Here is a 72089-nt window from a genome sequence, read left to right as displayed (position 1 = left end):
ACTATACTTGAAACGAAGGCGAGGATTTCGCTTTGTTGATGAATTGACTCAATTAAAACGCATAAAACTCAATGCGTGGCTATCGGCAAGCCTATGATCACATAGACCTAGCTTTCGCCCCGAACTACCACACCAAGAGATATGCAATGATAACCGAGCCAATAATTGCTCTTTAGCCTTTTATTTCCAAATTAATCTTTAGGCTAACTTTATTATTTGACGTAGAATGGTTGCAGTATTGTGCATATCATCAATGCATGGCCATCGGCGTACCTATGTTCACATAGGCCTAGCTTGCGCCCCGAACTACCATACCAAGATGTATGCACAACACCGAGGAGTTCTTTTTAGTTTTAAAAGCTTCGACGATCCGTGGCGAAAGTGTGATATTTCTTACGCGATATCCTTGCTTTTATACTGTTTCGAGAACACAGATTCAAGTACAGATGAATCACTCACTATTTACAAAAGGTTACTATCAACAAAACTGACATCTATACATCTTTAGAAATACAAATTCGTATAGAGCACTCTTGCAAACAAAGATACATTAAACTACTCATAACACAGCATAAAATACAACAAACATTAAACAAAATATATATATATTACTAATAAGGAGCAATATTACATAGAATAACAAGGAAATTACGCTTTCTTTCACAAAATAAAATATTAGTGACATATTTTCTACTTGTGACGTCACATAAAATATGGATCATATCAAATTGCATTAAATTAGTTATTTAACAGAACACACTTAACATTTTGACTGGGCCTTTTAGCTTGTCTTAATAAATTTATTTCCATTTGCTTTGTGTAATTATGTACGCTACTTTAACATTAATTACATTTTTTTAATTCTAGGTACGAATCTCCATTTTGGTCTAGTGCTACAGTAAGCCATGGTATATTTTGGCAAAGGTACGTGAGTTTTATGATTTTGACTTCCTCAGTCAAAGAAAAATAATTGCTGTTAGATCCGGCATCTGATTTGATGAAATGAGGCAGTTAAATCTCTTCTTTCTTGTTATATCGCATTTTTTAAGTATCTAGATTTGCAATTTATTATTTTTGGTTGACCATTTGTTGAATTTAAGCAATTTCCTGGCCGCAGAATTCTTTCATGTACGTTTAGTGGAATTACAGTAGATTAAATATCGTATTCTCCCCCCCGGCACCTTTCAAATAGTTTGATGAATTACTTCTCAACGTAAGAGAATTATAATTTTCTGACAACTCATTGTATTCGCTTGTCTTTGTATAGCTATTTATAACTTTACGTCGCATTTCTGCTACTTTTGTTTAATCGCGATGACGAGGGTGAGTGTTGATGAGATACAATTGATGAAGGGGAACTCGCAAAGAACACCCATGCCAGGGATGGGACTCGAACCCGGGAACTTTGCTGGTGAGATCGAAAGTAGCCCTCTTAACGTGCACAGTCTCCAACCCGGTCGGTATTTTATTTATATTTTGTAGCTAATTGCAAATATGTATGAATTTTCGTTTATTGTAATTTGCTGTTAACATGCAGTTCTCGTTATTTTTAAATACAAAAATGAGGAGAAATGTTTACATGTTTCATCACTTACATGACATTCAAAACCAAAGTTAATTATTTCTTAAGTTTAAGGAATTAATTGCAATCAGAAAGTGAACACAACACAAATTCCCAGTTGGGATTAATCTCTCGTGTCTTTATTAAATAAGCTTAAAAGTAAAGTACCTATACGTTTGCAAATGACATGCAAACTGAAACATGCATTCGCCATTTTAAAATTACAACCAAGGTATGATTTACGCCCAGGCTCAAGAGACACACTTGGGACGGCAAAATTGCTCTATCAATTTTAATGCGATTCGAGCGCTTCCTAACTTATTTGACCTTCGCTTCAGTTGTTATATCATTATTATATTCACAGGGACGTAGCTAGGTCGATCAGTTTGGGGGGGCCAAAACGTAAGATTTTTTCTATCGAACTATTATAAATTAACAAACTATTTATACACCATATAGGCCTATGCTGTATACATACATTATACATGTATGTGTGTGTGTACATATATATAGTCTTGGAAAGAAAAGGGTCAAGGGACTCCTCGGTGGTGCATGGTAGCATCGTCGCCTCGTAATCAAGGAGTTCCGGGTTCGATACCCGGTGGATGCTCATAGTGGTTCGGATCCCACTTTACACTGTAGAACCAGTCCCGATTAGCCTTACTGTGTATAAAGTGGACTTAAAACACCAACTCAATCAATCAATAAATTCGAAAGTAACCTCATTTTCTTCTGTAGCCCCCAACAGCCTACGGATATACTCTCGCGAAATCCACAGCCATTATTCGGGAAATTAAATGCAGAATGAACTCATTAGCTTAATGGCTGATACACCAAGAACAATGTTATTAGTCTTTAGATTTGTAAATTTGCTGGAAGAAAATTGAGAAGTAGATAAAACACTTTTCTGTGGTTTTAGATATAAAGTGCTGGAACCAGGTTTACCAAGTATTAGCAACAGTGCAAATATTAAATGTGTGCGTAATGAGTTCAAGCTAGGCATCTCATGTATACAGTTCATATCGGAATCGAATCCGGTATCTCTTAGTTCAAGGCGACCGCGTTAAGCAATATTCTAAAGGGCGGGCCCGAGTCTTCTATGGCATCTGATTGTTCACTTGGGAAATGATGACGATAAGAAATTATATGCACACGTCTAATTTCTTAAAATTAATCTTATTTGTGTGTGGAAAACTGAATATATGATGGCACTGGATAAAACAAAGTTCCCACACGCTCAAATAATTACACTCTAGTCTTTGGTTCGGCAGGTTCAACAACCTGCCCGGGTTCGATTCCCGATGGAAGCACATAGTTGTTCGGATCTCACTTTAAACTGTAGGTCCAGTCCCGATTAGCCTTAAGTGCATAAAGTGGACTTAAAACACTAGTTCAATTAATCAATCTATCGAAAGGTTCAAGGTTCGATCGCTGGCGGTCAGGCCGGTAGCCAGAATTTGACTTCGGAAGGGGCTTATCCCTTATCGGCAGCCGCCATCTAAGGACGAAAAGGTTGGGGGGAGGAGTAAATGCGCTGAAGATGAATTTCTTGGTATATTGCAACTTACCATATACAAGATGTTTAATCCTGTTAATAAAGTAAATTTAATTACTACTACACATTATTAAAATCAGATATTTGTAGGATTTTGGGAAAGGACTGCAGCCCCCGAACCCCTTCCCTGGGTATGTGCCTGCTGGTATTAGTTACAAAATTTCTGTGCTGCTCCAACATCGTGAGGACAATTTGGGAAGTACTTGAAAGCGATATGGAAGCAAATTCTGCTCTAGAAACTATGAACTCGATGTGATGACCACGTGCAACCGAATGAAAGAACTCTTCGCAGGCCTTGTCCCTGAATATTAATTTTACTGACTAATTGTAAGTTTTTTCGGCCTCCTCGATGACGCAGTGGTAGCGTCACCGCCTTGTAATCAAGGGGTCCCGGGTTCGATACCCGGTGGAGGCACATAGTGGTTCGGATCCCCGATTAGCCTTACTGTGCATACAGTTGACATAAAACACGAACTCGATAATCGGAAGGTTTTAGAAGAACTAAACATGTCTTTTTATGCATCGTACAACTTTGCTTCCTTTCACCCTACTTTTACAGTTTTTCTCTCTAAGAATTCCACTTTGTATAACACGCTACGAAACCAGAGGTCCAAGGTTGGGACATTGGACAGGTACGGTTGTATCATGTCTGTCCCATCGCCATTCCTTCGGCTCATCATTCATCCTCATCGTCGCATTTAACCCAAGAGGTAGAAAAGCGGCGTAATATAGAAATATATAAATGATTGATTTGGTTTATTTTACTTCGCTTTTCTGAAACTTTTTAGCTAATCGTAAAAATAAAAATAACAATAAATAATAAAATTAATAAAAAAAACATCATAAAAACACACACACCCAGTCCGGCATTCGAACCCAGAGCCCCTTTCATCGTAATACACCTTATTAACCACTGCACAAGAAATAAAAACAAAAAATACTTGATAAGTTATTTGCTTCTCCATAACTCATGATTATATTATAAGTATTATTGTCTGTATGACTAGGGATTAATTATATTTGTATGTCTAGCCAACCTAGCCACCTAAGCAGCAGCAGTTTCCGCATTTGCAGGTGGAGGCTAAATGAAGAAAAATCACAGAAAGTCAGAAATATATACAAATTTTGTAACATAATACTTTAAGAGCATGCAGACGTCTGTAAAAACGATTGCTACATACCTAGTTTCCTTCCTTAATTGAAACGTGGTTTATTCTTCATTATGCATGAGATCAACCAGCCTGGGAGTCGAACCCAGGATCTTGTATGGTAGTCAGACTCTCTTTTAGAATGTCAATATGTTGGATATTTGGTCGATCAGTCGATCCTGATCCATTGTTTCCGGAGGAAGGCAATCTGGCTGCTTCTCATTCGACATTTTACTCGCGATGTATGAAAACGAGATCACAAACACTTCGTGATGCTATCTTCTCGCTTTTACAGAAGTTTACCACCTCTCGGACAACAAATCCTACTTCAAACTGACAGATATCAACTGTCCATCAAATCAACAGATGAACCGACAGCTTCGATGTTTCTCCGAATTTTCAGAAAGTGGCCTTTCCCTCCTTGCAGGGCAGGTCATTAGCAGTAGGGTTGAGTGCATGTGAGAAGAACCGCTATGTCATTCATTCCCGCGCCGAAAAAGGGACAAGCAATAGAATTCATTGAATTGAAACGCATGGGGATATCTTTTCTGAACCATAAAATAATTAACCCAGAAAATTCTAGCCACCCGTAGCTAAATCTTCCTGTTTGTGTCGTCCTTTCGGCGCCCATGGAACCAGTGCAGGGCCAGATGAAGAGAAAGTGCGGGTTTTGGCGGACCCTGGATCTGGTGTGCAGCAGGGAGGAAAAGTGCATTTTCAATAGGTGTCAGACTTCCTTGACCGGGGCGGACCACAAAACCATTAACTGCATCCCCTCCCAATTCATCTGTTTGTGTTCAACAAGCAAGAAACAGGGAAATAAGAAAGAAATGCCTTGCTTGGGTTCGTGCTACTGAAAATTGAAGAAGTGTTTCAAACTGCAAACAAAATTTACCGATGAATTATTTTGCAATATTTGTCATCAAAGTAAAATTTCCAGCAAATACAGAACAGTTTCCCGGGGCCACGTGGACGTTTGCCGGGGCCAGTGCCCCCGCGTGCCCCCCTTAACGACGTCCATGTATATTCACCTACTTGCAATTGGAAGTATATGTGCATATGTTATCGTCATTTAGTTGGTTGTGATCGAAACAAAGAAGAAACTGCTCGTATTTAAACCACCACGATTTCTTGAACGAAAAATATTCAAAATTTTGGAGAATTATGAATAAATACCAATGTAAGAGATGTCCCATTTATCACTTAATATCCTGTTTTCATTAGTCTTGTCGCTAACATTATAATAATATTTTTGTAGCAAGCGGCGCAGAATGCAGAAACAAAGATTGAAACCGCGTTATCTTCTCAATACAAGAAAATAATAACATGTCAGTGTTTTGCTGGCCGTGCAAATGCATTCGCCTTGTCGACAGAGCTTGAAATAGGCAAGAGGCAGGAAAAAACTTTAGTGGTAGCCAGTATAAATATAGTGACCCGAAAAAGCAGATTGTAGTTGTGATTTAATGCATGCAAACGGTATTTTAGTAACTATGGTAATGGGAAGCGGGGGAGGGGGAGTCGAAATATGCGATTTTCTAATAAAGACATTACAATCCGCAATTGTTTCACGGAAATAATTGAAAGTGGGGACGCCATTTTGTGCTTGTGGGCGGCAACATTTTATATCAAATTATAACCCTTCACATTAGAAATCTATTACTTTTCCTTTAAGTGGAACTTTGTTTAAAACCAGATAGATTAGTAATTTTTTCATGCTGATTCGTTGAATTGAACAGTTTTTCAGCCCCTCTTTTAACCTCAGAACGAAAACTAATTGTAGAGTGAAATTACCGGTATTTACGTTAACATCTCTGGATGCAGGGGTAGCTTGGGAGCGAGTTCCAACTCCGCAAGGATCCAATCAAAAAGCGAGCCACTGACGTCATCTCAACCCAGCACCTATCACTAATCCTTCTGCTCACGCTGTACACTGTTGATAGGCTCGTTAGCTAGCCTCGGGCAATCAGCTGGAAATGTTCTGAAAATAATCTGCCAGCACTACAGAGACAGCCAATTTAGGAGATTATTATTTTTTAATGGGAATGATGTGTGGCAAAGTTAGCCTCATTTGTGCCTTTGTGATATTCAATATTACCCTGTTCACAAATGTAAATCCTTTTTGTTATGATTGTGCGAGCAAATTATTCTGGCAATTTGTTCCTACTACTTATTTATATTTTTTCTTTCATGAGAAAATCAGACATTTCAGTGCTTTTTTCTGTTGTTATAACAACAATTCGATTATAACAGTGAAGCTATACAATTTAATAAAAATAGGTCTGATTTGAGAAACCGTATAAGTGATGATAGGTGCCTGACTACCACTCGGCAGTCTTGAGTTCGACCCAGGGAGCGTAACCATTGAAGGTAGGTGGATGTGGGGAAGATCTTAATTTATAGACACACAAATACATACATTACATGTGTATAATAAGCACACATACTAATTATTAAATAATATATATGTTGTTACATACAAAAGCAAATGACTAACTATTTAAATATACACGTATATATTATTATATATACACAGGGTGATTCAAAAGTCGCGCGACATAGAACAACTCCGGGATTTGTGCAGATACCGAAAAAACGATAGAGGGCAAAAGTGTAGGAAATACATTGTTAGAAATCATGAGCATATTTGTTGCGACAGCAAATGGACCATTTATTAGTCTGCTTGAAATCACAAACAAAACAAAACAAAATGACTGTCAAAATGGCAAACGGAAAGAAACACAAACAAATCAATGTCATAGCCGTACTCCATTTACGACCGAACAACAAAATTGACAATCGCAATAGCAATAGCTACCGCACGGAGTGGCAAACTAATACAAAGGAACGACTTGAACTGATAAGTCCAGCAGCTGCACCGCTGGGACACTACCGGAGGAATTGTTCAAATTGATTGCCATCCTGTTAACGGCACATCCGAATACGGTTCACAGAACTCTTGCGCACATTACGAAACACCATAGGTGTTATTGCTGCACAGGCTCCTCTGATGTTTTCCTGAAGTTCCTGCAGTGTTCGGGGCCTGTTTCCGTACACGAGAGATTTGAGATGGCACCAGAGGAAAACGTCATGTGGTGCAAATCTGGCGACCTAAGCGGCCATTCTACGGGACCCCTGCGACCTATCCAATGCCCAGGTAAAGCTCCATTCAGCAATTCGCGAGTTGTTAGTCCGAAATGCGGCGGTGCTCCATCTTGCTGAAAGAAAAACCCTCGTCGTTTTGCTAGGGGTAGATTATCCAAATAGGGCAGGAGTGTCATCTCGAGATGCTCTCTGTACAGTTCAGCAGTGATATTGTTGTTAAGAAATACGGGATCGATGAGAACATCCCCGTGTATGCCACAGCACACATTTAACCTTGGGTCAGTCTGATGATGAGCATCTACAGCAATGCATGGGTTCTCGGTGGCTCAATACGCAGCGTTATGTCTATTCACTGTTCCGTTCAGATGGAAACAGGCCTCATCGCTGAAAAGAATATCAGCTTCAAGGTGTGGCTGCTGCGGTCGTCTTTCAGTAAACCACTCACAGAACTGCACCCGTCTATCTGTGTCATCTCCATGCAGTTCCTGGACAAAATGCACACGATATGGATGGAAATGATTTCTGGATAGTATCCTGGACACGGATGCTTGACTGATGCCACGTTCTTGAGCCACTTTTCCTGTTGACCGTGTTGGACTGACTGTCAGCTTAGCTAGTACGCTAGCTGAGGTTGCATGACCTGTTGCTGTACGTCGCCGCCCTGACCGTCGTTTGTCATGGATACTGCCTGTTGCTTTGAACCGCTCCAGTAAACGACCAATGGTTGCATGATGTGGCTGTGGTTGATCAGGATGCCGTCTGTGATATTCCTCCGCAACTTCCCGTAGACTCATCCCTGCAACATGGATAAGAACCATTTCCACCCTTTCCTGAATTGTGTACTGGGACATTGTTGTTGATTACTGGCACAAAAAGAAAAATTCAACATTACGGTCATGATTTAAAACGTAATTTCCAACAATTTTGTTCTTGTTTCCTGCACACAATGAAAATAATACAAATGCAACATCACGGTCATGATTTCAAACATATGTCCAACAATTTTGCCCTCTATAGTTTTTTCGGTATCTGCACAAATAACGGAGTTGTCCTATGTCGCGCGACTTTTGAATCACCCTGTATATGAAAGAATTAATTTGTTACATTTATATATCAGATACTTATAAAGTGACAAACTAATTCCTTTATCAACTGCTTCAAAATGTCAATCAATTGCAAAATAGTTGATATTGTTTTATTATATGTAAATTTGTTTAATTTTCCTTTTTATTAATATAAATCAATTAGATTTCATACTTATATTTGTCTCGCATTGTTGTTTTAATTTTATTGTGTATATTTTGTTATTGGTCCCTTGAAAAAGAGACAGAGAGAGAAATCATGCAACACTCTCAAACACACAAAGATACAGACATTAATCCTTCGTTCCTTCTATGTGTTTTTGATTATATATTTGAAGTTAAAACTAATTAATTGCCTATCTTCGTTCTTATAACAACTCTCCTCCCTTTAAACTTTTGGTGAGGGATTTGTTAGGAGAAATAATTTTGTGGGACATTTGTTAGGGTAAGAAATTGGGGGGGGGGAATCCCCCCTGTATACCCCCACAGGATTTCGCACGCTGGTTCGATCACAGGCAGTTACCGGGCTTCTTTCTGCCAAGCACGGAGATGGCACCGACCCAAGAATAGCCAACCTCTATCTACCACTTTGATCGAGAATGTCTCGTCACACTTCCAAACCATCTATGTGCCTTCATGGTAGTTTGCTAGGCGGTTTAGACAATTGTAGATTTTTGATCCTGTAGATCAAAAATATATTACCAAGACTTTCCTCCCATCATCATCATCCTGAAATACACACAGTCTGAGTGACCAACTTGTTAGTCTAGTAATTAGCAAAGTTGTCGGAAGAAGTTTTAATCGTTGTTTGGGTTTTAACAAAGTTCAGACTTTAATAAAAATAATTTTACAGAAAAAAATTTCAAATATTAAGAGACGAAGTTATCAGGCTATCAGGAAAGTAAGAAACTGCAGGTACACATTTATATGTCACAAATTTATTATAGCCAGAATCCTTACAACATTAACTACTGTCCGCGTGTTCATTTTCCAAAACATCTTCATCATCATCGGTTTGCAAGTATAGAAAAATATGGAACCCACTCGATGCTAAATCTGGGCTTTAAGGGGGATTGCTTCCAGATGACGCGACAAGCAGGAGAGGTCTACGACGAGGGTCGACAAGTGTCTTAACAATGACTGTGTCTATACAGACAATTGATTGATTTCATTGATTGGTTTGGTGTTTTAAGTCCACTTTATGCACAGTAAGGCTAATCGGGACTGGACCTACAGTTTAAAGTGGGATCCGAATCACAATGTGCCTCCACCGGGTATCGAACCCGACACCCTTTGATGACAAGGTGACGACGCTACCACTGCGCCATCGGGGAGGCTATACAGATAATTAGCTTATGGTGTAAGGATTCGCACCATAATAATAATTCTGCTGTGTTGTTTTTGTAAAGGACTAACGGAACTTACTTTCTGAACAGAAAATTTTACCTTGAAATTTTTAGAAAACCTGGAACTAATATATTCTGATAACAGACATATTAGCGTTTAAAAGTTGAAAGAGAACATTTTTTTCTTTACAAAATTTCACTACTGGAGCTAACATGTACGCATGGAACACGTTACATCATTTTCCACTCCTTGAGGCAATAGCTTCCGTTGTTTTAGAGAGGGTTGTGCTCCGTTTCATCGCGAAACAGAGTCCTGCCTCTCCTAGCCCAGGCCGGGTCTTATTCCTCCTTTTGGTTCCCGAAGGACGCGTGCAGTAATATTTCTGCTACTAGATGGTCCGGTAGAGCCCCCTTCCCCCAGCCGTGTGCACCGTACTAGAGTATGAAATCTTAATGCTACTGCAGGGGCTGCTAGCTTGATCTGGGGACAATTTTTCTTCAAATTTCTCCTGCATCGGTGAGTGTTTTTCGAGAGAGTCAAGAGATTAAAGTTTATGTCGGATAGACAAGTTTGATCGGTATATACGACACGGGAAATATGATAGCTTACAACAACAACAACAACAACGACAATAATAGTAATAATAATAATTTACAGCACGGAAAACGACAATGCAAAATTAACTCGTTGTCTAGCGGTTAGCGTTTTTCATACGAATCCCGGATAAACCATTACCAGTCACTGGAAATTACGAATTACTTATTTAAAGATACCAGTTACTTCGTGAAATGTGTGCCTCCCCGTTGACGTAATGGTAGCATCGTCACATTGTAATCAAGGGGTGAGGCCTTCGATACCTGGAGGCACATTGTGGTTCGGATCCCACTTTAAACTGTAGGTTCAGCCCCGATTAGTCTATTTGTGCATAAAGTGGACTTAAAACTCCAATTCTTGAAGTGGCTCCGTTACTTCTCACAGAAGGAAATTTTCCTCGGCCAGATATTTACAAAATCCTAAACCAAACGTTCACTTGGAAGAATGGCCGAGTTCATGATTAGCAACATTCCGAGAAAAAACCTACTTTTATTGTCTAAGATCGCCACTTCATTTGTCCCCAAGTGCATTTACTTCACAGCACGTTGAATCAACCCCGGTCGGTATCTAAGGAGTGCTTCAATTGTTTTTGTCCTTGCTTGTGACGTATCGTTGGAACAAATCTTTAAATCTCACATACGAGAAGTGTGTAATGCTCTGCTTAAACGAAGATCCATGAATGAAAACTTTCATTCTGTGTTAATTGCTCATAACGAACATTGGAATCGAAGTTGAAATTTGACAAATTTTCCTTAGCATGATTAATTTACTTGGTATTTGATACTGAAAATTGTGAATATTTGTAGTGATGCATTTTGTGGCAACGTGTCGTATTTTACAGCAGGTATGGATTAATCAACCACAGACAGAAGAGATGCACAATGCCTGATCCGTAGTGCACTCAACTTCATAAAAAAATCCACACTTTTCTTGTTTCTAACGTCAGACAATTATCTGATAAGAAATGTAGGACCACGCTTTTGCATTGAAGCATGCATTTCTACATATATGTGAACTTACCTACAAGATGTGAAAGAACAGTGTTGCAATATGCACGTACAAAGAACAACGAGCACAGATACTCGAAACAACTGAGAAACAGACAAGTAGTTCAATCGCGTACTTAATGTTAATAGAAAGAAGCAATATTTTCACCAGACTTGATACATTTTTACAGATTCAGCATGGAATTAACGTTGCTGGATTATAAACATGCTGACGAATGGATTTAGGGAGAATGGCAAACGTTCAAAATCGTTTGAAAGTACTGTTCCTATTTTGGGTCTGGTGAGAATACGCACACTTTGAAAAAAAAAAATATTGTGTTCTTCCCCTGTCCGATCTGTTACTCATATCTTTGCAGATGTATATCTTGTAACATATTAGATTTCAAAGTATTCTTAACTCTTGAAGAAGATTACTGTACGTGTAATATATTGAAATGTTACTAAATTAAATAATTTAAGGCTTATACGAAACGAAAGTTCTTATTTTGATGTAATATTATTTGTTAATCTGTTACATTTTAGCAGTTGTGCATTCAAGAGGTATTAAAAATGATAATTCACAGTATCTGCTGCTTTTTATTTATTTATTTTATTCTTGTGCATGACTTACTTGCTCGGAAGCTAATGTACAGTAGTTGCTTTTAAGATGTTAATCCAAATGGATGTTTTGCATTCGAATGAAAAGTTTCGATGGCTTACATGTGCTATTACCTTTGAATCAAGGTGTCCTGAATTCGATTCAAAGGTTTATATCCTAATTTAAGCTGTAGATCGAATACCGATTAAACTATCGAAGAGCTTAAAAGGAGAAGAAGCTGTTATTCCAAAATTACGGAATCAATTGGGAAGTAACTAGGTTCATTTATATGCTTTATTTAAAATTTATTTAATGCACAATGATCTTGTTAGGGCTTCCACGATGGCGCAGTGGTAGCGTCGTCGCCTTGTAATTAAGGGGTCCTGGGTTCGATACCCGGTGGAGGCACATAGTGGTTCGGATCCCACTTTAAACAGTAGGTCCAGTCCCAATTAGCCTTACTGTGCATAAAGTGGACTTAAAACACCAAATCAACCAACCAACCAACAATGATCTTGTTAATATTTTGCGAGGGCCTTCCTGATGGCGCAGTGGTAGTGTCCTTCGATAAACTACTAGAGAGATTTGTTAACTCAGTGTTATATTCTGTGGCCTTAATACGTCACTGACGATGCTAGGGCCATCTATGAGCAGTCGACCCAACTATTTCGATGGCAGTGCATATCAACGAATGCGTCTCGCTCATTGCACCCAGAGCAGACACCTTTCTCCCCGTTCATTGCACCCAGAGCAGACACCTTTCTCCCGCTCATTGCACGCAAGTCAGACACCTTTCTCCCGTTCATTGCACGCAAATCAGACAACTTTTTTTGATCAGAAGCCTCCCTTCGTTGTACTTATTATTTATGCTGAACCTAACAAATCCCTTAGAAATGCAGTGTATTTATGCGAAGAGAACTAAACCTAACAACGAAGGCATAGTGCACTTACCTCACAACACAAAGGTGACTTGCGATGAGCAAGATCCCGAATGGCGGTTAATCCATCCACATTTGTATTCAGAGACCCTAAATGAATTACTACTTCAAAATATAAGTACATTAAAACACTATCGAATAATTCAGTGCACCTTCCTACATGATCAGGAGGTATATTTATTTGCAATGCACATACACACATGTTTGCCTACATAAAAACAAACAAAAAATTGTTTTGCTGTTCCTCCATGTGAAAAGTGTTTTTTCTATTGTGAACCTTGGGGTGCTGTAAGGAAACTAATATGATAAAGTGACAGGTGATTAGAATGGCAGATGAAAAGTACATATATCTCATATTCAGAGCATTCTTGACAATGAACCTAACCTTTCCTTGGAGTATCCAATGAAATTATTACCTGTTGATCATCAGGTGGTTCATTAACCACTGTTGAAACCCATTCTGATATTACAACAGTAGGCTATAGCCGAAAGTAAAATTCCTTACAATATAAATAACAATGAACGGGCATAACAGAACATGAATAAAGTATTGTTTTCTGTCCCATTGTAAAGCTGAACCAAACGCGCGGAAAGATACCTGTAAAAACATACAGCCTTGCTAAGTTGTGCAGTTTTGCCAGTGCCACCCTGGTACTTTTTTATGTAACCAGGATGCACCCTGTCTCACAAAATGACAGTAAGCAATGAGTATACAAATTTCCAAAGCATTAATGTGTTAAACAGAATGTAACACAATTACTCCTCTGTTGTATAACAATATAATAATTATTTTATATTTTAAACATTTGAGACAAAACTATGCTGCTGCACTATACTCTGCCAGTCGACACATTACAGATAATATTAAAAAATACTTGGCAAAGAAGAGAAGAGCTCACTGAAAGAAAGAACCAAAGCATATAGGTATTTATTTCATTGTAACTAGTTATATATCATGGCGATGATACGATCAACATATGCATCAATTTCTCACCATGGAAAATCGTGCCGTCACAGCGTATACGCCTCCGATCACCAGGGAAAGAAAACAGAGATTGAGTATGTTTGTGTGTATCTACACATACACACACAGTCAGCTGGCTCGGAACAGAACGAGTTAAGTGGTCTACTTTCGAAACTCGCTATCGAGGTTCCTGAGTTTGAGACCCGGTCTGGACATAGATATTATCACTCATCTTCATCGATACGATTAGCAAAAGGTGGCAGAAAAGCGACGCTATACATAGTGTGTGTCATAATTGTCCGTACTAGGACAAGAAAATAGGAATTGCACATGCAATGAGACTCTGGGGTGTATATTATTCAAAGTACATTCCTTGTACTTCAACACACTGAATGCAACGTTCATGCAGCTTGTCAAAACACTTCTGGAAGTCTTTGACGGAAATAGAGTTGAGATACTCGGTCGAAGATCTTTGAATGTCTGCAACAGCATCAAACTGGGTCCCTTTCAGCCGCAATTTGAGTTTCGGGAAAGGAAGTAGTCAGGAGGAGACAGATCAGCGGAATAGGGGGGATGATCAAGCAGAACGCTTCCCTTGGAGGCCACAAACTGATGGACAAGCACAGACCGGTGACTAGTGCATTGTCAATCAAAACGTGCCCCGTTTGTCGGTATTGTGGGCGTACCCGTCAAATTCGTACACACAGGCGCTTCAAAACCTCAAGCTAGAACTCCCCTGTAAGCACCTGTCCATTGGAACAAATTCTCTATGAATGATACCCATAGAGTCAAAGAACGTGATGAACATTGTCTTGATGCCTACAGGACTTCAGCAGGGGAACTTTCTTGGCTTTTGGGGACCCTAGGCTCTTCCACATCGAACGCTGGCGCTTTGTTAACGGCTCATATTGGAAACACCATGTTTTGTCACAGGTTACGAGATTTTTCAGGAAATTGGAATCCCTGTCCGCAGCCCTAATGACGTAGGTCTCGGCAATGTTGATCCTTTTGGTTTTACTGGTCATTTCCGACATTATGACCTAGGGTGATGTCGATTGTGTTACTGTAACTTTTAAGAGGATCCTTCCCCAACGTTCAAATTTACCAGCAAGATAGAAACAACATCAGGGTAACTGGGGAAGGGTCGTTTTTCCAAATGATGCAATACGTAAAAGCACTTCGACATCAGTCCGGAAAATTATGGGACACACTATGTATAACAGAAATACAAGAGAGACACTCGCACGTACACATATTTTTCTCTAAATTTTGTTTGCTGTGAAACGTTATCAGTTTCATTCGTTTGAAAGTAAAATTGAAAGAACAACGAACGAACTATATTTTGCCTTAACAATAGTTGTAAATTTACAGTTAAACAATTTTATGTGCAAGTATTATCCCTTTTCATAATATATTTTAGTCAATTAATTCATAGCCACCATGTGCGCTAGCTCCATGAAACAACAGTCCATCAGTGCTTAATGAAATACTTCTTTTACAATATTTTACACGATGAACTATAAAAGATACAATTTAGTTTTCTGACTGAATCCTTCTTTCTTATTCATTTACAATGTTGCCTTCACCTCTACGAACATTTCAAATTTTATGTAACATTTGAAATTAAGTAAATAATATTGTTGAAAGTAAAATGCAATCTTTACTGTTCTGCATAATCTAACTCACGAACAACCATGCCCAGGGACCCTGGACCCATGGCGTCGTAGCGCGATGTGCTAACCACACTCCGTCAAGGGGGCCGGCTCCGAAATTTTGAGAAAATTCAAGAAAAAACAAAGTGATAAATGCAAAGTCCCCTTATAATGACACCAGATAAACAACCATTCTTGACTTGAAATAACTTTTAAAATTAAATATTTTAGTGTTGTGCCTCCTAGAATTATATCTTTACAATTCCAGCCCTTCCGAAAAAATCCTGCGTATGCTAGTGGACTCCGCACATAGTCTTCTGCATTAAAATATAAACTATACGCATTTTTGCATGTTTTATATTGCTAGGTCTCCTCTGTGGCCGTGGTCTAACTAAGGCGCTGAGCTTTGGACTCCGACTGCGGGACGGCATTTGTTCGAGTCCGCCTGGGTTGTCTCCGGCTTCTTCGCTTTTGTATAGGACCGGCGGCAACCCACCATCGTGGGGGTAATTGGGGAGCTACAAGTGAGTAGCGTAACTCGGTTTCGGAAATCTCCTATAACTGCTGAGGGTTCGACGTGCTGACCCCACGTCACCCCATTACCGGTTGAAGATCTCCACCCTCTAGGTAGGATTGTGGGAGGAAGACTGGCAGTCGGGAGATAGGCCAAGGTCCTTCGAGGCCTGTCGCGCCATGTGTTATTGAATATTATTATTTATATTGTTAGCATCTTTACGCTTGCAAGCACGAATTCACTGGTCACAAAGGAGACGAATCCCTTGGAATATTACTGTACGAATTGTTTGTTTTTGTATCTTTGGACCTCAACGGCAGAAACTAGTAGTATTATATTAACAAAACAGCTTAGTATATTAATAAGCACAATACAACTTTTCTCATGTGTAAAAACTGCTTATGAATCGTTGATTTATTTATTCATTTATTTATTTATTGAACTCAACAGGTACATACCTAATTACAGAGCCCATATGAAAGATGCATAGTCATTACAATTACATATATTTCTGTAATATAGAGATAGAAATTATATATAAATATATATACATACACACATACATACATATATACGTACGTATATACATAGACATATATATATATATATATATATATATATATATATATATAGACATAAAATAATTTTTATATATATATACACACTTTATCACTGTTGAAGATTGTAAATAGTATTGCTTTCCGCTCCTCATTTTTGTTTATTTTACTCCCGCTGGGAGCTTCTTGCAAGAACGCGGAATTCTGGGAGCGTGGTATTCGAACACAGCGGCATGGTGCATGTCGGCTCGCGGCAGCGGGAGAACATTTCAGCTAGCCTATCGGATGTGGGCCTTTTTGTATTTCTTCAGTGTGCAAACGTATTTAACTATTATATAATACCAAGTGAATTAAAGGACTTGTATCATATGCGAATTTGTTGCTATATCCGTTGTTCCAGCCCTATGGTAAGATAGACAATATGGCGTCATACCCAGAGATGCTAGTTTTCTTTCATGTTGATACGTGGAAGGTATCTACAGACATTTAAGGTCCTCCGCATTCCGGATATAGTGACAGTTTGTTTCGTGCAGGTCAGTGATCATCAGTTGTGACAGTGCTAATTGTGACAGTGTTACAGAACAAACAGTGTTTTTGGTTTGCACGCATACATGTTTTCCGCGCTTTCGTAACGAACATCGTTACAACGAATTTTGCAGTGACCTTGAACTCGGTTGCGATTAAGTAGCATTAATCGTCACGGTACGGTGGAATCAGCTGTTTCAGGAACTCTCGTTCGCGAACGCATGAAGCAATAGCTGACTTTGAACTTTTCTTCCGTTCTACGATTTTCGTCGGAATCAACAATGAAGCTCTGCGGAGAAAAACACAATCAACAATCAACTCCCCGTGAAGTGTGTTAGCTTCGGCAGCGGTGAGTACAAAAGTCTGGTTTCCTATAACATACATTTTCCTTCATTGTTTCATAGCCCTTTGTATTCTTGTGTTTATTTCTGCATTCAGTTTCGTTTCTCAGCAAGCATGGCAAACGTAAGAGCATTGCTCAAAGAAAGAAGCTCCCACAAAGGGAAACTTATACGCATTCAATCGTATGTCAGTACTTACGACGAATCCTCAGCTAAAATACAACAAATAAAAACCCGCATGGAACATGTAAATGATATCTGGAGTAAATTGGAAGGCGTTCTAGACACAATAGAATCAGAAACAACCGAGGGTGAGCACGACGCGGAAAGGAATGAAATCGAAGAAATGTATTTCGATTTAAAGTCACAGATGCAAACATTAATTGACAACCATGATAAAGCAACATGTGTAGAAAACAAATGTGTATCTAAAACTTCAAATACGCAAGTGAAACTGCCGGCAATTGCATTACCACATTTTAGCGGTAATTACACGCAGTGGGTGTCTTTCAAGGACACGTTCGTATCGCTGATACACAACAATGTAGATATTTCAAATGTTCAGAAGTTTCAGTATTTGCGCGTATCGTTGAAAGGCGAGGCCTTACATCTAATTCAAAATTTGCCAATGACAGAAGCAAATTACGCTATTGCTTGGGAGCAACTCAATGAGCGATACGACAATAAAAGGTTGATTGCAGTCTCACATGTAAATGATATTTTACATATCAATCCAGTTGTAAAGGAGAATTGTCAGGAACTTCGTGCATTTACAAACACTGCAGTTAGCTCTATTTCAGCGCTCAAAATGATAGCTGACAACATGCCGTTAACTGATATCATTTTAGTTCAGCATCTTGTTTCAAATCTCGACCCTGCAACGAGAAGAGCATTTGAACTAGAAAGTAATGATACTGAATTTAGCACATTAGATCAGCTCTTTAGTTTTCTAGAGCACAGATGCCAGGCTCTTGAAAAGATTAATCCAGTTACGAGTGAAGGTAACAAGGTAGCAACAAAATCATCTACAAATATGCACAAACAGTACAGTGCTAAATGTCAACAATCTTCGAAGTCATATGTTACAACAGATTCTTCATTGTGCATGTTTTGTAAAGCAAACAAACATCGCTTATTTTCGTGTGAAGCCTTTAAGAAAGCTTCTATTTCACAAAAGTATAAATTTTTACGTGAGAATCGCGTATGCTTTAACTGTCTTAGCAGCAAGAATCACGTTTCGGCACAGTGTAAATATGGAGTGTGCAAGCGATGTAAACAGAAGCATAGTACTTTACTTCATGTAGATGAAGGTACATCCAATGTAAACCAGCGGCGTGAAATGTCTTCTGGGGGTCACGTGAACACATCGATGGTAAACAATACAAGCGATTCTTCACAGCATTCAGATCAAGCACCTCAGGTTTGTTATTGTTCAATTAAGCAGAAAAACGCGTCACAGATGTTACTTGCTACGGCAATTGTTCAAGTACAAGATATAGCGGGCAATTGGGTCAATTGTCGTGCTCTCTTGGACGCGGCGAGTCAGAATAATTTCATTGTTGAAGATTTTGTTCAAAGTCATCGTCTTAGAAAGGTAAAGCATCGAGTTCCCATTCAGGGAATCAACAATTCGTCAGCTGAATCGAGTCATTCAGTAGAGATCCGTCTGAGATCTAATAATAGCAATTTTACGACAAGTATTTCGTGCTCAGTGTTGTCAACCATTACAGGATTAATGCCTTCAGAAAAGTTTGATGCATCTGAATGGAACATTCCAACAGATATTCGTTTAGCAGACCCAAGCTTTTGTTCGTCTGGCAAAATACAGATTCTGCTTGGTGCAGAGGTTTTCTTTACCGTTATGAAGCCTGAAAAGAGAACAAAACCAGGAAATTTCCCCATTCTTCAAGACACAGAGTTTGGATGGATTATTGCAGGGAAGATTCCAGCAACATCTTCTAGCAACAGTATTACTAGGTCATTTTTCACGAGAAAGGAAGATTCTCTCAGCTCGCAACTCCAACAGTTCTGGATCATAGAGGAGATCCACACGAAACTGCAATCACCAGAAGAAATTGCTTGCGAGCAACATTTTCAGCGAAATGTGACACGAGATGAAAGTGGCCGTTATACGGTCAGGCTGCCATTATGTAAGGATCGTTCAGTGTTAGGTGACTCCTCACACTCTGCATTAACTCGATTTCACCAATTAGAAACGAGGCTTCAACGTCAACCACAATTAAAGGCTGATTATACAGAATTTATGCAAGAATATTACCAGTTGGGACACATGGAACCCATAGGGAATTTAAATGATGTACAAACAAATGACTCCACAAAATTTTTCATTCCGCATCATTGTGTTTTCAAGGATTCCAGTACAACGAAAATACGTGTTGTTTTTGATGGGAGTTCGCCATCAACAAGCGGTGAATCAATAAATAGCATACAAATTGTTGGACCTACCATACAGGAAGATTTATTTTCAATTGTTCTAAGATTTCGAACTCACAAGGTGGCATTGGTTTCTGATGTAACAAAGATGTATAGAATGATACACATACATCCAGATGACAGGCCACTGCAATGCATTCTGTGGAGAAACTCTCCTCAGGAACTCATAACAGTATTTCAATTGAATACGGTCTCGTATGGGCTTACATCAAGTGCCTTTTTAGCAACCAGATGTCTAAAGCAGTTAGCCGAAGATGAAGCAGTTAACTTCCCACACGCATGTCAAGTGTTGCAGCGTGATTTCTATGTTGATGATTACGTTGGAGGAAGCAGTAGCGTGCAAGGTGCGTTACAACTTTATCAAGATCTTTCAGAACTTCTGAAAAGAGGAGGATTCATCTTACGAAAGTGGTGCTCCAACAGCACTGGAGTACTCAACGCTATTCCAGAATCACTGAGAGAGACTCAAAATCTAATTCATTTTCATACCGAAGGTGTTAAAACTCTAGGAGTTTCATGGAATCCCTCGGCAGACACTTTCATGATTAATATTGGAGCCAAGTCTGTTAACATGATGTCACACAAATCAACCAAACGTCAAGTAGCCAGTGTTATTGCCCAGATTTTTGATCCAATTGGACTACTTTCACCAGTAACTGTAATGTATAAGTATTTTTTACAACAGTTGTGGCTTCACAACATAAACTGGGATGATCCACTTCCAGAAAGCCTGCAAGTTGAATGGGTTCATCTTCATTCTCAGCTACCAGTCATCAGTGAAATGCAAATACCACGTTTCATCCTAACACCTGGTTGTGTCAAGAATATACAAATCCATGGCTTTTCCGATGCATCGGAGAAAAATTATGGCAGTTGCTTGTACGTTCGTTCAGCAAACGAAGAAGGTTACACCGAAGTTCACTTACTGTGCTCAAAATCACGGGTCGCCCCGATCAAGAAAACCACTCTTCCTAGATTGGAACTGTGCGCTTCAGTCTTATTGGCCAAATTACTCAACAAGACTCTCCCAATTTTGAGACTTAATATTGACAATGTTTATTTGTGGACAGATTCACAAATAGTTCTGGCATGGCTCAGATCGCCAGCAAGCAGATGGAAGCCTTTTGTATCCAACAGAGTAGCGCAAATTCAAGAATTTACTCAAACTTATCAATGGAGACATGTTTCGTCCAAGGATATTCCAGCGGATTTAATCTCCCGTGGAGTTAAACCTCAAGATATTCATCATCATTCGGTATGGTTTCATGGTCCAGCTTGGTTGCAAGAAGATGAAACGTGCTGGCCATCATCATCATCTGACACAAGTCTTAAGAACAAAGATGTTCCTGAACAACGAAAGCTTCCTGTAACTACACTGGTGTCTCATCTGCAATCAGAGGCAATAATAAACGATTTTTCTACATTTTTCAAATTGTTAAGGATTGTAGCGCTCTGTAAAAGATTCATTCGCAATTGTAAAAATGCAAGTAACAAACAATGCGATCCACTTACTTCAATTGACATTGAAGACGCTACTCAAACGTGTGTCGTTATGACACAAATTTCGTTCTTTCATCGAGAGATAAATGATCTCACTGCCAAAGGGCAAGTATCCAACAAAAGTATCCTTAAAGACTTACACCCCTTTCTGGATAATCAGGGAATTCTTCGTGTTGGAGGTAGGCTAGAAAATAGCAACTTGGAATTCAGCAGCAAGCATCAAATCATTTTGCATCCAAAAAGTCACTCCGCCCGTTTACTAATTGCATCAGAGCATGAACGATTGATGCACGCAGCACCTCAATTGTTAATCTCATCCATTCGAGAAAGGTACTGGATACCTAGAATACGACAAGTTATTAAGCAAATCATTCATCAGTGTTTAACTTGTTATCGTTTGAAGGCATCTGCAGCACAACAGCTAATGGGACAGCTCCCATCCATCAGAGTTACACCTAGCAAGGCATTTAATCATGTGGGCATAGACTATGCCGGACCATACGTCATCAAAGTAGGGTCAATCAGGAGTAAAATCACAAAAAAATGCTACATAGCTCTTTTTACGTGCCTAGCCACGAGAGCAATACATCTTGAGCTAGTAACAGACCTTACTTCTGAAGCTTTCATAGCAGCATTGCGACGCTTTACAGCAAGGCGAGGCAAGTGTTCCACCATTATCAGCGATAATGCCACAACATTTCAAGGAGCGAAGAACGAACTTCAGAAACTTCAATTGCTATTTCAATCGCAAGGATTCAGTGAAGACATTCAAAGGTATGCAGCACAAGAAAACTTTCAGTGGAAAAATTCACCTCCACGTAGCCCAACATTCGGTGGTGTCTGGGAAAGCGCCATAAAATCCATGAAGTACCATCTTCGTAGAGTCGCCAAGAATGCTGTACTGACATACGAAGAGCTGTCAACTCTTTTGTGCCAAATCGAAGCTTGCTTAAACTCTCGACCTCTTACATCCTTACCTGATTCTCATGAAGAATTTAATTACCTCACTCCAGGCCACTTTCTTATTGGTGGTCCACTAACTTCCTTTCCTCAACCAGACTTAAGTGATCTCAAGGAAAATAGACTTTCCAGGTGGCAACGAGTTCAACAGTTTCAACAAAGGATTTGGAGAAACTGGTCCCGAGATTATCTTCATGGTATGCAACAGCGTCAGAAGTGGACAACCACGCAGCCCAACCTGCAACCAGGACTACTTGTGCTTCTGAAAGAAGACAACCTACCCCCATTATCTTGGAAAATGGGCATTATAGAAGAAGTGTTTCCAGGGAAAGACAATTTAGTTCGTGTAGCCGTGGTTCGCACCAAGGATGGAGTGTACCGAAGGGCTCTCAGTAAGATTGTACCTCTTCCAGATGGGAAGATCAATTGAACTTTCATGATTTAGTTTGGATGCTGTGCATTCCAACGGGGGGGAGAATGTTGAAGATTGTAAATAGTATTGCTTTCCGCTCCTCATTTTTGTTTATTTTACTCCCGCTGGGAGCTTCTTGCAAGAACGCGGAATTCTGGGAGCGTGGTATTCGAACACAGCGGCATGGTGCATGTCGGCTCGCGGCAGCGGGAGAACATTTCAGCTAGCCTATCGGATGTGGGCCTTTTTGTATTTCTTCAGTGTGCAAACGTATTTAACTATTATATAATACCAAGTGAATTAAAGGACTTGTATCATATGCGAATTTGTTGCTATATCCGTTGTTCCAGCCCTATGGTAAGATAGACAATATGGCGTCATACCCAGAGATGCTAGTTTTCTTTCATGTTGATACGTGGAAGGTATCTACAGACAATCACACAATTTAAATACGAACTTATGTGTTTAAGCTTAGGCCATTGTGTTAATAGTGGCTTTACTGAAGTCCCTTAGGTTCATAGAAAAGATGTCAATTGTGTTATTCTCGATTAGCAAGTTATTGTAACTGGTGCACATTCTCCACAATGGAGATTTCTTTTTAATTTCGGATCTAGCCTTCTTTATAAGAAAAACTTCATTCTTTAGTCTAGTTTTCGACGACGGGATTCGAAAATTAATCTGGCAGAGTAGATGTTCAGCATCTATTTCAGGATTTAACAATTTCCACAAGAATACTATTTCATGTAACCTTCTTCTGTGACACAGCTTTGTAAACCGACATTCATATATTAGGTTGTCGTAGTGTTCAAATGAGGGGTAAACTTTCTGAAATTTGTATTTTAAAAATCTAAGAAATCTCGATTGGACTCTTTCAATTGCTACACTGTACTTTGCTGTGCCTGTATTCCATATAACAGAAGCATATTCAAGTTTGGGTCTTACATATGAATAATACAAAACTTTTAGTGTCTCTATACTCTTGAAATCCCTCCCCATTCTAAGAATAAACCCAAGGTTCTTGAACGCTTCACTAATTATTTGTTCTACGTGTTTGTTAAAAGTAAGATTTGAATAAAAAATAACCCCTAAATCCTTGACTGTAAAATTTCTTGCTAGAGTATTGTTGCATATTTGATACTGAAATTCAACTGGGTTTTTCTTTCGAGTATATATTACATAATGACATTTACTGATATTTAGTGTTAAATCATTGATTTTTGTCCACGTTTCTAACTTTGTAACATCATTTTGAAGTTGCACACTGTCATCTTGTTTGCTTATTTTCCTGTAAAATTTCAGGTCATCTGCAAACAGAAATTTGTGTGAGTTTTCAAATGAATCCGGCGAATCGTTAATAAGTAATGTGAAAAGAAGTGGCCCAAGGTTAGACCCCTGAGGTACTCCTGAGGTGACTCCTATCTCGACGGATGTGTGGCCTTTATACGTTACGTACTGCTTACGGTTCTGCAAATAGGAAGCGAACAGTTGACGCAGTGGTTCAGAAATATTGAAGCATGCTAATTTACTTAATAGAATATCGTGGTTAACCAAGTCGAACGCTTTGCAAAAGTCTGTATATATTACGTCAACCTGCCCTCCTTCGTCCAATGTTGAACTAATAAAATTGGTAATATCGGAGAGATTGGTCAACACCGATCTACGTGGTACAAAGCCATGCTGAAACGATGATATTACAGGTTTTACGTGGGTAAATATGTAACGGTGCATGATTTTTTCGAATATTTTTGCTGGGGCTGATAATATACTTATTGGTCGGTAGTTTTGTACGTCATTAGTGTTATTGCTTTTGGGAAGTGGACAAATTGCCGTGGCTTTCCATTTTTCAGGAAGTTTGTGTTTTGCAAGTATTAAATTGAAAATGAGATATAACGGGTATTTCAATATATTACTGCAACCTTTGACTACATAGGGCGGTATCTTGTCCGGTCCGGCTGATTTCTTAGGTTTTAAGTTTTTAATTGCTTTTTCTACGTCTTCAATTCGTATCTCTGTAATATTAAGATTATCCAAAGTTTCATATTGTTTATGGTTAGGTAATACTTTCATGTCATATCTAGGGGGATCTTTTTTATACACCGACTGAAAATGCTGTGCAAAAGCTTCGACTACTGATAGTCGGTCTGGCAACACTTTATCTTTGAACAGTACAGGATCTTTGTTACTTTTCCTGCGTTTATTTGTAACAAACGACCAAAACTGGGTGCTATCTTTTGCAATATTTATTTCCGAATTGGCAACATAACTGTTGTAATCATCAATAATTTCTTTCCTCACTATTGTTCGAAATACGCTAAATTTATTGTAGTGGTATCGAAAGTCTCCCGCCTGTTTTTTCCACTTCTTGTGGTGATAATGTTTCCTATTTATATTTTTAATAATGCTGCTCGTAAACCAACACGGGTACTGTCTTTTGCGGCTTTTCTTTAAGGGGATACATTCATCGAATATTTTATATATAATTTCATAAAACACGTCTGTAGCTTGATCAACGTCATTCTTTGTTTTCAATACATCCCAGTTCGTGTTAAGCAGCTTGTGATAGATGGATGGAAAGTCGGCTTTACTAAAGTTGTACTGTAGCTTATGACAAGTTTTGTCGCGGGTTTCTTTGACATAATTAATATCTACTAGCAGCGAGGGGTGGTGTGTGTCTTCAGGAACTAGTGGCTGTGTGTTTCGTGTTACTGTTATTCCCTGCCCATTTATCAAAAACAAATCGAGTGTTTTCCCATTGCTATTTTTAATGTCGTTCAAGTTTTTTAGTTGATATACATTAATAAAGTTGTTTAAATCGAAATACGTTGTTGCTGATGAACTAGTTAGATTGTAATTGCTACCAGTTATATCTGTCAGATTAAAGTCCCCACCTATCAGGAGTTTAGCGTCACCAGGTTGACGGTGCTTTTCTATGAACCTAAAGAATAAAGTGTATGTGTCTTTGTAACTACCAGGTGCTATGTACACAACGCAAATGTATACAGTTCCTAATCCATTTAACCATAGTTTAATCAAAATGCAGTCTATATTCGGATGTAAACACGGCGAATCTATTAATGCACTCTTGACGTTTGATTTCACTGCAATGATTACACCACCACCCATTGTTTTACCAGACACTTTTTTGCTTCGGTCCCCCCTATATACAACATATCTTTCATCGAAAAGTTCACTATTCTCGTGGGAATCTGCTAACCAACTTTCAGTTATCATTATTGCACTAAAGTTATTACAAAGGACATTCGTGTAAAATTCTCTTGTTTTGGTTCGGAGACCCCTAACATTTTGGTAACATAATTGAAACAACGAAGTGTCAAGTTCTTCTGAAATACATTTGGAGTTGCCTGTACTTACTTGGCCGTTATTTTTGGTGAGATCTCTTTTGTCACCGGTTTTGCTGACCTCTAGCCTGGTACGCGGAGGGAAATCTTCTATTGTGCCTCGGGGGTAAGTTATTGTGACTCGTTGAGGGAGGGGGAGGATTGAACACTCTTCTGTCCTCGATTCCTGCTGCATACCTGCGGGCGCCGTTCTGCATCGCTGATTGTGGTGCGTCTAGTTTCCTTGTTCTTCACTGTATGATTTCCTATTCTTGGTTTGAGCTTTTTGGGGGGAAGGGGGTGGATGCTGATCAGCAAAGTTCTGTGATGACGATGATGCTGGTTCTGTAGGTGATTCAACGGGGAGAAGGGGCTGGGTGCGGAGATGTTCAGTTTCTCGACCGGCACTAGGAGAGACGACACACTTGTCATTAACTAAATGATTTGAAGTTTGAGAATTGGCAACACTTTCACTTATTACGTCACTCGCTGCACACGGAAGTCCATTTTCACTCAAATAACTTAAAGTGTACGATCTGCCTTCTATCACCAACTTATCAAACCTCATGACTGCATATAGGTTCTGTTCTCTTGCCTGTTGCAAATAGTTTGCCAATTCCATCCGGGTTTCGCGCACGCCCCTTGAAAAGTCCTCATGCACACTAATTCCTGTTCCTCTAAATAAGCGAGCCCTTGCAAGAATCAACTGCTTGAGTTTATAGTTAGAAAATTTAACTATTATTGGTCTCTTAGACCCAGTCCCTAGCCTGTGAGCTCTATCTATATCGAAATCACCGGTGTCTATTTCCAATAGGTCCCACAAAGCATCCCGCACTAGACGTTCCGAGCATTCCCACGTTTCACCTTGCATTTCGTTGAACCCTCTAAATATCAAATTATCTCTCCTCGATCGGTTTTCGAGATCGTCTAATTTGTACTCACAAAACTGAAGTTTTTCCTTTAAAATGGGGTTTTCTACCTTTAATTCTCGTAGTTCCATTGTTAACGACCTTACGTCATCTTGGACGTTTGATGTTGTTCGAGCCATATTGTCAAGTTTTCCGTCAATCGATTGCAACTTTTCGATAATATCATCAGTAGTGTATGGACCGGGATTCTGTTCCACACCCGAAATAATCAATGTCATTATGATCACCAATCCCAGGAAGAACAAGCCGCTTAGATTGAGAACAGTTTTTGCTTCCACTTTTGTCACTGGCAACTTCCTGGCCGATGCATTCCAAGCACCGATCGCACAACGCCACTGCTCTAAGGAATTTCCCATCTTCGCACACTTCACGCTTCACTGAGCACGGGAGCCTCAAGATAACACGTCTGAACCGAACGAAACAACACTCATTTGTCTATGGAATATGCTGCTTGAATACTGTAAAAAATCACATAAACTTTCCTAATTCCGATGAATCACAATTTTGATAGTCTTCTATGACGAAATAAATAAATTAAACGATCTTTTCTGGCACAACAGAAAATAAGTAAAAACATTAGTAATGTATTTTTCCTCAGTTGAAAGATTGAGTTCTAAGACATCATTGTTTTTTGAGAAATGATGAGGTTATAATTTCACAATTACGTAATGTTATAATTTTTCACGATTCAATAAATATTGATAATTTTAAAATGGATTGTACTTACTAATCATGATACAAATTATTCATAAATTATCATGTAATTATTTCTACCAGTTTTCACATTGAAAGGTTTGGAATTAAGTAAACCATACGATATTTCATGAAAATATAATGTTATGCGATACAATTAAAGTGACGAAGATAATCAGAATGAGCAAAATACAAATAAGAAAAAAACTTCGGTACCGGATTCGATCTTACAACCTTCAGATTGTGAAGCTAAAACGATGTCACTGGACTAATTTGGACTACAAGATGTGTAAGTTATGAATAGAATATACACTTTCTATTGTTTTTAAGCTTGAAATAGGAATCAAAATATACTGCTTTAACAACTTATACTTGCTTTTCAATTGAAAAACTTACCTTTGCACGTTATTTTGTTTAATGTGTAGCACTAATTATGTAAAAAAGTGGTACAAAACATTCATTCTGCAGATCTGAAATGCTGAAGCGTGGCCTCGTATTGCACATTAGATAGCTTGCATTTCTATCTGAAAATAAGCAATTTCAACCTCCTTGAAGTGAAAACCTCTAAAGATTTTTAGTAATTACGAACCATAAATGAACTGTCACATCAAGATATAAGCATTTCTGTGCTCCATTTCAAGTTTTCACTTTGTGCTTTTTTTTATATGTGGATAATGCAATACTTTTATGTGAACTTTCGGGGGTTAGATTCACTTGATCCCACGATTCGTCATCAGATCGCATGCATTTTGAGTAAACAAGCTTATGACTCAACCTTATATAATTCTAATAACCTTGCGTTGAACAATTACGCTTAAGTAAATAAACTCTGACAATCATTCTGGACAAGGTTATTAGAAGTATTCTGGACATGTCATACGTCATGGTAAAACGGTAAGAAATAGAAGTCAGTGTGGTAGTCAGCTGCTCCACCGATTTTTTTAAAAAAAATATTATGAACCTGCTGACTCTTTATTGTATTTAAGGATTCTGTCCATAACAAATTTGTAGCACATAAGTGTGCAGTTTCTTTTGGCCTAGAGGAACTTACTTTCCGAATAGCCTGATAATTCCGTCTCTTAATATTTGAGAATATTTCCTGCAAACATGTTTTTAAAGTCTGAAGTTGACTTCTACTCTCTTACTTTTATATTCATTTTTTTTCATTACGAGCAACACTATCGTCCATGCTTTACCACCCATGATTCGAATCTGGGTCCCCTCGCGTCGTAACACGCTGCTATCACTTCGCCACCGTGGATACCAGGAGTCTAATTCATAATATGGTAAAGGTAAGACATTCCCTGCATACTGCAACATGCCGTTAAGGGTATATGGGAATTGTGGAAGTAGAGACCCACACAATCACAATCTCAGTCATTCGGGAAAGTGATGTGATCAACACCATGTTCTGGCAACCTTTGCTCCCAGGGTTGCACTCAGGTACCCATTTATTACAGGTTGTGTGAACCCCAGAGCCACTTCCTTGAAATAATATTTCCGGAAAATATTCCACCTGAAACCACCCTCCTCGGAAATCAAACCCGTTTCCAGTCGGTAGTCAGATGGCCTATCGACTGGACCGCAGCGGCTTTCATGAATATGGCAGAAACAGAAATTCAAGCGAAGTTGAATTAATTAGTAATTCAATACGAAATCCTTATGCTATGTAGTCTTTTTGAGAGTTGTCCTTTGGCGATCAGTTCTTTTAGCGACCTGTAAGTGGAGAATGGCCAAAAATGTGACAGAAAAACATACAAAATTCACTCCCTATATACACTATATTCCAACTATCTAACAGTGGGCCAGCATTTATAAGAAGCTATTATATGATAAGTTACATATATTTCGGATAACAACTTCTATGTTTATAAATCTGGCAGTTTCTGGGATTTTGTTCTTGACACTGTCAGACAGGCAGACACGATACTTTTGTACGTTTTACTTTTTTTAAATCTCCGTTGCTTAGCATTCTAAAAAAAAAAGATGTCAAGAGTACTGCTTTCATAGAGGATAAATCGCATATAATTTGCATACTCACGCATTATTCCATATTTGGAGGTTCTCTCATATGTCCGCAGCTCTTTCCTTCCTTCACGCCGATGAAAGGGCCTGCAGCGGCATTTCTACACATTTTTGACATGTCGGTGACACATGCTTGACGTTTGTGAGGCGATTGTACTGAATAATTAATAGGGAGATCCTTTTTCATGCGAGATTCACACCTCGGGCCCTGGTAGTTTCAGAAAACGCTTGCAGATGTCTCTGCGGTGAGTTCAGTGCTGCCTCGAGGCGGAAAGTACAAGAACTATTTCCACCATTTCAATATCCTGCTTTCAAGCGTGTGATTGAAAGTTGATTTTCATTCTGGCATAAAACGTTTTAATAAAATCATAAACAGAAATTAAAAGTGATTAAGCTCTCGTTAAATCAACTCTGAAACCGCTCATAGCGAGATTATTTTCTTTGTTGGGTAGGTCGATGTTCAATAAGGTAAGGTAAGGTTAAATTTGGAATATCAAGAATATCCATGTGTTGTTCCAGGAAGACTATTCACTGTGTCAAAACCTATTGTGTAACCTTCGAGAAGAATACAGTTCAAGATATATCATGACAAAACACCTAGAAGATTAGTGTCGAAGTTTATGTTTCTGTTGGACTGTGATAAAAAGTATGCAAAGGGTAACGTTATCTTGGAATCTCTAAAAACCAAACTTAAGACACAATATAGTAATTGCATATCGCAGGAAGTTGGTTGCATTTTTTATGAAAGGAAAAAGCTTTAAGTGAAGCTACACCAAAGCATGGTCGGGGAGGGGGCGGGGAAGGAATAATGAAAGGAACTTTTGAGAATAATAATTAAAAGAGTTAAGAAATCTGGTGCCAAGATTTTTTGTAGGAAAATCTGCGATGCAGATTGTGATGCAAAAATGTTGTTGTTGTAAATGACCGTTCCCGCATGTGGTTTCTAGAGGGCGTTCGAAGTTCAAAACATTCCAATTCGAAGCTAATACGAATTTATTATTGCCGTTAGATACAAATTTGTAAAAATCACAATTTTGAATTCAGCTGGAAATAATGTCTTAGAAACGACTTTCAAATCTTTTGTATGGAGAAACATTAAATCCAAATTGGCTCTTGTGAAGTGAAGTGTGGTTATTTGTGCAGACCAATAATGTACGGTCCTCCTCCGTAGTCGAGAGGGTTAGTCGACCTCCGTGGCGAAGTGGTGTGAACCGTGTGGTGTAGGGGGATCGTTTGCTTATGGAATGGAAGGTCATGGGTTCAAACCTACTTAAAGTCGACCTCCGTGGCGAAGTCGTCGACCTCCGTGGCGAAGTAGTTAGCAGAGCGCGCTACAACGCCAGGGGTTCTGGGTTCGAGTCCCGGGTAAGGCATGGGTATTTGTGTTCGTCCAGTTGATAAGGAACAAAGAAATATGTAAGAATTGAAAAGTGTAAAAGTGTAAAAGTGAGAAAAAGAGTGAATGGTGGGGGATACCTCCGTGTAAGGGGTATTTCTATAAAAAAAAAAAAAAAAAAAAAGTGGTTAGCAGAGCGCGCTACAACGCCAGGGGTTCTGGGTTCGAGTCCCGGGTAAGGCATGGGTAGTTGTGTTCGTCCAGTTGATAAGAAACGAAGAAAATGTAAGAATTGAAAAGTGTAAAAGTAAGAAAAAGTGTGAATGGTGGGGGATTCCTCCGTGTAGGGGGTATTTCCTTTTTTTTTAAAAAAAAAAAAGAAAGTGGTTAGCAGAGCGCGCTACAACGCCAGGGGTTCTGGGTTCGAGTCCCGGGTAAGGCATGGGTATTTGTGTTCGTCCAGTTGATAAGAAACAAAGAAAATGTAACAATTGAAAAGTGTAAAAGTGAGAAAAAGAGTGAATCGTGGTATTTCCTTTAAAAAAAAAAAGCGGATTAAGGAGTTCACTCGTCTTGAGATCGTTCGCTGCGGGACGGCGTAGGTTCGAATCCGGCTCTGGTCGGAATTTATTCGGCCTACGTATAGGGCCGGTGGCAACCCACCATCGTGAGGAAATTGGGGAGCTCCGAGTGAGTGAGCGTAATCCGGTCGAGAAGACCTACTATAACGGCTGGGGATACGTCTCCACGCTTAGAGGTGACGAAGGAAAGCGTGGGAGGAAGATCGGCAGTCGGTAGGTATGCCTAGGCCCTTCATGGGCTGTTTCGCAACGGATTATTATTATTAATAATGTACGAGTATGATGCAATTTTTACGAACAAATTTTATGTACACTGTTGAATATTGTTCGCAATAAGATATCTATGCATTTGAAGCAATAGGCTGAGCCGATACCGATGCCGCTGTATGTACAAATGGTATTGGTATCGGACAGTTTCGGTTGGAATTTATTTACCGATACCTGCCGATACTTTTCCGGAATTTTGGTTGTTCACTAACTCAGGGACTCAGCAAGATTGTCGTGCGACACTTTCGCGGAGTATAATTATCCTGGATATTATGCAAAATTCAAAGTTTCTTTTCATTTTGCACCAGTGTTATGTTAAAAACTTAATTTTGTGATAACATAACATGTAATTTAGTATTCTGATGTAATTCTCAAATGTTTTAAGGCAAAAATCTTGGTAAATTAGTCCCTATAATTCGAGTGGAATAATTACACACTAACAAGTTAAAATTATTACAATTATGAAACATCGGTATCGGTGGGAATCGGTGAGCGTCGGTATCGGTATCAGCTGAAAGTTGTATGACTAAGCTCTACATACTAGACAATCTATTAAGCACTGTGATCCAATTGACAGGACCTCTGACAGGCGCAGAGGAGACGCGAGATCATTATTCTCGCCGTAGGCGAACTCAAACGGGAATTTTTAGGTCGTTTTCTCGGCGTAAGTTGCTCTGAGGCACACCCAACCTCTCATCAGTGTGGTTTTTATCCCCTTTTATGGCTGAGATTGGGAATATGTGGAGTCTGACCTACAAACTCCTTATGTGTCTTCATGACACGGTGGAAGGGCCATTGCTTTTTTGATTCACCATTGTTGATAATTTCTCATAATTAGTACTGATTAGAAGCTGTGAATATTAACTGATACTACAGACATCGTTCACGCTCATAACTTGCTGACCAAACAACCTTTTCTTTGGGTTCCAAGAATAATTTCACATAACGGTGGGACAAAACAACAGCTTTTATTCACAGATTGACCGATCGGTTCCATATCTAAAGTTTAATGTAGGATCTTAACTGTTATGTGCCCCAACCGGAAATCGAACCTATTAATTTGAAGGCAACAGCTTTAACCACTACACTAGCACAAAACAAATACATGGTAAAGCAAAGCTATATTCGTGAACTAAACAAAACACACATGTGTTAATCACAAAAGGAGAGCAATGCCCTACTGAAATTTTCCTCTAAAAGGTGTAAATTTCATAAATCTGTCGTGTATGCACACTCAGAGGTTAAATGATTCACACACGTAGGTACTTGATAACATAAAGATTAACACGAGGATACAAAATAACAACGATTTAATACTAAACTTACAATAACCATTTCTAAGATGGCAGAACACACAATTCTCTAAATCAATAACTTTACAAACAATTGAATATCGATTCAGATATTATGCACACTTAACAAAACCTTGGTACATTTTTGCCTTCCATAGTTGATTTCAAAAGTTGAAAATATTACGAATTATGTTTAGTGATCGCAAGTTGTGGAACTTATTGAGTAGACATAGCAAGTCGTAACACGAATTCTTTGCCTGTGCATGCTGACGACAATACGCAGTTGTTTGTAATAAAATGTCCTCTTCTGCTGGATTCTTCCCATCATACAGAATCCATACCGGAGGTTTCATTTTCAAACTTGGCAGGAGATCCGAATTCATTGTTTTTGCATGTTGTTCCAATTTATCGCAGCCGGGAAACATAATTCTGGTCGTCTAAATTTATATTTCCTTCGCGCGGACTGCGACTACATTCACCAAGCCAATTTTCCACCACAGTGACGTCATTCGCTAGAGAGACGGCTATAATAGGCTTCACCTGTATGTACGATACCTGAATTCAGTATTCCGTATTATCCAATAGTTATTTATCTAATTATGGTGTAATAATTCACTAGAGAAGTGTTGGTGAAAGCTATCGACCTTATGTTGATCACACTAGGGAAAAAAACAACTTGGTTTTATAATTGTAATGGATCAAGAAATGCAATTCTGTTAATAAATAGACTCAAAAGCGATCATGTGAGAACATACCATCATTTATTTAAAATACACATTTCAAAATCTCCAAATTGTGACTGTGGTAATTTAAGGGGTGATACTCATCATCATCACATTATTTTGAAATGTCCAATTTACTCAGAGAAACGAAAGACGTTATACAAAATATTATCAAAAATTAATGTTCTTTTTCCCATTAATTTATTTATGTTAATTGATTGAGTTTGTGTTTTAAGTCCACTTTATGCACAGTAAGACTAATCGGAACTAGACCTACAGTTTAAAGTGGGATCCGAACCACTATGAGCCTCCACCGGGTATCGAATCCGGAACCCCTTCATTACAAGGCGACGACGTTATTCTTGTTAATAAAGAAGGTATTTAAGAGCATTTTGAACTTATATTAACTTATATTTATATTAAAAATACCCCCTATACGCCTTCATGGCGTGGTGCTAAGCACAGGGGAGCACTTTACCTTTACCTTTTTTTATCTTATGTATTTAAAATGTATACTGGGCGTAAACAGTCACATGTAGAGCTGTAAGTCCAATAACATTTTGTTGACTTGAGTTTGAGTTATCCAATAGTTTTCGATAATTCTTTAAATGTTGGTGATAGTGATTGTTAACACGCAATGTGAATTGGACATTAACCATTACCTAGTGCTCTTACTACTTACGCTATCACTACGGTTTTTGCCGGTTGAGGGGAGCGAATCCAAGAAAGACTTATGATTTTACCACATATTCGGTGCGCTAACCAATTACTCCACAGCTCATGGCAGCACTCACAATGCCATAAGCAAAATGAATCACCTGGATTGAATTACAGTGGGGCATTTCTGCCGCCATAAATTCGTACCCCTACCCCTGAGCACAAGGCACTGGCGTACGCAGGACTTTTTTTTCTCCCGGAGGGGCTGGAATTTGTAAGGGTGGATAGTACATAGCTACTTTCTGGAGGGGACGGTGTACACAATAAGATATTTCGTATTTTTAGAACTTTCCACTCTGGTTTTTCCCGAGTTCTTCAATGTTTTCATTTGAAACTTTATATTTTCTCAAAATTTCGGAGGGGGGTGTAGTCTCATCAGCCCTTTTCCCTCAGCCCCCTCGCCCTCTGCGTACGCCAGTGGCCCAAGGTCAAATGAGTGAATGAAAAATTTGATTTATTTTACTTCACGTTGCTACCACTTTTGGCTAATTGCGAAAATGAGGATGAAGGCTGATAGAAGGCTGTGAAGGCACATAGATCAAGGGACAATTACAAACACATATGGACAGCATTAGTCCTATAGAAGATAATACTGGCAATGGGTTCCGATGCCAGAGCCTCGTTAGTCTGCAATCAAGACCAGGGTGTACTACGTGGAAGTGAGGTTGACATTTGGGTGCCTTGAGAGAGGGTAATCCCTTACATATCCCGAGCCCGAGTATACGTATCCCACATACAAACGGCGAATGTGCTTTAAATGAATAGAAGATACAAGCGTGTGTGTTTTGTCTTGCCTTGGTATATTTTACCGAGTTGATGTTGAGAGACAAAGTGCAGCGGTCTTCCATGCACCACCCCCCTTTTCACCTGCTTGCTTGATGTTTTTTTCACGCAGTGCTCATGTTGGTAAGTGCCATGGCTTGCATGTAATCGACGTAATTAACCGCAAAATTGGTTCACTCAAGAACACTGGACAAACCGCTATGGCCATTGGGGCGCCGACTCTGGGACTGTGGCGGAGGAGGTGGTCACCGCTGCCGCTGGAGGGGGGGATTGTCGTTTTTTCTCGCTCTGACGGGGGAGAGATGGGAGGGTGTCCTGCCGAATGATGCTGTGACCTTGTCTGGACGTGGTCAGCTTCGTAACAAATGCAGCTTGGCGTTCTGCATGCAAATCATGCTGCAGTCGGAGATGAGACCGTGCATCGTGCTGCAGCAACTGCCTAATTATTAAAATGGCGGATTCACAGAAACCATTTACTATTAAAATAGGGAAGAAAGGAGTGATATAAGCACTCATAAAGTAGAATCAGCCTTTATTATAAAAATGATCACAGAGGCAAATTTGAAAAGAGGATTAATGTTAATTTGCAACAACAAGAAAACATGGTTAGATAGGGCCAAACGGAAATATTGAAAATATACATTCAAAATAGGCTAATAGAAACAAGATTGCCATGGTAGATATAGCCAAAAATATATAGAATGAAGGAAAATAAATGGAAGCTATAATACGGAAAAAGGAAATATACACGAAGATAGCAGGGCAGAATGAAATGCTAGCACCCAGCATTGGCTGTTCTTTTTTTTTTTATGAAGTGATAAGCTCCATGCTCCGGCCGTCTTTACTAATTAATATAATGTTCACAATTCCGTTTTCTAAAAATATATTTATGGTGCGTACAACTACAATTTATCATCATTATCAAATCATAATGCAAGATGGAATATTCAAATTCAAATTTAAAAGTTTCTTTTAGACATGACTCAGTGCTATACTGTGGTGGACCCATGTCATAGGCGTAGCTACGGGGTGTGCCGGGTGTTCCTAGGCACACCCTAATGGGCTGCTTTATCAAAGAGAATTAAAGACAGTTATTTCAATAAGAGAGAAAATAAGCGACAGTTTGTAAGACGTTGAAAATGTCATTACTTGGTACAAACGTGTGCATTATCGCTGATGAAACGAGTGTCTATAGTTTTTCGATTTTTTGATGTCATTGGAGAAAGAAGATATTTACTGCATTCTACTCTGTACTGCAGCGCTTTTCTTCTATACCTGTCACAAGCTTCACGTGTGTGAGAGAGCTTTCTCCAAGCTTACTCAAGTTAAAACTAAATTAAGAGAAACTCAGCTCTTGCTATTCGTGGAACAGGAAAAAGCTTAGTCTATTGATGAAAATGAAGTTATTGATGAGTTTAAGAACATTGTACCTTTTGACAGACGTCTCTTGTTATAGATGACGTGTATTTTGATGTATTTGTTTGTAACATTTATGAACATTTTGTGTGTGTGTGTAATTTCTAGGCAATTTGATTTTTTCTACTACATATAGTAGTGCAGTTAAAGAGCCAAGTGATTGTGTTGCAAAATATGCTATTAAAAAGGTACAAGACCTCATTTTTTTCTTTGTGCGCACCCAAACATAAAGTTCTAGCTACGCCTATGACCCACATTGTATGTATGAAACGGGTCCCGGGTTTGATATCCAGTGGAGATACATAGTGGTTCGAATCCAACTTTAAACTATAGGTCTAGTCCCGTTTAACCTATCTGTGTATAAAGTGAACTTAAAAAAAAATTCAAAACTTAACACAACAGCCTGAGTGTGTGTATGTATGTGTGTCCAATAGTTTACTAGCACCATGTTTGTTTCTCAATTTAACCGCAACAAAGAGAGATGGCGACACAAATGCACATGCGCTCACACACACAAACAAAAACTATTACCTCTGTTTTTTTGTAAATTAAATTTTAACGGTAGAATATTGTAAAATTTTCGGTAACTTCTAGTTCCGATAGTTTTATAACACTGACTGGAACCTAGCCTTTTCGGCAGCAATCTAATACGACCTTGCGAATTGCCTTGTATGGCAATATAATTGTTGTACCTTTTCGCCCTTGCTACGAGAGGTTCCAGGTTGGATACGTGGTGGAAGTTCATCCAGCAACTTTAATTCAATGCTCTCTCTCATCCAATTAACCCTTTACCTGCCAATGTTCCCAATTGGGAACATCAACTAATTTTCAATTTCAACCATACTGAAACAAAACTTTTTATAGTTTTCTTGTTTTATCTATTAATTTATGGTGTATATTTACTATTAACAACATTTAATTAATATTTTCATTATTATCGTCTGGATAGTATACTATGAAATTACACCAAAATTGTTAAACTTGCATTCATAATATTATATATCTTTTATTTACACCCAAATCAATTACTTTTTTCTTCTTCGTACATAATCGGGCAGAACATAATGCTAGTATTGCATCAAATGCATTAGAATGGGTTTTTCATTGATTTCTATTAGTCTGGACCTAAGTTTATTATCATGTTCCCAAATGGGAACATTGGCGTTTTGCATGAACAATGGTTACAGACAAATATAACTCGCACAAAAAACTCAAGATAAATTTTCCTTTCTCACAGTTGTGAGGCAAGATTGTTTTGTAACTTGGTCAACAATGGAAATAAAATCATGCTTATTGTTGGCTACAAGTACATTTGAAATAATTGTTTTGACATTGTTTGTATAACAAAGATCCCGGTGTGTTTTGTGCCAGGTTCTGTTAGCTGCTTCTGTTGCTTCATGCCGTATCGTTGTTATAAAATTCAGTCTTTCAACAACATTTGTACAAAGAACATGGCATCGAATCGTTTCCTAACATTGGAAGCAGCTTTTCAGTATTTGAATGAAAATTTTAGATGACTATACTGAAGACATTGGAGATGTAGGGGATATTTGTCAGTTGCCTCCAGAAGAAACTGCAGATGTTACCGATGAGGAAAAAATTAATGACAACGTTTTGGAAGAAGTGGTTCCTTCAGATGTGTGGTGAATTGGTTGTCACAACTAACGTGGAACAATCTACTCCGGAGTCTCTTCAGCCAACCACATCAAGAAAGGCTAAAGGGGCATCAAGTAAACAGGTAGGACATCTTTCGTGTAAGAAGTCTACGATTATAGAAAACGATTATTCCATTGCGATGATTCATTTCAGTGCTTATCCGACAAACACCCAGAATTACTGCCACTGGAACCATTGAGTTGTTTCATAAAATTTTACCAGAGACATACCTCGAGCATCTATCTTCAATGACGTGCCTATATACAGCTCAAAAGGGCAAAATTGTGTTGTTCACCAAACATGACATAGCTCAGTGCTTTGGTTTGCTTCTAATCAGCGGTTATGACAATGTTCCAAGAGAAGATATGTACTGGTCAACAGCAGAAGACGTGACTGTACCAATTGTCCTAACTGCGATGCCCAGGCAGAAGTTTCGGGATATAAATAAATATTTCCACGTTATGGACAATACTCAATTGAAACAAGGGGATAAACTTGGAAAAATTTCACCATTATATGATGAGCTAAACAACGATCTTCAGCAATATGGAATTTTTCATAAACAACTCAGCATCGACGAATCAATGGTTCCCTATTATGGGCATCATTCTTGCAAGATGTTCATAAAGGGAAAACCGATTCGTTTCGGATTCAAAATCTGGACTCTTAGTTCAAGTGATGGATATTCTTATGTTATGAAAATCTATCAAGGAAAAGAAGAAGATGAATCTAACTCTCTACTTGGGACTAGAGTGGTGACAGCCTTATTGAATGTTGTCACTAATCCTCTGCAAGTTGAAGTTTTCTTTGATAATTTCTTTACCTCATACACAATGCTGAAAGAGCTGAAAATAGAGGGGTTCAAAGCAATAGGTACAGTACGATAAGGAAGGACCGGTAGATGTCCCTTGGTTCCCACAAATGAAATGAAGATAAAGAAAAGAGGAGAGTTTGACTTTCGATGTGATGGTGATATTTACATGTGTAGATGGAATGATAATTCCATAGTCACATTGGCATCCAACTACCAGACACACTTGCCATTAGGAACAGCAAAGCTGTGCTCTCGGCAATCAAAGAAGAGGATTGGTGTCCCTGAACCTCACTAAAGTACAATAAAGGAACGGGGGGCGTCGATGTCTTCGACCGTATGCTGTCCAGCTGCGAGGGAAAAAATGGTGGTGGAATTTATTTTCCAATGCTTTGAATGTGGCAGTTGTTGCAGCCTGGAAAATTCACCAAGAACTTCATGGGAAGAATTCAAAGAATCACTTGGATTTTCGAGGAGAAGTAGCTATCGTCCTCATTCGCAAAACTCCACGAACATCTTAGAGGCCAGGACCACGATTTGAAATCCCAGGGTCTATGAGGAAAAATGATGGTCATTTTCTGATTGAAGCAGGACAAAGAAGGTGAACATTTTGCCAAAAAAAATGCTCGCCTACAATGTCGCAAGTGTGCAAGAAATATGCATTTACACTGCTTCCCAGCTTTCCATGGCTTATCACCCGTTTAGGACATTCTGTGTGTTTCTGTATTCTTTTTCCATTTTCAAATGTGTAAACTACATATATTTAAAATTTGGTATTGCTACATTTTCAATAAAACAAATCCTTTTCTCCTTGAGTAAAATTGCACAACAATTTTTTTTTCATTTTTATACAATTATGTTATTCTATTATGTAGTTGTATTAGTATTTCGTATTTAGAAGGTTGTAATGTTGTCTCACTCTCTGTAAGCTTATATGTAATATTTCTGTACATTTTCTATGGTACTATATAAACGGAAAAAAGCTGGTCCAGTTGAATTATAATTAGAAAACTCTGTAATAATACTTCACATGAAACGCCAATGTTCCCAATTGGGAACACTCCAGTTTACATATAGAGAAAATTAAAAATAACAATTTTTTTGAATAATTCTCTTTAATGTACACCAAAGAGACAAAAAGTACTGAAAAACTCATTAATTTCAAATCCAAAGACAATTCGGCGTGTAAAAGGTTAAAAGCCGCTTGGTAGGTCTAGGCCTTCGACGAGCTGTTGTTCCACGGAGCTTAGATCTTAATGAAGAACCATGCCTTATTAATATTATTATTTGATAATCAATTGCGCATTTTGTAATCTTCTCCTGTATTCATTGTTTTTCTTGAGACATTTAACCAAATGGGAGACTGTGCCTCTCCGGTACAACACCATTGTATGGGGCAATTAATCTTTTCAGAATTACATTAACAATCTTAGGTGCACACGTAGGCATTTCCAAAATTCAACCATAATAAGCACTCACTATGAGGGGAAGCCCCTACAAATCCGAATTAGCGGCCCTTTGTACTCTGTGATATTCATCAATATCAAACAAGTTCATTTCCGCATTACCGTGGCTGCGGTATGTACAAAGGAGCCCCAGTTAATGTATATCGGAAATTCCGACTGACATGAAAAACAAACGACTGAAGAAACTTTGTTATCGTGATTAGTTCCGGGAGCGATTAGCTTGATTTAATTGAGTTCCTATGTACGTCACCACATCGGCGATTGTACGTACATTGAAAAAATTGAATGCGGTATTTTTTCCCCAGTACTGGCAGAGCATGTTTATTCTTACGTGATCGGTAAAATTGGGGCAACAATGTAATTCTATCATTGGCTCTAGCTACAGGTTACGTACACCCACAAACACCCCCCCACCCCCCCACATATATATATATATATATATATATATATATATATATATATATATATATGTGTGTTTGTGTGTGTGTGTGTGTGTGTGTGTTGGAGTGTATGTGTGTGTGTATAGTAATTATTATTAAACAGCTTGTTGTATTTTATTGTTATATTTATATATTTATTATATATGGTAAATATATAGTTATTGAATATATGAATATCCACAGTGGCAAAGCTTCATAAGAGATAAGAGGAGGCCCAGAGGCCTCTATTACGGATAATCTTGTTACTTATAATTCCACTAAACGGCGCTTAATACAAGAAAAATGAAATATTATGTCTTAGTGTAATGTAGGTGAAACACATCTATACAATGTAAATATTTTATTTTTTTAAGTTTCGATATGTTTCTGTATTTGACGATCATCTTTTTTTTAAAATGCTCGTTTTAAAGTCCTGGTTATTAATTTATCGTGTTCGAACATCATTTCTGAGGTTAAAATCAAATTAAACGTTCAATTTAATATAATAACAGCACATCCAGCATTGAATTCCTCATGTATTTAGATGGGAGAAAAGTTACCTGTTGGAAGCTAAAGGGCGCAACAATCGTGCTGCCACCTACAATTAACTTTCCCCGAACAGCCCCATTCCCATAAGGCGAGGAAGGCTAGTGACACATTTCGCTTTCAAATTTTCAATTATGGGATTAATAATGCAAACTTATATTCTGAGTTCTGTCAAATGTTTTTTTTTTACTTCTACTTAGTTTTAAACCCAGCTTACCCATGCCGTACCAGAAACTTACCTGAGGAGGGTGGGGGCTCACAGGCCCACATTTTTTTACTACTAAAATTCAAGAAACCATTTGCTATTGAATCACTGCTTTCTTTGTTATTTATGTAGGTGTAGTTATACAGGGTGTTGCAAAATACCTGTTACAACGCTTGCGAGGTGATTCGACAAGTGAAAACAAGGAAAAAATGCCATGTGAAAAATGTCGAAATCGGCACCGTTTTCGAGTGACAGGCATGCGAGAATCGCCGCACACCATGTTAAAAGCACAACAACTCAAGAAGGAAGAAAGATATCAATGCAAAGAAAGTTGTACCTGACGAATACAATGGTACAGCAATTGAGGCCTAGTATAAATTGCGCAAGGGGACTCACAAATAAAGTGGGGAATCCACTGATGGAAAATACAGGAAATTTACTACTATTTCTACGTAATGGTGAGATCGGAATGTAGCCAGTAAAAAATGACGACGTATGTCCACATGTCCCACTACTGCTGGGACACCGTCCCACACTCGGGAAATAAGAAAATAACTGTAAATATCACATTGCGGTACGAAGAAGAAAGGAAACCAATTTGTTGCATGTCCCACTACCGCTGGGACACCATCTCGAATGGAAAAAAATACGGGAATACCAGGAAAAAACGTTTTCAATCCCCTAATGTTGACACAATACTTTGCAGTACCAAAACAAAAGTTGTAAGATCCGCCCTGGATCGTTCTTGGTTTTATGGGTCTATTGAGCCTCGGCTTCATGCACAGTAACTCTTCGGGGCTTGAGTTTCCTCGGCTCAAGGTTCGGGTTAATCCGGCTGCTTCAGTTCTCGATGAAAAGTCCGTCGTAATTCTGGGTCAAAAGTTCTCAATCTGCTTATAGATCTTGACCAAGATTCTACAAGCAGTCGACAATCCTTCTTCCCACTAGGTTCTGTCGATATCGAGTTAAGTATCCAACTTCCTTTGCTCTCTCCAGCCTCTGACCAGAGAACCGAAAATTCTTCCGTGACCACAGAATAAGAAAGGTGTGCCCTGACCAGGGCTACAAAAGTTGACTACTAACAGTCTATCGGCCGATCCCGAATTCCGGCATATCTCAAGATAATCAAAACTCTCAATTATATGTCCTGACCAGGAGCATAGAACGGAGAGAATATAAGCCTTCTGACCAGAAGAGCTAAATAACTGTCCTAAGATAATCCCAGAATGAACTAATTTCTAATATCGAAGTGGGTGTAAAAGCAGAAGTTCGAGCGTTGAAAGAAAAGACGGTTATACGAGTTCCGCATTTATCGGAAGTTCGAATACAAAAAAGGCCACGGGTAGTGATGGGTCGTTCGTGAACGAGTCGTTCCTTTTGAACGACTCCCTCTTGGGAGCTGTGAACTGCCCGCTCCTTCGGGGTGAACGAGCAGTTCCTCTGTGGTCGTTCACCGTACCTCGGAGTCGTGAGCTTTGCGTGTGTTGCCAGCCGCTACGGCAGTTCCCGCTCCCAGTCGTTCACTCCCAAGTACCTGCGAGAGAGAGAGAGAGAGAGAGAGCGACCGTGTTTTGTTTCTGCTTGCTGTATTATTGTTGTGGCGGTTTTCTACAGAGAAATGCGCGCCACTCTATTTATAACAACAATACAGTAGCGGAACAACAAGGGAGTGGGGGATGGGCTGGTTATTCACTTTTAACACTTACTGCGACATGTTTTCGCAACGTGAGAATAACTGTAAAAGGAACTTCGCAGGTGGAAACAAGCTCCGATGAATCACACAGGGTTCCTTTTTTGTGCTCTTTTTTATTGAAATGTCTTTCAATCGGCAGAACGCCCCCAACAACTATCGTAAAGAAAAGGACTGGGGAGAGCGTGTGAATTAAAGTGCTATTATTTGCAATCCAAGTATTAGCGTTGTGTCCTCCATTCTCTTTAGGGTGTTTGTTTGACCGTTTATCCAAATGCATGGACATCAGTAACTGGAGGGGCAAGGGGGCGACGACCCACTGAAAAATGATTTGCAAAATACAATTGTATTTAACACATATTATTTTATTTCAGTCGCAGTAACTTGTTTATTATTAGAATGGTGTAAAAGGAGCATGACAATTTCAAACTGAAGGACTGTCCCACTATTACGTGGATAAATATGACTCGTTTACTTCCCTCCAGAAAAAGATACTGTGTACGTCCATGTTTAATTGTCACAGTTAATCTAACGGTACGAAAATGCATGTGACGCAACGTAAGCAACGAATCCAACCAGACCCGTAGCCAGAAATTTCATTTCGGGGAGGGGTTCATCTCTTATCAGCAGCCGCCATCTAAAGGAGAAGATAGGGGGGGGGGTAGATGCTATGAAGATGTATTTCTCAGTATATTACAACTTATTATACAAGGTGTTTAATCTTGTGGGGGGTAAAATTAATTACCATAGTACACTAATTAAGTTACACATTTGTAGGATTTCGGGGGGGCTTCAGTCTCCCGAGCCCCTCCCCTAGCTACGTACCTGAATCTAACAAAGAAGACTCAGAACTTATCTAACACAAAATATATATATATAAGTTGAAATACATTAAGATCTTCTTCCCCCTCTCCATCAGTCTTCAATGATTTCGCACCCTGACCAGTACATTGTTTCCTTCCTGCTGTGTATGTTCTCTTCTTCTTTTTTTTCATGTGGAGTAGTAGGCGAAGTTCCCTCCCTCCCTAATCCTTTTCACTCGGAATAACTTCAGCAACAATCCTCTCCTTCCCCTTCGCTCAACTGCACGAAAAAAAACAACCTACTAGTGGTGTCGGTCGTTCTTTTGAACGACTCTCTCAGTGAGCAAGCTCCAGTGAACTGCCTCGCAAAAAAGGAGTTGCATCGTTCCTTTGAACGACTCCTTGCGGTGAGCGAGCTCCGGTGAACTGACTCCCGAAAAGGAACGGCCATAACCCATCACTAGCCACGGGCCTCCGAGCTTCGCTGCTTATATAACATTTCTCGGTGCCGTGATGGTTTTACAAACTTTTATCTTAACACCAATTTTACATCACAATAAAATACAAATTAATTAAATATCAATGAGGAACATAATCAGCTACATGAAAAAATTACTAATTTTACCCTTTTGTGATTAATAAATATGCAATAGAATTTTAATTGTTACACTCAGTATTTAATTTGACCAGGGAGTATGGCTTCTTTCAACTCCCCTCTTTCCCTGCAACGGCCACGCGATATGCCAACAAAGAAAAAAAATATACAACGTGAAAATGTTAAGCAAAAATATTTATATACAGGTTTTGTTTTGCGCGGGCATAACTTTCTTTTGCGATAACGTAACTAAATTCTGAAAATACTGTCTTGCAGTTAAAGAATCAGGGATTATTATGATATAAGTCTTATTATTGTCCGCCAAGGGACACGACAGATACAGAGTGGGAAAGACAGCCTAATCTTTCGTCTTTTCTCTTTGACAACGTTTTCATAAGGTAGAGTCTGCCTGGCTCTTACACAAGAGCGTTAGCTTTCCTGCATTGTTGTCACCGATAATAAGCTTCCAGTTCAGCTTGCTGGCAGAAAGAAACAAACTCTTGGAACTTATAACTAACACCAGGATGTATAGTATATATACGAGGTGTGTTCCACATTACTTGGTAATTAACCAATAACATATATAATTATAGTTACAAAAAGAAAAATATTAAGTTTATATACATATTTGTAACGTGGACACTGCTGCACGTTACAAAGTCTAACAATGGCCCCATTTCGTCAGGCTGTACACACTACAAATAGAGCTCCCCTAAGAAAGTGGGTAATCCTCGAAGAAACGAAGACGGAGAATGGCGGGAAAACACACACAATGGCATGTAACATTTCCAGGCACAGCACATTTTGGAGGGATTCCCCTCAGAAGTGCAGAACCTCCGCACATGCGGTATGTAGTACAGCGATCTCCAACATTTTCACTTGCATCTTCCACTAATGGACACTATGCGGTGCTGATAGGCGCTCATAAACACCGGTGTACTCAGAGACGTTGTTGCAAATGTCCGCCATTGACTTCAAGACAAAGATGGCATCGGCGAAGCACTGATTGTCTGGTACGCGCAAATACCTCTGGCATGTCACCAATTGTCCCAGCAGCGGCACTAACACGAGCAGCGAGGTCCTCAGCACTTTCCACATGGGTTTCATACACGAGCCTTTTCATTTCTCCCCACACAAAAAAATCCAGTGGTGTGAGGTCGGGGGAGCGAGGTAGCCACGGTAAAGGTTCACCCCTGCCAATCCAACGATCGCCGAAATGCGTGGGTGCGCCGTCGTGTTGAAACTAGGGATGGCCAGATCCGGATCCTAAAATTTTTCGGATCCGGAATTTTCAGATCCGGATCCGGTACTTTCAGATCCGGATCCAGAATTTTCGGATCCGTTTTGTCATCCCACATGCGCTTCTTTGGAAAGTAAGAATGTGCTTATAACATATTGTTACACCTGCTAATATACATATATATATAATACACACACACACACACACACATATATATATATATAATGTGTGTGCGCACGTGCGCGATTTGTAATTAATTAATACACTTACAAGGGAGGTCTAAGTCTCCCCCTCCGATTTCCATGAAACTTGCAGGGCCCAAATGAAGAAATACGTGTTTTTTTGTTTCGGCAAAAAATTTGTTCTAGGGGGCAACCTCCTCTCAAATGTCAAGATGAGGACAAATTGAAGTGGCAATCTGACCCCTGTGTTCCCCTCCGATTTCCATGAAACGTGACAGGTGTATAGTAGGGATGGCCAGATCCGGATCCTAGCGGACACGAAATCCAGATCCAGAACTTTTTTATTTTAATTTGTAGAACTGTAACTGTAGAACAATTGTATAATTTTTGTATAACATTTCTATCTTGTTATATGTGTTAAAGGTTTCATCCTGGAATGGAATGTCTCACATTTATGTGTGTTTTCATTCCCCCCTCTCAAATGTCAAGATGAGGAGAAATTGAAGTGGGGATCTGACCCCGAAACCACGTAAATATGGCATAGGAAGAAACAGGGGGCATAAGGCATCTCTATACACCTGCCAAATTTCATGAGAATCGGAGGGGGACACAGGGGTCAGATGATCCTCACGTCAATTTGTCCTCATCGTGACATTTGAGGCGGGTTTTGCCCCCTAAAACAGTTTTTTAGCCGAAAAAAAACACGTATTTCTGCCTTTGGGCCCCTCTATACATCTGCGAAGTTTCATGAAAATCGGAGGGGGACACAGGGGTCAGATCCTTACTTCAATTTGTCCTCATCTTGACATTTGAGGGGATTTTGCCCCCTAAAACAGTTTTTAGCTGAAACGAAAAAACACGTAATTCTTCCTTTGGGCCCCTCTATACACCTGACACCTGCCACGTTTCATGGAAATCGGAGGGGAACACAAGGGTCAGATCCCCACTTCAATTTGTCCTCATCTTGACAATTGAGTGGGTTTCGCCCTGTAAAACCGTTTTTTAGCTGAAACAAAAAAAAAACCATTTCTTCCTTTGGGCCCCACTATACACCCGCCAAGTTTCATGGAAATCAGAGGGGGACACATAAGACAAATGCCCACTTAAATTTGTTCTCATATTGCCATTTGAGGGGGGGGGGTGCCCCCTAAAACAGTTTTTTAGCCGAAACAAAAAAAAAACACGTATTTCTTCATTTGGGCCCGTTTATACATACACCTGCCAAGTATCATGGAAATCGGAGGGGGACACAGGGGTCCGATCCTCACTTCAATTTGTCCTCATCTTGACATTTGAGGGGGTTTTGCCCCCTAAAACAGTTTTTTAGCTGAAACAAAAAAAAACACGTATTTCTTCCATTAGGCCCCACTATACACCTGCCAAGTTTTATGGAAATCGGAGGGACACAGGGGTCAGATCCTCACTTCAATTTGTCCTCATCTTGACATTCGAGGGGGTTTTGCCCCCTAAAACTGTTTTTTAGCTGAAACAAAAAAACACGTATTTCTTCATTTGGGCCCGTTTATACATACACCTGCCAAGTATCATGGAAATCGGAGGTGGACACAGGGGTCAGATCCTCACTTCAATTTGTCTTCATCTTGACATTTGAGGGGTTTTGCCCTCTAAAACCGTTTTTTAGCTGAAACAAAAAAAACACGCAATTCTTTCTTTGGGTTCCACTATACTGCCATGTTTCATGGAAATCGGAGGGGGACACTTAGATAACCTCCCTTGTTAGTCTTAATTATATAACACTGCATATATTATAATGTTTTATTTTAATTTGTAAAACTGTAACTGTAGAACAATTGTATAATTCTTGTATAACATTTCTATCTTGTTATATGTGTTAAAGGTTTCATCCTGGAATGGAATGTATCACATTTATGTGTGTTTTCATTTCCAATACATTCGAATGAATACATATTCGTTTCAATGGCATTTACAAAATCACCTCTGACATGTGTGCACGAGTGTGTTAGCCGATGCGTAGCAAAGTATTTTAGGAACAACACTTGAAAAAAAATTCTTGTAGGACTAACGAAAAATTTTTGTAATCGAAGATCATAATACGTAATGGTAATATTATAATGGGATTGAGATACGAAACTCTCGGATCCGTATCCGGATTTTCGGATCCGGATCCAGATCCGAATCTTTCGGACCCGGATCCAGATCCGAAACTTTCAGACCCGGATCCGAATCCGCGGATCCGGAACTCTCGGATCCGGATCCAGATCCGAAACTTTCAGACCCGGATCCAGATCCGTAACTTTTGGATCCGGATCCGGATTTTTCGGATCCGGATCCGTTTGGCCATCCCTAGTTGAAACCAGATACGTTCTCTACCTGGCAGTGGCACGTTTTCCAAAAGTTCAGGTAATACATCATGTAGAAACACCCGATAATTCCCATCACACAAAGTAGAGAGCGAAATGTACGGGCCTATCAAGTGATCACCTACTACGCCACACCACACATTCACTGCGAACCTATGTTGATGATGGCGCACAATGATTGCATGCGGATTGTCCATATCACAGACGTGGCTGTTCTGGCTATTGAATATGTCTCTGGTGAACATTGCCTCATCGGTCCACAAAACTATTGTTGGGAAATCTGGAATGGCAAGAGTTTGTTGCACGTACGTACCATTGGCAGAAATCCAAGCGTAGGGGAAAGTCCGTGGGCAGTATGTGTTGCACCTTATGCAATTTGTATGGGTGCAATCCCTCCTCCAGAAGAACGCGGAACACATTCCTATGGTGGGTTTGTCGCGTACGAGCAATGACACGTGTGCTGGTGTCAGGACGGTCTCGTATCATGTCAAACACGTCCTCTTCAAATTGCGCACAGTGCGGGGTCTTACACAATCCCACCTACGGGGTAGCAGAGATCCAGTTTTACGCAGTCGTGCATCAAGTCTTTGAAAGAGAGAATGTGCTGGTAACCGCCTATTGGGAAAACTTTCGTGATACGAACGCTGTGCTTCACGGCTGTTTCGGTTTTCCTCTCCATAAACGAGATGCATATCAGCAAGCTCGTGGGTAGAGTACTCAGCCATTGTCCTGTTGGAGAACTGACCAGCAACGAGGTGAACTTTTCCTCCGAGTGACAGATCACAACTACCGTGATTAGCACCCACGTAATGTCATACGGGTGTCCACGCAGTTGTTGCAAACCGAGAAAGAACACTGGAATACGTACTCTACGTACAATACTTCTTGGGCGCAATTCAACCACACACACACGCACAGACTAGACTCCACGCTGCGACACGCAGAACAGACAGGGAGAACAACGGTCGACTACACACTCTACGTAGTATCCACCAACGCTAATACGTAACAGGTGACCTACACTCCCAGCGCCTCTAGCGGGGCTTTCTGTATCACTTAGCTCAAATCAATCTCAGCGTAATCTGACGGCATAGTGTAATTTTTCGGTGAATTTCCTATTTCCCGAGTGTGGGACATGTGGACATATGTCGTCATTTTTTTACTGGCTACATTACGATCTCACCATTATGTAGAAAATAGTAATAAATTGCCTGTATTTTCCATCAGGGGATTCCCAGTTTCTTTGTGAGTCCCCTTGCGCAATTTACACTAGTCCTCAATTGCTGCACCACTGTATTCGTCAGGTCCCACTTTCTATGTATTCTTTTAATCCGACATCGATAGATTTCTTCCTTCTTGAGTTATTGTGCTTTAAACATGGTGTGGGGCGATTTTCGCATGCCTGTTCTCGAAAGCGGTGCCGATTTCGACATTTTTTCACATGAATTTTTTCCTTGTTTTTACTTGTCGAATCACCTCCCAAGCGTTGTAACAGGTATTTTGCAACAACCTGTATATTATTCATAATAATTAGAAGAATTACCAACATTGATAAAAAATAATAACCAATTATTGCATGAGTGCGTCACACACATATTTTATCATTCACTCAACCTAAAAAAAAAATATTAATTTTTTATCAATGCTTTTTTCATATGTACAGTTAAATAATAATTTTAATACTAACAAAATTTTCTAGCATTACCAACCAATTGTATACTGTCACTGGCAGGAGTGTCATGAAGAATACACATCCAAAGAGGGGGTGGGGGCGGGTAAATACGCCTGCCAAGTGGATTTTCCCTCCTATGTACATTACATTTAAGTTTTCGTGAACAAAAGTAATACAAAAACAGAGCAAACACCCCAGGGAACATTGTAATTTATTTTCAATTTTTTGTAAAAATGTTCCCAGTTCAAGAAACGAGAAACAAGACAGCTCTCCCTCGGGTAAGCTAGAAAAATAAACATTCATTTTTCTCACAAGTATGTCGTACGATAGGTATCAACATATGTTCGACAATTCACTGTATAACAATTTTGTATCATCGGACCTAGAAAATCAGAAGGGCACTTCTTAACTCTATTAATTCAGTATTAAGAAGTTGTGTACGTATCTACTATATAAATGTTTACAACGACAGATATGATTGTGTTTATTTGTAGCAAGCCGTAAAACATATTTAAAATTTCAGTTGGTTTATTTCATAATTGTATGTATATTTACATAGAATCTTCGCGACAATTGAAAAAGCTCTCAACATTACATAAAACCTTCCCAAACTCTTGGGGATTTGAGTACCACAGGTTAAGAACCTCTGTTTTATAGTATTCAATCTTCACAAAAGATGGCAGAACTTAACAATCACTTATTACAAAACTATTATTCTACACAAAACATAACCTTTCATAAAACTTTAATCCAATCAGGGAAAGCAAGTAACGAAATGGAAAGTACTTGACTTACTTGACTTTATTCCTGTTGTTCCCTGTGGAACATAGGGCATCAACAAAGCATCTCCACCTGGTCCTACTGACGGCAATTCTCTTCACTGCATTCCAGCTCTTTCCTTCCTCCAAGGCCTCAGCGTGAACAGATCTTCGCCACGTCTGCCTAGGCCTCCCTCTTTTCCTTCTTCCCTGCGGGTTCCAGTCTAGTGCCTCTCTCTCAACAGCCTCATTTTCCTTCCTCAACGTATGCCCTATCCAATTCCATTTTCGCCGCTTTATTTGTATGGACACCTCGGTCACTCCAGATTTTCTCCAAAGTTCTTGGTTTTGAATCACTTCTGGCCAAAAGATATTTAAAATTTTTCTCAGGCAGCGATTGATGAAGGTCTGTAATTTAGAGGTAATCGTTTTTGTTACTTTCCATGTCTCAGACCCATACAACAGTACAGACTTAACATTACTTCGAAAAATACGAAGTTTGGTCTTCATAGATATCTTCTTGTTTTTCCATACTGGATAGAGCCTCACAAAGGTACCATTTGCTTTTTGGATTCGTTGAGAAACATCCTGTGCAGCCCCTCCGTCTTTTGCCACCACACTACCCAGGTAAGTAAAGCTATCCGCATTTTCAATAATCTCTTCACCAATATTAAACGGGTCTGTTTTTGTGGAGTTAATCCTCAGTGCCTTGGTCTTCTTGGAGTTAATCACAAGTCCTGCTTTTTTTGCACTTTCTATCAGATCTGCTAGTTTTGTTTGCATATCACCTTGTGCTTCAGATAAGAAGCACAAATCGTCTGCAAAATGAAGGTCTTCTAGTCTGTTATTCAACCCCCATTGGATACCACGTCTTTTCCCTCCTATTACATTTCGCATCACTGCATCGATCACGATCAGGAACATTGTAGGTGATAATATACAACCTTGCCTCACTCCAGACTGCACATCTATTGGTTCAGATACACGGCCTTCATGTATAATTCTACATGTATAATCACGATAAGTTTCTCGGATAAGATCAAGAATTTTTGTGGGCACTCCATATCGTTTTACTTCCTTCCACATTGCATTGCATTTTTGTTGACCGAGTCAAATGCTTTCTCGAAGTCAACGAAAACTGTATAGAGACGAGATGACCATTCTATACATTGCTCCAAAATTATCCGCAAGGTGTTAATTTGATCAATACAGGAGCGATTTGGTCGAAACCCTGCCTGTTCTCTTCTGAGTCTCAAGTTAACATGCTCCTTAATTCTGTTTAGGATAACTCTAGTGAAGATCTTACTCGGAATGGAGAGAAGTGCTATACCTCTCCAGTTGTCACACTTTGATGTATCCCCTTTTTTCGGTAGCTTCACCAACAGGCCACTCCTCCAGTCCTTAGGCATCACTCCCTCTATCCATATCTTCTCAAATAAGGGCTGCAACATATTTGCTGTGGTGTTTATATCACTTTTCATCACTTCCGGTGGTATGTTGTCGACACCAGCTGCTTTACAATTACGTACCTCTCTCAGAGCCTGTTTAATCTCTCCTACTGTTGGAACATCCGTCCTAATTCTTACACTGGGGCCAACATCACTATCATTATCATCTTCCTCTTCCCCCTGGTCTACCTGAGCATCCACAGAGCGATTAAGGGTTGAAGAGAAGTGCTCCTTCCAACGTTTCAGTTGGTCCTCAGTATTCGTAAGGAGGGTACCATCTATACTTCTCACTGGTCGATTTCTCTGCATCTGTTTCCTTGACAGAACTTTTGTGATGTTGTATAGTTCCTTAAGATTCCTCTTTTTTGCTGCTTCCTCCACCTGCTGAGACAGATTGTCTACCCAATTTCTTTGATCCCTACGAACACTACTCTTTACTTCTCGATCCTTCTCTGTATACTTTGTTTGCAATTCTGCCTTCCTTGCCCTTGTCCTGCTTGAGTTCATTGCCTCCTTAATTACTTTTCGCTCATTAATCCTTTCCCAGGTCTGCAGAGACATCCAATCTTTTTTCCTCCTATCCTTAAAGCCCAGAACCTTTTCACTTACTTCTGCGACGGCAGATCGAATTCTTGTCCATTCTCTTTCAATTGTTTCATTCTGCTCACTTTCATCGGTCAATACTTGGAACCGATTTCTCAGTTCAATCCTGAAGGTTTCCTGGAGTTTCTTATCCTTCAACTTACTAACATCATACCGCTTCCTTGTCTGTTCCATTCTCTTCTTCTGAGCTTGAATTTTCATTTTAAAGTTAGCCACTACGAAATGATGATCACTCCCAATGTCCGCACCTCTTTTGTTTCTTACATCCTGTAGCGAACGTCGCCACCTCCGTCCAATTGCCACGTGGTTTTCTGTTCTATGGTCTGGTGATACCCACGTTACCTTATGGCATTTCTTGTGAGGAAATATAGTACCACCAATAACTAATTCATGGCTAGCACAAAAGTCCACAAAAAGTTGTCCATTCTCATTTCGCTCTCCTAAACCATGTTTACCCATGACATGCTCAAGGCCTTCGTTGCCCTGCCCAAGCTTTGCGTTTAAATCTCCTCCAATTATTATGATATCCTTCCTTTTTTGCTTCTTTATTGTTTCATTGAGCTGCCTATAAAACTCTTGTTTATCTACAGGCTCTGCTACTTCTGTGGGTGCATAACACTGTATCATAACGATGTTTCTGATATTGGTTTTGAAATGTGCCACAATTATCCTCGCAGACACTGGATACCATTGAATAAGGCTCCTTTTTGCTTCCTTGTCCATCAATATACCCACACCATCACGGCTCACACCTTCACCCTCAGGTCTTCCCGAATATATGAATGTAACTCCTTCATGGGTATTTACCTCTCCAAACTCTGGCCATCTGACTTCACTTATACCTAGGATGCTCAGACCATAGCTCTTCATGCAGGCCACTGCCTGCCGTAGTTTTCCACTCTCCCGCAGGGTTCTTACATTCCATATTCCAATTCTCGTTGTCCTTTTCAGGCCAAATGTCGTCGTCTTAGAATCAGTTCGGCTTCCTCTTGTTGATGTTTCTTTAATAGTGTGATTTAAAGTGTGCGGGTTATTGGCCCACAGCACCCGATCTTGTTGATGGGGCTGCCACCTGAGCCTCCAAGCAGGCTAATTTTCTGTCGGGGTATTTTCCCCTAGTCTTTTAGGATCCCTCCTCCACAAGACAGTGGCTTTTTCTCATATTTATACTCGATGAGAATGAGTGCCTCTTCCGCCAGCTATGCCGTTCCAAAGGTCTCCTTCTCCGCCATAGTTGCCGTTGAGGTCTTCACCGTAACCCTGGCAAGGGAAATGGAAAGTAAGTCTCAAAATATTATAATTTACGCAAAAGAAGACGTTAAATGAAGCAATATCGCTGGTAGGAATTATAAAATAAGACTTAAAGAGAAATGAACACATAGTACGTTAATTTTGTGATCAAGAAAAAGACATATACCCAGTTCAAAAGTATATAATTTTGAAAATAAATATTTCAATAAAGTTTAACTCGCGTTAATGCTCAGTTAGGCAAATCGGTACACGAACAGCTTTGAAATGTGCCTCCAAAGGAAGGACTTGGAATCCATTACCCCATGATTAAGAAGTGATGATTACTACGCCATTGGAAGACAAATGACATTTCAGTGGTGTAGTGGTAACGTCTCCGCCTTGACATCTAAAGATCTGGGGTTCGATACCCAGTAGAGGCCCACAGTGGTTCGAATTCCACTTTAAACTCTAGGTCCAGTCCCGATTACTATATATGTGCTTAAAGGGAACATAAAAAAAATACTCAACAAGATTTCAATGAAGTAGTCAGTTGTGAGAAATTTATATGAACAAATTAGAAATATTCAGTTCAACCAACTACTCAATAATCTGAATATTTGTATAATACAAAAATGATTATTTCTCAACATTCAATTCATTAAAAAATAATAAAACCCATAAATATAAACTTCTATTTATCGATATAAATAAACATTTAAAAAAAAGAATCACACCATAATGAAATTTCAAGGAGTATATTGCTGCAGAAAAAATATACATTTAGAAAAAAATTATTTGTGGAAAACTCTGTCCACTTTCACTCTAATGCAAGTACCTTCTGGAATAAATTCTTCTAAAAAAAGAAGATATTTATAAGTAATTAAAATATATTCATTTCTATGGTGTTGAAGAAAAACGTATGCACTGTTGTTGAAGGCTCCATCTTCATCATCGCCAGAAAAAGCCACATACCCAGTTGTCGAGTGTGTCTTCTTGATTCGTCGCCAGAAATGTACATATACCCAGTTGACGAGGGCGTCTTCTTGATTCTTCGCCAGAAAAATACATATATCCAGTTGACGAGGGCGTCTTCTTGATCTTCGCCAGAAAAAGACATATACCCAGTTGTCGGGGGTGTCTTCTTGATTCGTCGCCAGAATAAGACATATACCCAGTTGACGAGGGCGTCTTCTTTATTCTTCACCAGATAAAGACATATACCCAGTTGTAGGGGTCGTCTTCTTGATTCTTCGCCAGAAAAAGACATATACCCAGTTGTCGAGGGCGTCTCCTTGATTCTTCGCCAGAAAAAGACATATACCCAGTTGTCGGGGGCGTCTTCTTCATTCTTCGCCAGAAAAAGACATATACCCAGTTGTTGAGGGCGTTTTCTTGATCTTCGACAGAAAAAGACATATATCCAGTTGTCGAGGGCGTCTCCTTGATTCTTCGCCAGAAAAAGACATATAGCCAGTTGTTGAGGGCGTCCTCTTGATTCGTCGCCAGAAAAAAACATATACCCAGTTGTCGGGGGCGTCATCTTGATTCTTCTCCAGAAAAAGTCATATACCCAGTTGTCGAGGGCGTTTTCTTCATTCTTCGCCAGAAAAAGACATATACCCAGTTGTCGAGGGCGTCTTCTTGATTCTTCGCCAGAAAAAGACATATACCCAGTTGTTGAGGGCGTTTTCTTGATCTTCGACAGAAAAAGACATATACCCAGTTGTCGAGGGCGTCTTCTTGATTCTTCGCTAGAAAAAGACATATACCCAGTCGAGGAGGGCGTCTTCTTGATTCTTCGCCAGAAAAAGACATATACCCAGTTGTCGGGGGCGTCTTCTTGATCTTCGCCAGAATAAGACATATACCCAGTTAGAGGGCGTCCTCTTGATTCGTCGCCAGAAAAAGATATATACCCAGTTGTCGGGGGCGTCTTTTTGATCTTCGCCAGAAAAAGACATATACCCAGTTGTCGAGGAGCGTCTTCTTGATTCTTCGCTAGAAAAAGACCTATACCCAGTTGACGAGGGCGTTTCCTTGATTCGTCGCCAGAAAAAGACATATACCCAGTTGTCGAGGGCGTCTTCTTAATTCTTCGCTAGAAAAAAACATATACCCAGTTGTCGGGGGCGTCTTCTTTATTCTTTGCCAGAAAAAGACGTATACCTAGTTGACGTGGGCGTCCTCTTGATTCGTCGCCAGAAAAAGACATATACCCAGTTGTCGGGGGCGTCTTCTTGATTCTTCGCCAGAAAAAGACATATATCCAGTTGTCGAGGGCGTCTCCTTGATTCTTCGCCAGAAAAAGACATATACCCAGTTCACGAGGGCGTCTTCTTGATCCTTCGCCAGATAAAGATATATATATATATATATATATATATATATATACCCCGTTAATGGGGGTAATGACTGTCAACCTGAAAGCATATACATATTTCACACTAAATTCGTTGCAATTACAGTAATTTATGTTAATTATTATAAGGATGTTGCAGGAAAACTTCAAATAGAAAGAGTGTTTTTTGAAGGGACAATACTCTTGTGTGGAGAAATATACCTCGTTTGCCCCCTGGACGGAAAAAATGCCTTGCTTGCCCCTCCCTGGAAAAAATTCTGTGGACGTCGATGTGACAATTTTTTTACTACCTTTTTTTTTCGTTCAATAAGGTAAGTGAGCCATAGGTATCCCCTGTTCCGAAGGTGGCCCACATTACGAAAATCTTATTAGTATTTAACCCAGTCCAACTCAGGTTCACCATGCAGAAAACGAACAGTCCGGGGCTGCCAGAAGCCATTTTATTTAACTTATTGTAGACCACCTGGCGTCGTAGGGACTTTGCAGACCACAGGAACGGCGCGATGGGTGGGCGAGGATGGGCAAGCGTCCACACAAAAATTGCCCTGCCCACCTGATTGGCCACCCAAAGAAATTCAAGAAGTATTAATAGGTATTTTGAGAAATGCGAATGCTTCAATAAAAATATATTCTTGTCTTGACTCCGAGACGAATATTGTCGATACGAGAAAGGCATCATCCTGTACGAAGTTTTGCTGCCTTTGGATTTACATTAGTTTACCGTATGAGATAGCGAAAATCGTAGCAAAATATGGTGAGGGATAATACCTAATATTTTTCATTAATCATATCCCATATTTAAGACTTGAATCATAAGACTTATGATCGAGTTAACACTTCTCTGACTACAAATATGTATTTCAATATCTATCTACTGCCAAAGTGCACTTTTCCCGAGGTGGGAGGAGTACAAAATCATACAGGAAGAATATATAGAAAAACAAACAAATAAATAAAAACATCTTCACATTATTTCCACATAGTATGCAAACGAACTTCGATTCATGACTAAGCTTCTTTCACCGGCGTTTTGTGTAATGGACGAATTTTTTGCTAGTGTGGCAATTGTCAGTCACTGAAACTGTTTCTAAGAGTTTCAAAGCGCGGTAAACAAGAGAGACTCCATTTGTATGAAGGTAAGGTGTGAACAGGAGAATCCCCACATAGCTACAATGATGAAATTTAATTTTTTACCTAATTTACTTAAACGTGTTTGTTTTCTCAATCTCTGGGTATATTTCTATTGAACCACATCGAGCATCTCATTTTCCTGCATCAGTCAGGTCACGATTTCAGCAAGTGATGACATTGATTTTTCAATGTTCATTTTGCACATATTCCTTTATTTTTACAATTTTTAGGTTTATTTTGTGTGAAAATTCAGTTTTTTTATGCGAGGAAAATTTAATGCTGAATGAACAAAAGTACTATGAAACATTAATTAAATACAAAGATTCATACAAGCGACTACACGTGTTAATTTGGAAAACCCCTATGAGCCTAATAAAAGGATCATTCATTAAGCCTGAACGAAGAAGCAGCGCTCTTTTCAGTTAAAAAAACTCATTATTAAAGTTGAATATTCAAAATCATTCATTTGAATTATGGACAAAAACTAAAAAGTATTTCATCACTATTGTCGGGGTTATCATACTTTCTGTCATTATCCTTGAATGGTTAACAACATTGTATCGCAAGGAAAAAACAAGTTATTTCGTTTTGAAAAGAACGTCAGTAGTAGTAAATTAAGGCGGACAGTTGAAACTTGCGCAACTGTAAATGTCGAATTTCGGTATAACTTGCTTTCCGAATCTAAGACGCTAAAATTACATTTCAAATAGTTTTCTGTAGGTTGCTCCATTCCATGAATCATTAGGCCTTGTTCCTCTTCAAGGGACGGTGCTAGTTTCACACATACAAATACTTCTTGTAGCCTTCGGTGCCTCTTGCATTTGTAAAGAATTTGTACCACATTTTTCATAATTCTCGCATGAATTATGCAATATAATCTAATCCTAATCTACACCTGTGGGCGCTATTCACCGGATGATTACATTTCTGTGCTTCCTTGGCGCTGGCGGGGACTCCACTTCCGGTTTTGAAAATAATAACATTGAATTCAATGGTGTAAAGGCGACAATATTTGTATGGTTTTGGTTTCAACGCAAGATAGGGATCAACAATTGTTCTCAGGTATCTATGCATCGTTTTCAGACAGACCCGATACGGAAAAATCAGTGGATTTAGGCAGTAAATTGGCATCGTTCATTTCAAGTTGAAAAAAAGCAGAAAGTTTGTTGTTCACTTGGTTTGTATTCGAACTGAGTAATCAATGTAAAATATGCATTAGATCGAAGAAAATAAGTGCAAAATACAGGAACCAGGATATATTTTCATATTCTACCATTTAATCCAAATAATAAATGGTTCCACAGTTTTCAGAATTCGAAAAATTATAATTTTAGATGAGTTCACACAATGTAAACTTTGTGAGTATTTTCTTTCTAACTTCTAAAGTCCTTTCTTGAACGACACTTGCAAACGTTAATAACAAAATACAATAACTGTGCATTTCCGTATAGTATGGAAAATATTTGTGCTGGATATATTCACTTAGCTTGTGGATCGAATAGCTAGATAATTGATTGATTGATTGATTTAGTTTATTTTACTTCGCGTTTTGTGCCTCTTGGCTAATTTGCGAAGATGTAGATGAGTGATGAAATGATGAAATTGATGAATGGACATTCATAAACAACCAAGCCCGAGCGGGATTCGAACCCGGGACCCTTGGCGTGGCAGGGCTAGATAATAATAATAAACAACAACAATAATAATAAATTTCGATTAAAATTTACTTAATTAGGTTATATTATTAGTGTATAAACCTTTTAACAGTGGTAATTATTGTCATTTATTTTACTGTTGTAATCGAAGAATTTCAATGCTTATAATTAACGTAAGCTTCATTTCAACCTGGAGAAGTCTTGTGAAAAACGAATCTGTTGGTAGAAGATCAACATTGCCTTGGAAAATAGTGTTGTCCCTTATATCTGCATCGAAGAGATCCAGGAACTTCCCAATTTTTTTAGGAACTTTTTTTCCTGATTTACTTATTCTAATAATATCTGGACATGAATGCAAATATGTATTCTAACTTATGTAACCTTCTCATCTCCCCTGACTCCTCATTCCGGCCGTGCCCCAAGCGTTTTTATTTTCCCCACAAGGATAACACACCTATGCATCCCCGCTGAACCTGATCTGCTGAATTCAACACAAGATGTTTTGTCAAATTGCCACGAGATGTTCCTAAGTGTTCCTATCTCAAAAAAGGAACAAACTAGAAGGTCTACAAATTGATTCCCTCCAGATAACAGACTGTGGATATAGAAAAAATGTAATGTAAAAAATCAGCATTTTGCAATTATAAAGTTTTTGTCAGCACCGCTTACCATATTGAAATGCAGGCGCATACGATTAGTACATTATACAGGTAATTACTTTGTCTCCAGGCACATATCTAGAAATATGTGTCAATATATAACACTATATTTATAAAAACAAATCTTATCAATAATTACAATTTTCTTATCAATCTCGAGAATTATTTTAGTCCAACCAATTTATATATATTTTCAAGGTCTTAAGTTAATTTTAAGTTAATGACCTTCGAAGTAATAATTAAAAGGTATTCTTTTAGACCTTAATACATATAAGTATTACCTTGAAATTGCAGTCCAAAATTATATATTAGCTATAAAGCCAAAATTAATGAGAGAGTTACATGACGGTACAGGATACAACAGCGCATATTCATTATGTAGCTTACCTGTAGTTAAGATCGAAATAATTTACATAAAAAATTATTGAACAAGAAAAATGATGTTAGATGCAGTTGGAAAAATGTATTTATTTCATTATTTAATTTTCGTAACTGGTAAGTTCTTCGGGTGGGGTCCGGATCCCCTAAATACGTTCTTGCTGTCCTTCAAAGCCGTACGATCCCAATATAATTCTTGCCTTCCAATACGTTCAGAGGAAATTAATAATCGATTACACAACAAGTGATAAACAAGTATATTTTCATTATTTAATTTTAGTACATGGTAAGTCTGCCGGCGGGTGGGGGGTCCGGACCCCCCTTCCCTAAATACGTGCTTGTTTGTCTCAAGTAAGTGGTTGTGTGAATTGACTTATTTTCTATATCTACAGGGTGGGAAATAACCTTTTGCTAGGGGTCCACAGTAAAAAGTAACAACAATTAAGAAATTATGGTAATACCAAATGTTTACTACGACAATTGTGGTTACAAAAACAAAATTAAAAGTTAGTATGTCCGCCGTTTGCTTCTCTCACAGCACGAAGACGATCAGGGTAGGAGCTCAGAAGATTCACAAACAGTCCGTATTCCATTCCATGTCACGGAGGACTTGTTCCAGATGTGCAAGGAGTGTTGGCCGGGAATAGCGGTCCGGTCCGCGTTCCACTATCATCAAGGACTCATATGCGTCCTTCAGAATAGCCCCAAAATGCTCCGCTGCATTCAGGTCCGGTGATGCACCCGGCCATTCAAAACTGCTGAAGAAGTCAATGCCACTTCGCCGAAGAAGGTCTTGGTTTTAGCATTTGCCTTGAAGCAAGGGGTTTTGTCGTGAACTAACTTTTAATTTTGTTTTTGTAACCACAATTGTCGTAGTACACATTTGGTATTACCATAATTTCTTAATTGTTGTTACTTTTTCCTGCAGACCCCTAGCAAAAGGTTATTTCCCACCCTGTAGATTCAAGGGCATTTGAAGTTTACTCAGAGGTTTGAATTATAGATAATGCTTCTGGGTTTGAGTATAGTTATCTAAAATAAAGTACGACAAATATAATATTTTTTCTAGCAGATTGTTTATAAAGTGTTACTAAGTCATCAGTGCGATCTTAGGACGTCCTCTATTTGTAGTTAGCAAAAATGTCCTCGGTTTGCTGGTGTGTAAACAAGGGTAGTTACTCGATTGTAATCAGTACGTGTGCACACATCCCATGAAAGCATATGGAGTTATAGAGTTCCACATATTCTTGATCTCGGCCATAGTTGGGATGATGTGATCAGCATCACGCACGGCCGCCTTTACCTCCGAGGGTTGCTCCCAGGCCCCAGGTATCCATTGATACGAGGCTGGGTGGGTCTCAGGATCGCGCAGAAACAGAGGGAAGACTGGAAAAATTACTGGTCGAGATTACCTGATTATAATCAGGGGTAGGGAAATAATTCAAGCAACCCCTTTTCCCAACGAGCCAGCATTTTATGTACAGGTATGTATGTATATTTGCAAATGCTGGCTATGAAAGCGATGAATCCAATCAAGATGAAGCTACATATTTTGAAATGTGATCTTAGAGCATTTAATTTATGAATTCATACAAGACTGGATTAATAGTAATTGATTCTTGCGCCGGAGTGGCCTTCTGAACAAGGCTCTGCAGGTAACAGCATGAAATAACTATGCAATACATTCCAATATATGGCCGACTCTACATATCACTGCAGATTATTAAAAATTCGGCTAGCAACAGTGCAAAAGAATAAAATGCCATGTTTATTGTTCTGATTTAATGATACACATAACACATTTTTTTGAAAAAACATACTCTCATTTTTTTTTTTAAAAAAAAAGAGCAATGGAAATTTTCAAAAGCCAGCTCGAAATTTTAAAAAGGGAACTTACGAGTAGAACTTGAATTTGAAAATTCAGGCGCCAGGTGAAAATTTTCAGGCTCCATGGCGACCGGGCTCCCTGTACTTTTCAACCCCTGATGAAAAAAAAAGTAAAGTAAAGTGTTCCCCTGTGCTTAGCACCACGCCATGAAGGCGTATAGGGAGTGTGGGGGTTACAATAACTAACACACACACACACGAACAGAACGCGTGGCTAGAGACAACCCTGGCACCACGTGCTTCAGTAACCGTAACGTCATGCGTACAAACGGTTATTTTTAAAGAGAATATGGGGCATGCTTTATTAGATTGATTTGCTTTATTTTACTTCGCTTTTCTGTAACTTTTCATGAAGATGATGAGCGATGGTATGAAATTGAGGAAGGGGCAGTCACAAAGAACGCACTTGTCCAGGGCGGGATTCGAACTTGGTTAGTTTTCCAACATTTTGGTACCACTTTCACATCTCTACCTTGCATATAGAAGATATGAATAAAGTTTGTAATTAGGGAAAGACTTCTGGGACACCGGTATTATGAAGCCAGGATGACGTGCGACGCTTTTACAATTCGAAAAACAAACAAACACTTAAAACATTTTCTGTTCACGAGTTTTGTAAGTAGTATTGTTAACCTTAGTAGGAATCAAATGTGTAATGTAGTGCAACCTCAACGTGAAATATGGTATGACCAGTTAATGTAAGGGCTGTAAGGAGCGACTTCTCACGGTATTCAACCACCTCTGTTCCACGCGGTACAACACACCCTCGACTGCATTGTTGCCGACTAACAAGGATCTGGGCGATTGTGTTTGCGATTGTCCTTTATTAATTTCATCTTATCATCACTAATCTTCTTGATTAGCCGAAAGTGGTAGGAAGTCGAAGTAAAATAAACCAAAATCAAGCTAGTATCAACAATTAATATTTGTCACATGTTGATTTGGTTTATAACGTCGTATTTCTGTCATTAGTCAAATGAGATGTGATATTCTTAGTATCGACATTTTAAGGCCACAAACTACAGTTTACAAACGAAGATGCATAATTATAATACAATGTTAATAACGCGTGTGTTACATTCTAGGCTATATATTCACGCAAGAAGAAAACGTTGCAACAGTGAAACACGTAGCCCCCCTTTCGAAAATCCTGGGCACGCCACTGGTTGGAAATAAGTGCAAAGACGTGACTCACCTTCACTTTTCCTTGTCTTCAGATATCAGAGTTAATAGCAATCATCTTCCTAGAGTTGATCCTCGAAAACACTAAATAAATGCTCTACTAGGCAAGTTCAAATCATAACTATAGGAAACATAACAATGGTGAACAAATTGTTACAAAGGAATTATTATATTGTTTGCACGAGCATTGTTATGTAAGGTTTTCTGAGATAAGGGGTTGGCGATTTTATTTAAAGTTTTTTAAAAATTATTATGTATATAATATAATGGACTAAAAATACCGTGAATTATAGACGGAGTTTTGTCAGCTCACTTGAGGGGTGGTGGCTATCTGCGGCTAATGTTATTCATGCTTTTATCCATTACGAAAATCATCACGGGCATTCTCCTTGGGGATCCCACGTCATCACATCCTGAAGAAATGGAATGTTTGTTTATGTCGATTTGATTTGATTAAAATATCCTGGGCCTTATAGCACCATATACAGAATAAAGATAAAACACGAATGCAATACTACAAGTATGAAATCTTATTGATCATTATTAATAGAAAGCAAGAATTAAATAAAATCTAACACTTAGTAAAAACATTCGAACAATTTTGTAATCTCTTTAGCCCCGTTTAGTTGGCTGCACTTTTTGACACTCGGTGCATTGCAAGTGTATCCAGTGGTGTAAGGAAATGACGTTCAACCAACTAGATGGAAAGCGGTGTTCAAGTTCAGAAGATTCAACAAATGCCTGTCTGTTGCTTTAAACGGTGGTTTGATTAGTTAGCACGCATCACGTGATCATACACCACACTTGCACCGGTCCGCAAGGTAGTGCAGACACCAAATACACTACTTGACTCCAAATCAATGAACTGGATGAATCGGTGTTTCACCGTACAACCAACTAGACGCTTAGGTGCAAAGCGAGTCAAAAGTGCAGCGAACTAGATGGGGCTTTTACAAAATATATATATAAATTTATATATAAATTTATATATATATATATGTGTGTGTGTGTGTGTGTGTGTGTATGTGTAGCTTTTATGACCTAAATTTACGTCCTGTTCTCAAATGTCATGTGTTTCTCTCATAATATCAAGTCGATGATATTGTACAACCTTCGATCGAAGTATAGTTTATTGACAGTAACGAACCTCAAACGGTAACTGAACTTAGTGTTTGTCATTCGAAATTCAATCTCTGTGAATCGTACGGTTAATATAACCTTCTTGTAGCATACAATCTTAACATGGAGATGATTAACGAATCAACACTCGCAGAGACGTGGCTATTCCCTAATGCCCCAACCACACGTGCACAAATCTTTGATTATAATCATCTATGACATGTTAGTTTTTTCATAGTTTCACTTTATAACCATTTCTTCCAGCTGAAATATCACATAAGTATTATTCCGTATTATATGATCCGTATTCTATGGCCAATCTATCAAGAACTTTCCTAGTCTGTACTTTCTTAGTCCAAGCTTCACTATCCTTGCACTTCTAGACTTTATAAGTTTTTATATACGTACTTACGCATGTCCAGATTTCAGCTCCAAACAGATTTTCATCGCAACTTTCTCAGAATTATCTTTCAGACTCGTGTTTATTCTTTCACTTTGGAAGAGTCCATTTAAATAGACTGCCAGAAACTGTACCTAAAAGTCTCTTCCATGATAACATAGTTTTCTATATTTAACAAACATTCTAGAATGTCTGTTTTGTTATTTTTCAAATGATCTTCATCCTTATAATTATATTTTAATAATTTCTTCAAATTTTCCTGTGTCTTCTTTTATGCAGTTTTGTCGTTAAAAAATTGTCACTTATATCAGGATCCAACCACATTCGGTATGGGTTTTCATTCAACATAATGTTTTTTTTCTGGACATTGTTAACTTTACAATTTTTCCTTTTTGTTTGACATTCTTAGTCAGTATATTTGTAGGTTATCCTTTCAAGTATTCTTTACAAACATTAAATTAAACTTTCTTTTCTTTCGCTTTTTAATAAATTTTAAATTACCTTAGCCTCCTCATCTTAGTAATGCCTGAAATGAAATACCAGTACAATAATATAATATGTGCACCGTGCCATATGAAGGCACGTATAGGGAATATGGGGATAGGGCCTCACATATGTCTTAAAACATTTAATGCTTATTATTTTTTGTTGATCGTATTATGGGAATTTAGATTCTCGAGTAATTTGAGTATCATCATGTTGATGTTACATCTTGATAAATTGAAGTAGGCAACCAGTGTTTTCTTAATTGTTTGCAAACATATCTTGCATTCTCCTACGATTTTAAAGGTATTTTCTTTCCAACCTTTTCGTTAAAGTTTTCTCTCAATATTTTTGCTCTTAAAACGAAACAATCCTTTCAACAAATTGCATTGTGATTTGTTTATTTTTATAACAGCGTTAAAAGCAGTGCCGGATCTACAAGCCGCAAAACCCCGCAGTGCTGTGGAGGGGGGGGGGGGTGGACAAGTAAGCCTTTAGGGAGCTCTCAGCCATTGACATAGTATAGGCATAGGGTTCGTATATGCGTTTGTAAAGAATAAACGTAGTTACTCAGGGGTATAAAAACTAATACAATATATACAAGTAAAAGTTAAGTTTCCTGTGCATGGCACCGTGCCATAAAGGCACGTATAGGGAATATGGGGATAGGGCCCCACATATTATGGATTCCGACCATCTTGGAGATGAAATGGTCAGCACCACACTGCGGCCGCCTTTACTCCTCTCCCCGCGTACCATTTGTTTTGAGACTGGGTGGACCCTAGAGTCGCTTTATGCGAGGACAAAGGCGGAAAAATTACGACCATAGATCACCCACCCCGGGTTTCCCGCGTGACAGTCAGACTAGAATCAAATCAGTCTAGAATTTCACGAGAAATGGAGTGGTGAAGGTTTCTTTAACCTGTCTTTAATCAAGAAAAAGTTACGACTGCAAGATTGTATCATTTTTCAGGTGTGAGAAAACAGTGTCCTATATATATCACATCACCACCTTCCTATTTAAAAATGTTGAGTTGAATTCAATATGGCGTTATAACAGCGTTAAAAGCAGTGCCGGATCTACAAGCCGCAAAACCCCGCAGTGCTGTGGGGGGGGGGGGGTGGACAAGTAAGCCTTTAGGGAGCTCTCAGCCATTGACATAGTATAGGCATAGGGTTCGTACATGCGTTTGTAAAGAATAAACGTAGTTACTCAGGGGTATGTGTGAGAAAGCAGTGTCCTATATATATCACATCACCACCTTCCTATTTAAAAATGTTGAGTTGAATTCAATATGGCGGACGTCCGCAATGTAGTTCCCCCTAAGCTTAACAATTTTGAATCAACCTATAGGCCCATGATGTGACTTTGTCAACATGAGATCAAGAATTACACACACACACACACAAACACATTATATATATACAATAGGCTATAATGAGTGTGTGTGTGAGGAGGGCCTTGGTAATATTAAGTTTGGATCCAATGTTTTACAACATGTAATTCCCTGGATCATATGCAAGGGAAAACATATTTAATGGTTAAATGTTTTTAGAAAGTCATCACACGTTCATATAAGGTATTAGAAGTCGTTGAGCACGTGCAGTTTAGACTACCATGTCGTTCTTTTGTCCTTCTGCCTCCTCCTGTCTGTTTTCATTTTCGCTGGAGTTTTCGACGCCCTTAGCAGAAGCGACGCAATCTGATTCCCGCAGCTGCCATATTTCTTGTGGAGTGGGCGACGCAGGGCGTGTTTTACTGGCCCTGGCGGAGTAATTCCAGCCAAATTACCAGCTACAACGGACGCTGGAATCTCCAGGCAAGGGACATCAATTCGAAATTAACACCTGCTTCTTAATCATGCTTCTTTTTTCCAGCGAGCAGAAAGGTTTCGTTTCTGAGGCTGGTTTTTGGAAATGATGATAATCCTGGAATCAACAAGGTGATGCTTTCAATGAGATGTTAACCTTAAAGCTGACCTAGTCACAGAAAATAGTGGAAAACTGGTGCACAGCTGGCGATTTAAATTGTTCTTTTGGTTTTGTTTTAAAGGGGATGCCAACCTTTGCTAGAAGCTCATGGAAGAGCGTGGTTATACTAGATTCGGATTGGAACCAATCTTACACCTCGTGCATTTATGATGTTATGGTCATAAAGAGTGGCACAAAGTCATCATCCTATTTGAACTGACCTTTATTTTGACATCTTGTTGTTTATATCAGTAGTTATTTGTCAGTTAAATGGAAGATACTCACGTTGTGTGCGAAAATGAATAAGTATACCTCACAAGAACGTGGAAAAATTGTGACAATTTTGCGTGACACTTTCCCGGGTAGAATAATATCCCGTTTTGGCGATTTGCCATGGCCGGCCAGGTGCCCCGTTTTGACTGCTCCAGATTTTCTCTTCTGGGGATATTTGAAGTCATTGGTTTATGTGAATAAGCCAGAGACGTTACAGCAACTAAAGGACAATATTCAGCATGAAATTGAAAACATTTCCCCGCAGATGTTTTCCAACACCATGGAAAACGCAATAAAAATACCCCAGATTTGTATCAATTCGAATGGTGGTCATTTATTGGATGTTATCTTTAAAAATTGAGGACATAAAACTTACAAGTATCAATAAAAGTTTAACACAAACAAACCTACTTTGTTTAATTTAAAACCCAAGCTATAGGCTAAGAAAATCAGGTGACGACTTTTGCGCCACCTTGTATTACAAGAAAAACATCAAATTGAGTATATAATATATAAACATATTTATCTAATACGTATATAAGCTGGCTGTTTTTTGGGAAATAATAATATTATTGAAAATATATTATTAGGTATTAGAGAATTGTTATGTTACATGCCACTCAAAGACCTGGTGGGGGAGAGACAGGTACCGTCTATGCAAGGCACGACACAAGTTACACAACTGGCGTGTACTTGATGTCACGCAACCCTGGAACCGAATCCACGATGCAGCCAGGCGCCTTTCCAAATCTTCCTGCAGTTCGTGTAGCTCGACGTCAATGTGACTTTCCACGTACATTAGTATGATGTTTCTTCTCCCGTTTTCGATCGCTTACGGCAGTGTGAAAGTTCTGCCGCCGAAACCAAATCCATTGTCTCTTTATGCCAGGTAAATGTTTTGAATAGCAATATTACACATCTTTTATAAATGCATTAAAACACATCACAAACTACTAGGAAACTGTATCGTCGTATGATCATTTTCCCATTCTCCTGTGTAGAATCTTCGATTGGCGAAAATAAACTTCCTTGAGAGACCAAGCTTCTTTCATTTACGTGAGTATGCCCTTTCCCACATTGCCTTGTGGTTGGATCTTCTGGTATTCTCTGTCTTTTACTTCACATTTTAATAGACCATCTCCTTTATTTACTATTCTGAATCTGCCTTCTACGCCTTAGTTGTTTTTCTTTCGTCTAGATTCCGCCAACCTCTATTTCCATAAATTTGTTCACTCGTCTTACAAGATTGTAACCTCGGACACACTTAATATGTACAATTTTTGAAATTCTTGAAAATTTACTTTTTTCGTTACTTTTTCAGTTGCATATTTAATTAGAAAATTGGTTTTGATGTCAAACATTATTCATATCACACTTACATGTTTACGTGTCAGTTATTTTTACAAGGGACAGTTGAGAAAATTTATTGTTTTGATGAACTTACATTTTCATGCTGTATTATTGTACAAAATCAATATATAGTACATAATCACTGTTTATATTCAGGTAGATGTCTTTGGAAGAAGTTTTTATTATGGTGACTTGTTTATAATATGATTTGAACTCTGTTAGTGTACTAAACCTGCTCGTCAATTCACATTATCAGTTTGACAGTAAACTGTAAATTATATTTTTGACTTTTCCCCATAAGCAACTGACCTGGAAATGCCCCTAAGCTACCCTTAGCCCCCAGCTTACTCTCGTCTGGATATGTTGTAACGTTTCTCCTGGACAGTTATATAGGTAATCCCTGGCTCCTGTTGTCGTGAACATAGACTCTACCCTGGGTCTCTGAGGCTATTTCAGGATCATGGAACCAGGAAATTCGAACACAGTGACTTCAGTTTGTAAGTCAGATTATTGTTCAAGAGGAGAACTTATATCCACTAGATACTAAGGTCAGAGTAAAAACTCAGATACTTCCACACTATACTTGGTTTAGAATTGTTCAGTCAGAACTCGATAAGAGTTCCTAGTCGGAATTATTCTAATATTCCTGGAGTTTTCAGGGCAACTATTTTCACACACTGATGTTCCGTGGAATTCCAGACGATAAAAAAGGAAATGGTAGTACTCTCTAAATTATCGAAATTTAGGGGTTTACCTGAAGTTTTACTCTCCAACCCCTTTGATCCCAAGATTGTTACACCATCTTTAATTTAGATTAACAGACATTATTTGATTATACCTTCATTGAACATTACAAGTTTTAAAAGTTGAGGTTGGATAGGGCCGACATTAACTTCAAAAGGCGGCAATCCCAAATTGATTGATTGATTTGGTGTTTTAAGTCTACTTTATGCACAGTAAGGCTAATCGAGACTGAACCTACAGTTTAAAGTGGGATCCGAACCACTATGTGCCTCTACCGGGTATCGAACCCGGGACCCCTTGATTACACGACTACTACGCTACACGATTACAGCATTAAAAAAATACCGCTCAAAAACCCTAACACAAGCAAATAAAAGCAACTACTCAAAATTCGTGGAAATTAAATATAATATTAATTCATTTTTTCTGGTATGGCGTGACCCCTTCCCATTGTCGCGGGAGGGGGGGATACAGGGCCGTTAGTTACGCCACTGCTCTTACTACTTCAGTTCTGAGAAGAATGATCGTTTAAAAAAGTTGGAGGAGATTGAGTTCTTGCAACAGAGTGTACTTAGCATTATTTTCTATGTTCTTGATTTTTTACCATTACAGGTTCGCTAACGAAAAGTCAAATGGATGTCAGATGAAAGCTATTACCATCACAAAATTTAAATTCATAAATTACCACGTGCAACGTCAAGCATCCCCCAAATATTTCCTCAATCTTCTTTCACATGGAATCATATTACCACTGTCTACAAATCCGTGACTAAAAACGTAAGCACATGTTTATATTTACTAGAGCAAATTCTACCGCCCATTTTTAATACTCCATTTTTAATACTCCATTTTTATTTATTTAAATTTTCTGGTCTGAGATTCGTCTTTTGTTCTTACTTTTCTTTGAATGTCGCCTTGTGCATTCGCATTCACACTGAACAAGACAAGATGTTTTTTCGTAGTAGTGTTAATTACGGAGTTGTGGAAGTACTATATGCATCTGAGTTTACAACACAGTAAATATATTTTATGTTTGTCCGTTGTTTTCAAACGAGCTACCAGAAGGGAAAAAGTATCGTAGAATGTGTGGAATTGTATAATTCAGAACATCTATTTCACAGAACAAACGAGCAGATTTTGAAAAGTAATTGTAATATTCTTAACTTTTCGTTATCATGTACAATATGGATCCCCCCTCATTTTAGATTTCCGATTAAAACTATTGCTGAAATGTGTGGTATATGTTTATTAACAATATCTGTTTGAAAAAACGCACACGGGTGTGAGAATAAAACTTCATTTAATCTGAAAGTTTCTATAATGACAACTGTTGTATCTTTATAGTCTTCCTTGTGGTCGTGTGGTTAGAGCTCTCGCCTTTTGTGCGAGCGGCCCCATGTTCGATCCTCGGGATAAGTACGAAAATTTCAGTGTTGACACAGCATCGTGAGAACAACTGGGGAGATACTCAAAAGCATTTGTGGCGGATCACGGTCTCGAGAGTGACGATGGGACCACGTGTAATCTAAGTAAAATTTGCCTAGCAAGCCCTGGCTCTCAAATGGATTCGTTTCTTGTATCGTTATGTAACGTAGTCAGGCCCTAGAAGCCTATTTTAGAGCCTAACACTTCGTTCTCCTTGCCTAAAAAATTCCTATCTCAATTTAGAATACTGTACCTAGACAGGTTTTTGGAAAATGAAGTACAAGAAAAGTTATACACAGATCTCGAATTCCAATACGGGCAGTAACGTTACATATTCCCTCCCTCCCTTACGAATTCATGACATATCGTTGCGTTTATCCTATCTATCCTTTCCAAAAATTGACGTGCATGCAATGAAAATGCAAGAACGTTCTTTTCTCGCGGCTTTCATTTTCTCTATGGGCTCTCTCTCTCTCTCTCTCTCTCTCTCCCTCCCTCTCTCTCTCTCTCTCTCTCTC

The 72089-nt window shown here is 39.0% G+C and overlaps 3 protein-coding genes across 3 annotated transcripts; 1 reads left to right on the top strand and 2 right to left on the bottom strand.

The window, feature by feature from the left end:
* Positions 1-7692: 7692 nt before the first annotated feature.
* LOC145991741 (uncharacterized) lies at positions 7693-8217 on the bottom strand. The gene has a single exon (XM_083127795.1). It carries the CDS (start codon positions 8215-8217, stop codon positions 7693-7695), a length of 525 nt encoding a protein of 174 aa, XP_082983921.1.
* Positions 8218-22280: 14063 nt separating this feature from the next.
* On the top strand, positions 22281-22808 carry LOC145991740 (uncharacterized). The gene has a single exon (XM_083127794.1). It carries the CDS (start codon positions 22281-22283, stop codon positions 22806-22808), a length of 528 nt encoding a protein of 175 aa, XP_082983920.1.
* A 6650-nt stretch (positions 22809-29458) lies between these two features.
* On the bottom strand, positions 29459-54195 carry LOC145991739 (uncharacterized). The gene is made up of 2 exons (XM_083127793.1): positions 52605-54195; positions 29459-29466 (listed from the first exon to the last, which is right to left on the bottom strand). The coding sequence occupies exons 1-2, from the start codon at positions 54193-54195 to the stop codon at positions 29459-29461; spliced, it is 1599 nt and encodes a 532-aa protein (XP_082983919.1).
* Positions 54196-72089: the final 17894 nt, after the last annotated feature.

Source organism: Lepisma saccharinum, chromosome 8, assembly GCF_977018435.1.
Source record: "Lepisma saccharinum chromosome 8, izLepSacc3.1, whole genome shotgun sequence".
Taxonomy (NCBI): Eukaryota; Metazoa; Arthropoda; class Insecta; order Zygentoma; family Lepismatidae; genus Lepisma; species Lepisma saccharinum.
This window is presented reverse-complemented; position numbering and strand designations above follow the sequence as displayed.

What these genes read in the sequence shown, in the direction of transcription:
- LOC145991741 (XM_083127795.1), bottom strand. Translation starts at nt 8,217, where the DNA reads ATGTCCCAGTACACAATTCAGGAAAGGGTGGAAATGGTTCTTATCCAT.
- LOC145991740 (XM_083127794.1), top strand. Translation starts at nt 22,281, where the DNA reads ATGAAGTACCATCTTCGTAGAGTCGCCAAGAATGCTGTACTGACATAC.
- LOC145991739 (XM_083127793.1), bottom strand. Translation starts at nt 54,195, where the DNA reads ATGAAGAGCTATGGTCTGAGCATCCTAGGTATAAGTGAAGTCAGATGG.